This window comes from Bubalus kerabau, chromosome 1 (assembly GCF_029407905.1).
Source record: "Bubalus kerabau isolate K-KA32 ecotype Philippines breed swamp buffalo chromosome 1, PCC_UOA_SB_1v2, whole genome shotgun sequence".
NCBI classification, from domain to species: Eukaryota; Metazoa; Chordata; class Mammalia; order Artiodactyla; family Bovidae; genus Bubalus; species Bubalus kerabau.
Genome location: NC_073624.1, coordinates 22,122,103 through 22,179,931, shown reverse-complemented (window position 1 = coordinate 22,179,931; position 57,829 = coordinate 22,122,103). Strand labels below are relative to the sequence as shown.

At 37.3% G+C, this 57,829-nt stretch overlaps 1 protein-coding gene and 1 long non-coding RNA gene across 3 annotated transcripts; one reads left to right on the top strand and one right to left on the bottom strand.

Moving 5' to 3' along the window:
• Positions 1-12,868: 12,868 nt before the first annotated feature.
• On the top strand, positions 12,869-40,589 carry LOC129644775 (uncharacterized). Of its 2 annotated transcripts, none has more exons than XM_055570236.1 (5): positions 12,869-12,968; positions 13,802-13,897; positions 14,678-14,761; positions 22,831-22,917; positions 40,481-40,589. In XM_055570236.1, the coding sequence occupies exons 1-4, from the start codon at positions 12,887-12,889 to the stop codon at positions 22,905-22,907; spliced, it is 339 nt and encodes a 112-aa protein (XP_055426211.1). In that variant the 5' UTR covers positions 12,869-12,886; the 3' UTR covers positions 22,908-22,917; positions 40,481-40,589. The 2 variants fall into 2 exon arrangements, with proteins under 2 accessions (XP_055426211.1, XP_055426213.1); XM_055570238.1 differs by lacking the exon at positions 40,481-40,589 and adding an exon at positions 23,166-24,312.
• On the bottom strand, positions 32,446-50,453 carry LOC129644790 (uncharacterized). Its single transcript, XR_008710988.1, has 6 exons — positions 49,635-50,453; positions 48,503-48,604; positions 48,231-48,269; positions 44,046-44,146; positions 42,562-42,662; positions 32,446-32,539 (listed from the first exon to the last, which is right to left on the bottom strand). It is a non-coding gene; the product is annotated as an uncharacterized LOC129644790 (long non-coding RNA).
• Positions 50,454-57,829: the final 7,376 nt, after the last annotated feature.

The following is a 57,829-nucleotide window of genomic DNA, read 5'->3' as shown; positions in this document are numbered from 1 at the left end:
AAGATACTTCATGGAAAGACCATGTCTTATTCATATCTTCTAAAACTTAAAATTTTTGCCTTTTCATACTGTCCATGGGGCTTTCAGGCAAGAATACTGGAGTGGGTTGCCATTTACTTCTCCCATGAACCAGATTTTGTCAAAACTCTTCACTATAACCAGTCCATCTTGCATGGCCCTGAATGGCATGGATCAGAGTTTCATTGAGTGATGCAAGCCCCTTCACCACAATAAGTCTGTGATCCATGAAGGGGAAATGAAGATTTTATAGGATAGTTGCTGTTTTTGTTGTTGTTTAGTCACAAAGTCTTGTCTGCCTCTTTTGAGACCCCATAGACTGTAGCCCTCCGGCTCCTCTGTCCATATAATTTCCTCGGCAAGAATACTGGAATAGGTTGCCATTTCCTTCTCCAAGGGATCTTCCTGACCCAGGGATCAAACCCATGTCTCCTGCATCTCCTGCATTGGCAGGCAGATTCTTTACCACTGAGCAACCTAAAGGCTGAAAGTAAAGAAGACCTAAAGAGCCACTTGATGAGAGTGAAAAAGCTAGCTTAAAACTCAACACTAAAAAAACTAAGATCATGGAATCCAGTTCCATCATTTCATGGCAAATAGAGGGCAAAAAATGAAAGCAGTAACAGATTTTATTTTCTTGGGCTCCAAACTTGCTCCTTAGAAGGAAAGCTATGACAAACCTAGATAGCATATTAAAAAGCAGAGACATCACTTTGCTGACAAAGGTCTATACAGTCAAAGCTATGGCTTTTCCTAGTAATCATGTACAGATATGAGAGTTGGACCACAAATAAGTCCAAGTGCTGAAGAATAGATGCTTTTGAATTGTGGTGCTGGAGAAGACTCTTGAGAGTTCCTTGGACTGCATGGAGATCAAACCAATCTATCCTAAAGGAAGTCAGTGCTTAATATTCATTGGAAGCTGAAGCTCTAATACTTTGGCCACCTGATGCAAAGAACTGACTCATTAGAAAAGACCATGATGCTGGGAAAGATTGAAGGCAGGAAGAGAAGGGGATGGCAAAGGATGAGATGATTGGATGGCATCACTGATTCAATTGACATGAAGTTGAGCAAACTCAGAAGATAGTGGAAGACAGAGAAGAATGATATCTGCAATCCATAGAGTCACAGAGTTGGACACAACTTAGCAACTAAACAAAAGCATATACTAGAGTACCTTTGCCATGGAAGACTTTATATTTGCAGAATTGATATAAATATTGAAGGTCTTTGTATTTTAGGTATCAAGGTGTAAAGCCATTGCTTGCTTTTTGCAGAATTGTGAGAGAAGTTTATTTAGACTATGCTACAAAAATAGATATCATAATTAGATCATGTGAAAGTGTGAAAGTGTTAGTCGCTCAATCGTGTCTGACTCTGTGACCCCATGGATCCACTAGGCTGCTCTGTCCATGGGATTCTCCAGGCAAGAACTCTAGAGAGGTTTGCCATTCCCTTCTCCAGGGGTTCTTCCTGACCCAGGGTGCATGCTTACCTGCTAAGTCGCTTCAGTCTCATCCAACTCTGTGTGACCCTATGGACTGTAGCTCCCCAGGCTCCTCTGTCCATAGCATTCTGCAGGCAAGAATACTGGAGTGGGTTCCCATGCCCTCCTCCAGGGGATCTTCCTGACCCATGGATCAAGCCCATGTCTGTTATGTCTCCTGCATTGGCAGGTGGGTTCTTTACCACTAGTGTCACCTGGGAAGCCCTGACTCAGAGTGAAAGCGAGTCGCTCAGTCGTGTCCGACTCTCTGCAACCCCATGGACTATAGCCTACCAGGTCCCTCCACCCGTGGATTTTCCAGGCAAGAATACTGGAGTGGGTTGCCATTTCCTTCTCCAGGAGATCTTCCCAACCCAGGGATTGAACCCGGGTCTCCTGCATTGTAGGTAGACACTTTACCACCTGAGCCACCAGGGAAGTCTATTGACCTGACTCAGGGTACTTTAAGCTAAATAGCAGAATAAAATACTATGTTGTATGGGAGTAAATAATCAAAAAAGTAAAGAAGGGAAATTTTTTTAATTTTTTAAATTGGAGTGTAATTTCTTTATAATGTTATTAGTTTCTGTTGTACAACATGAATCAGCTATATGTATAAGCACCTCCCCCCCACTCTTGAGCCCCTGTCCCACCCCTCCCCAACACCACTCCTCTTGGTCATCACAGAGCACTGACATAGAGCTCCCTCCTTCCCCCCACCTCCATGTCCACAAGTTTATTCTCTACTTCTTTGCCTCTATTCCTGCCCTGTCAATAGATTCATCAGCACAATTTTTCTAGATTCCATGCATGCACACTTAGTCACTCACTCCTGTCCAACTCTTTGAGACCCCACGGACTTTAACCCACTAGACTCTTCTGTCCATGGGTTTCCCAGGAAAGATTACTGGAGAGGGTTGCCACTTCCTTTACCAAGGAATCTTCCCCACCCAGGGATTGATCTTGCATTGACTGTGTCTCCTGCATTGCAGGCAAATTCTTCCATATATATGCATTAAATACAATGCTTGCTTTTCTCTTTTTGACTTACTTCACTCTGTATGACAAATTCTAGGTTCATCCACATCACTATAAATGACCCATTTTCTTTCCTTTTTTGGCTGAGTAATATTTCATTGTATATACGTACTACATCTTCTTCATCTAAAAGACAACATTTTTTATAAGGTATCTAGTTACCACATTCTGTGAATTAAATAATGGTCTGAAGGGGAAGATAATTCATGTCACTCCAAATGGCTATGGACATCAGAAAAAGGCACAGGATGCTCAGTACTCCAGAAACAAGCCTCCACAGAAGAGGTGAGAACTCTCCTGAGAGGGAACTAAAAGCACAGGTAGAATCATAAGAGAGGCACCCCTACAAACAGAGACAGCTGTCCTTTGACCAAACAACAAAGGCCATTCAAGGGGGAAAGAGGCTTTTCAACAAATGGAGCTGAAACAACTGGACATCCAAATGAAAAAACATAAATCTAAACACAGACTTTAAACCTTTCCAAAAAATTGCCTCAAAATGAATCCTAGACCTAAATGTATAACAGATTTGGCAATAATTTTTAGGTACAACACCAAAAGCACAATCCACACACACACACACACACACAAAAATCAATAAGCTGGACTTTATTAAAAACTAGACTGTGAAAGACATAAGAGAATGAAAAAGATAAAGTACAGAATGGAAGAAAAATTTTTCAAAGCACATATTTAGTAAAGGAGCTGTGTTCAAAATATACAAAGAACTCTTAAAACCCAAGATAAGAAAATACGTAATCCAATTTTTAAATGAGCAAAATATCTGAACTGACCTTTCGAGTAAAGATATACAGATGATAAATATATATATAAAAAGTATTCAACATCAGATGTCTTTGTTGTTGTTTAGTCCCTCAGTCATGTCCAACTCTTTTGACTCCATGGACTACAGCACACCAGGCTTCCCTGTCCTTCACTATCTCCTTGAGCTTGCTCAAATTCATGTCCATTGAGTCGGTGATGCCATCCAACCATCTCATCCTCTGTCATCCCCTTATCCTCCTGCCCTTAATCTTTTCCAGCATCAGGGTTTTTTCCAATGAGTCAGCTCTTCACATCAGGTGGCCAAAGTACCGCAGATTCAGCCTTAGCCTCAGTCCTTCCTATGAATATTCAGGGTTGGAAATTCCAAATGACAGCAACAATGAACAATCATTACACTATTATTAGAGTGACTCAAATCCAAATTACTGACAGCATCCAGTGCTGATGAGGGTGTAGAAATACAGGCACTCTGGTTCATAGATGGTAGGAATGCAAAAAGGTACTTTAGAAGACAGTTAAACAGCTTTTTAAAATTTAAGCAACCTCTTAGCATATAATACAATGATTACACCCCTTGATTCACTCATCTAAGGGACTTGATAACTTATGTCCATAAAAAACCCACTAATAAACATTTACAGCAGCTTTATTCATAATTTCTGAAACTCAGAAGTCTAGATGAGATATATGGGAACTGTCTGCGCTTTCTGTTCAATTTTTCTATCACTTAAAGCTACTCTAAAAAAAATTAAGTATATGAATTTTTTTAAAAAAGCAGAAGAAATAGAGCAAGATCATAGGACAAGTAATTAATATAATGTTTATAGAACATTCTACAGTTAAATTATATTCAAATAATTTTAAAATATTTATTTGGCTGTGTTGGGTCTTAGTCTTGGCACAAGAGATCTTCTGCTGCAGCCCACAGGCTCAGTAGTTGTGGCACAAAGGTTTAGTTGCTATGTGGCATGTGGGATCTTAGTTCCCTGACCAGGAATGGATTCTTAATCACTGGACTACCAGGGAAGTCCCTCAAATACTTTTTAATTCTCACAGTCAGCCCATAAAATATTTTAATCTAATTTTAGACAATAATTAAATGTGAAAAAAATATTATTTCTATAAAGATTGTTGGTAAATATCAAATAATCAATTAATGGCAAAGTGTGTTAATAATTTATGAATTAAAATTCAGCTTCCAATTCTTCCTGTCTTTCAGTCTTTTCTTACTGTCTTTTCATTTCATAAAGTTGAAAGATAATAATGAGATGAATTAAAAATTAATTTTTAAACTGCACTAAGTCAAAATAGCAATTTATTCATTTAGGCAATGAACTCTTCCCTGCAATAAAAATAAAAGTGAATATATTAATTAGGATATATAATGACTTCTGCTTATTTTTCTTTCCTTCTTCCCTCCCTTCCCTAACCTAACACAATGAACATATTTTAGAGTTCTCAATGTGCCATACAAGGATAGGAATTAATAGTGAAAATACAGAAAAATGTATCTCAGCCTCAGTTCAGTTCAGTTCAGTCACTCAGTCGTGTCTGACTCTTTGCATCCCCATGTACTGCAGCACGCTAGGCCTCCCTGTCCCTCACCAACTCCTGGAGCTTACTGAAACTCATGTCCATTGAGTCAGTGATACCATCCAACCTTCTCATCCTCTGTCGTCCCCTTCTCCTCCCATCTTCACTCTTTCTCAACATCAGGGTCTTTACAAATGAATCAGTTCTCGCATCAGGTAGCCAAAGTATTGGAGTTTCAGCTTCAGCATCAGTCCTTCCAATGAATATTCAGGACTGATTTTCTTTAGGATGGACTGGTTGGATCTCCTTGAAGTCCAAGAGACTCTCAAGAGCCTTCTCCAACACCACACTTCAAAAGCATCAATTCTTCAGCGCTCAGCTTTCTTTATAGTCCAACTCTGGCATCCATACATGACTATTGGAAAAACCATAGCTTTGACTAGACGGACCTTTTTTGGCAAAGTAATGTTTCTGCTTTTTAACACGCTGTCTAGGTTGGTCATAACTTTTTTTTCCAAGGAGCAAGCAAGCGTCTTTTAATTTCATGGCTGCAGTCAACATCTGCAGTGATTTTGGAGCCCAAGAAAATAAAGTCTGCCATTGTTTCCATCATTTCCCCATCTATTTCCCATGAAGTGATGGGACCAGATGCCATGATCTTAGTTTTCTGCATGTTGAGCTTTAAGCCAACCTTTTCACTCTCCTCTTTCACTTTCATCAAGAGGCTGTTTAGTTCTTCACTTTCTGTCATAAGGGGGGTGTTATCTGCATATCTGAGGTTATTGATATTTCTCCAGCAATCTTGATTCCAGCTTGTGCTTCATCCAGTCCAGCATTTTCATGATCTCAGTCTCAAGGAGTCTATAAATTTGAGACAGAAAATCAGAAGCAACTCCATTTTTGGAACGTTAAATATCAAAAAAATCTGTGAGGATAACATTATCTGCTCTATTAACTTTATTCATCCCACTGAATTTCTTCTGGAATATCATTAAGGCACTTATCTCTGGACCTTTATTTTTTTCCTTAGTCATCACTTCTGCCATGACTTAATCACATCTTATGGTGAATGATTTCATTGCCACTAACTGCTTATTTTTCCAGAGCATATACCTAATTAACTGTTCCATTCAACTGATTAAATTTCATCTTCTTTCTTTCTGCATTGAGTTGCATATATCTCATGTAGGGAGTCAAACTATCTGATGCTAATTTGCATCAGGATCTCTAATCTCACTTCAATTCTTAGTGGCTTTTAATAAATTTATATTACTTATTCTTTGTATTTTTAAATTATACTTGATTTACAATGTAATATTAATTTCAGGTGTACAATATAGTGATTCAGTATTTTTGCAGATTATATTCCATTGAAAGTTATTACAAGATAATGGCTACAATTCACTGTTTTATACAATATATCCTTACTCCTTATCTATTTTATACAGAGTAGCTTGTAACTCTTAATCCCATACACTGAATTTGACCCTCCCCCTTCCCTCTCCCCTTTGGTAACCACAGTTTGTTTTTTATATCTGTGAGTGTTTCTGTATTGCATATACTTTAAGTTGTATTATTTTTTAGATTCTACATATAATTAATATAATACAGTATAGTGCTCTGATTTACTTTAGTAAGCATAATAGTCTCTACATCCATCCATGTTGCTGCAAATGGGAGAATTTCATTATTTTATACAACTCAATATCCTCAAAAACCCAATCAATAAATAAGCAGAAGACCTGAATGGAAACTTTTCCAAAGAAGACATACAGATGTCTAACAGGTACATGAAAAGATGCTCAATATTAGTAATTATTAGAGAAATGCAATTTAAAACAACAAAGATATCACCTCACACCTGTCAGAATGGCCAAGAGCAAGTCTACAAGTAACAAATGTTGGAGAGGACGTGGAGAAAAGGGAACACTTGTACATTGGTGCTGGGAAAATAAATTGATGCAACCACTGTGGAAAACAGTATGGAGATTCCTCAAAATAAAAATAGGACTATTATATGCTACTGATTTTTATATGCTAATTTTGTATTCTGCAGCTTTACTAAATTCATTAATTAGGCCTAATAGGTTTTTGGTTGAGTCTTAAGGATTTTCTTTTTGTAAAATTATGTCATTTTACTTCTGCTTTCCAATTCTGACATCTTTTTAAAAATTAATTAATTTATTTTAATTGGAGGCTAATTACTATACAATATTGTGGTGAGTTTTGCCATACATCAACATGAAGCAGCCATGGGTGTACATGTGTCCCACCATCCTGAACCTCCTCCCACCTCCTTCCCCACCCCATCCCTGTGGGTTGTCCCAGAGCACCAGCTTTGAGTGCCCTGCTTCATGCATCAAACTTGCACTAGTCATCTATTTTACATATGGTAATCGTCCTGGGTGTTCTTTGGAAGGACTGATGCTAAAGCTGAAACTCCAATACTTTGGCCACCTCATTTGAAGAGTTGACTCATTGGAAAAGACCCTGATGCTTGGAGAGATTAGGGGCAGGAGGAGAAGGGGATGACAGAGGATGAGACGGCTGGATGGCATCACCGACTGGATGGACATGAGTTTGAGTAAACTCAGGGGGTTGGTGATGGACATGGAGGCCTGGCGTGCTACGATTCATGGGGTCGCAAAGAGTCGGACATGACTGAGCGACTGAAATGAACTGAATATACACGTTTCAATGCCATTTTCTCATATTGTCCCACCCTCGTCTTCTCCCCCATAGTCCAAAAGTCTATTCTTTAAATCTGTGTCTCTTTGGCTGTCTTGCATATAGGGTCATTGTTACCATCTTTCTAAATTCCATATATATGCATTCATATACTGTATTGGTGTTTTTCTTTCTGGCTTACTTCACTCTGTATAATAGGCTCTAGTTTCATCCATCTCACTAGAACTGACACAAGTTTGTTCTTTTTTGTAGCTGAGTATATATGTACCATTCCATTGTGTGTATGTACCACTATTTCTTTATCCATTCATCTGCTGATGGACATCTTGGTTGCTTCTATGTCCTAGCTATGGTAAATAGTGCTGCAGTTAAGATTGGGGTACACGTGTCTCTTTCAATTCTTGTTTCCTCACTGTGTATGCTCAACAGTGGGATTGCTGGGTCATATGACAGTTCTATTTCCAGTTTAAGGAATCTCCACATTGTTCTCCACAGTGGCTGTACTAGTTTGCATTCCCACCAACAGAGTAAGAGGGTTCCCTTTTCTCCACACCCTCTCCAATATTTATTGTTTGTAGACTTTTTGATAGCAACCATTCTGACTGGCGTGAGAGGGTACTTCATTGTGATTTTGATTTGCATTTCTCTGATAATGAGAGATGTTGAACATTTTGTCATGTGTTTGTTAGCCATCTGTATGTCTTCTTTGAAGAAATGTCTGTTTGGTTCTTTGGCCCATTTTTTTTATTGTGTCATTTATTTTTCTAGTATTGAGCTGCATGAGCTGCTCAATGCCATTTATATCCTTTTCTGGCCTTATCACCCTAACTAGGACTTTCAGTACTATGTTGAAGAGAAGTAGTAAGAGTGAGCATTGTTGTTTTGTTACTCGGCTTAGAAGAAAAATTTTCAGCCTTCACCATTGAGTATGATGTGAGTTTGTCATATAAAGCCTTTATTATACTGAGGTAGGGCTTCCCTGGTGGCTCAGATGGTAAAGAATTCACCTGCAATGCAGGAGACCCATGTTTGATCCCTGGGTCTGGAAGATACCCTGCAGAAGGCAATGGCTACCTGCTCCAGTATTCTAGCCTGGAAAATCCCATGAACAGAGGAGCCTGATGGGCTACAGTTCGTGGGGTCCCCAAAAGTCAGACACAACTAAGTGACTAAGCACACATACACATGTTCTTTCTATACATAAATTGTTTAGAGTTTTATCATAAATTGATAAAGAATTTTGTCAGATCTTTTCTTGTGTTTTTTGAGATTATCGTAATATTTTTTGTCATTGTATTAATGGGGTTTATCACGTCTACTGTGGTCAGAATGTAGCCATTCCTTTTACCCTTCAAACATAGTCCTTCTTGGTCTCTGTAGTCCAAGGGAGAATTTCACCCTCACCCGCATATTCTAGGATTTTCACATGTCTTATCTGTGGATAGTTGCTAGTTGTCTTCTTTGAGGGTGACTGGAATCAGAAAAGATCTATGTTTCTATTTTGGTGGTATCACTCCTCCAAGATTTTTCTTTTAAAGGTGTTCCAAATTAATGATGTTTCTATTAATATGTCACCTAGCAAAAGAAAATGCAAAGACTCTATAGCACAACTCTTTCATATCAGGTTTAATAAGCTCTCATAAATAAATTAGTGAAAAAAATGAAAATCTCAGAGTCAAAAGCAAACAAACTAAAAACTACACACACAGGTAAGCAAGGGACCTTAGAAGGAAGCAGCAGGAATAAAAATAACAGCAGAAAATATTTACAGAATTATTACTGTAATAATCAGGGACATGTAAATTAATTGTATTTACTGTGTTCAAAGAAATATAAGACAAAATGGGCAATGTGTTTAGAGAAGAAACTTAAAATGATCAAGGAGATTTGAAAAAACACTAAATATAATTACTAATAAAACAGAATATTGGATAAGTTTACCTCTAATTTGACACAAATGAGGAGAAAATTAGTGAACTGGAAAATGTTTCTGAAGCCACTGTTTAAAATGCTGGAGATGGTGTGGAGAAAAGGGAACCCTCTTACACTGTTGGTGGGAATGCAAACTAGTACAGCCACTATGGAGAACAGTGTGGAGAGTCCTTAAAAAAACTAGAAATAGAACTGCCATATGACCCAGCAATCCCACTGCTGGGCATACACACCGAGGAAACCAGAATTGAAAGAGACATGTGTACCCCAATGTTCATCACAGCACTGTTTATAATAGCCAGGACATGGAAGCAACCTAGATGTCCACCAGCAGATGAACGGATAAGAAAGCTGTGGTACATATACACAGTGGAGTATTACTCAGCCATTAAAAAGAATACATTTGAATCAGTTCTAATGAGGTGGATGAAACTGGAGCCTATTATACAGAGTGAAGTAAGCCAGAAAGAAAAACACCAATACAGTATACTAACACATATATATGGAATTTAGAAAGATGGTAACAATAACCATGTATATGAGACAGCAAAAGAGACACTGATGTATAGAACAGTCTTTTGGACTCTGTGGGAGAGGAAGAGGGTGGGGTGATTTGGGAGAATGGCATTGAAACACGTATAATATCATATATGAAATGAGTCGCCAGTCCAGGTTCGATACACGATACTGGATGCTTGGGGCTGGTGCACTGGGACGACCCAGAGGGATGGTATGGGGAGGGAGGAGGGAGGAGGGTTCACGATGGGGAACATGTGAATACCCGTGGTGGATTCATGTTGATATATGGCAAAACCAATACAATATTGTAAAGATTAAAAATAAAATAAATTAAAAAAACGCAGTACATAAGACAAAAAGATAGAAATTATGAAAAATAAATTAAAGATGTAGCAAGCAGCATTTTAGAAAGAGTGAAGAAAGAGGCAGATGTGCCTTCTGTAAAATTAATAGCAAAGACTTTTTCAACCCAGTAATAATGAGAGACCAACCCATAGATTTATGAAGCCTACTTAACTTTAATCAAACAAAAGAGAGAAAAATAGTTCACAAAAATCACATTATAATAAAAACTGAAGAAGATCAAGAACAATGATACACTTCCAAAAGCAGCACTAGGAAGTCATCTTTGAATGTGTTGTTTATTTCCCTTCTGAATATGCATGTCATTTATCCTGGCTACATTTTGAAGTTATATTTAAAAATTATATTAAAATTATGATTACTATTGAACTGAAACTTTTAATTGTTATTAAAAACCCACCTTAAATACTATATTTTGCATTAGAGTGTATTTTGTCAGGTATCAAGAGCTTTTATTTGATCGGTGCTTGCATTTTTTATTTTTATTTTCAACCATCGTGCATCCTTATCTACTAGGTATGACTTCTGTAAATAACACATAACACTTAAATTTTTTTTTAATTTACACAATAGTTTTTATCTTTTAATCAGGACATTTAGAGCATCCACATTTACTTTTGAAGCATTTTATCTTTTTAATCAATATCATAATTTTGTGCTTTCTGTTTGTCCTGTCTATTGTTTTATTTTTCTGGGCTCCAAAATCACTGCAGATGGTGATTGCAGCCATGAAATTAAAAGATGCTTACTCCTTGGAAGGAAAGTTATGACCAACCTAGATAGCATATTCAAAAGCAGAGACATTACTTTGCCAACAAAGGTCCGTCTAGTCAAGGCTATGGTTTTTCTTATGGTCATGTATGGATGTGAGTGTTGGACTATGAAGAAGGCTGAGCGCCAAAGAATTGATGCTTTTGAACTGTGGTGTTGGAGAAGACTCTTGAGAGTCCCTTGGACTGCAAGGAGATCCAACCAGTCCATTCTAAAGGAGATCAACCCTGGGATTTCTTTGGAAGGAATGATGCTAAAGCTGAAACTCCAGCACTTTGGCCACCTCATGCGAAGAGTTGACTCATTGAAAAGACTCTGATGCTGGGAGGGATTGGGGGCAAGAGGAGAAGGGGACAACAGAGGATGAGATGGCTGGATGGCATCACTGACTCGATGGACATGAGTTTGAGTGAACTCCGGAAGTTGGTGATGGACAGGGAGGCCTGGTGTGCTGCGATTCATGGGGTCATGACTGAGCGACTGATCTGATCTGATCTGATTGTTCTATTTTCCCCCTATCTTTTCTTGTGCGTTTATTTTTCTCAATTTATGTTTCCCTCTATAATTTTTGAAATTATTATTTCTTTTCTTCTTTTAGCCTTTACTCAAATTTAAAGTATGTGTACTTAAATCATGAATGTCTATAAATGATCATTATCTTTACTCACTTCCAAAACAATACAAGACCCAAGAACATTCATAGTCTCCCTGTCAAATTACATTCTTGTGCTATGAAGTTCATTTCTATTGATCAAAGGTGAGGACAGGGGCCTCTGTGGTCACTGTGGTGTGTATATCTCAGAGCACACATTAGGCTGAGAATGAAATTTCACATGTACATATTTTAATTTTTTCAATGATAAAAATATGTTCATTAAAAGTAGCAACACAAAAATGGAAAACTACATATTTAAAATTAAGACTTACCAAGTTAGTCACTTAAATATTATTATATCAATCTTCAAGTACCAGGTTACACACATATTATTAAACTGTGAGCACATGGATAACAACAGATATTTTTTCTACCAAATATAATATAGCTTGCAATAATTTGAACCTTTTTTCTATTTATCACAGAACATTCGTACCAATATTTGTAGAACTGTCTCATTTATACTTAATGACTGTGAAAGTTTTATGGTAGGAATACATTATAATTTATCTCATTATTTAACTTATTGATAGTTACATTGTTCTTTTTACTTCTTTAAACAAAACATCAATTTGTCACTTGAAAAACAAAGAAAAGTTATGAATAATTATTTCAACAGAAGTTGTGTTGCGGGAACCGAGTTTTATGTCATTTTCATTTCCTCTAAGGTACCTTTTAACAATGATTATGAATATTTATAACCACAAAAAAGATATTTTTAAAAATGAGTATTTGTTACATTTTATTTGAATACAATATATCACTTGTTTACATAACAATGTTTTCATATTCTTTGTTCATTTATTATTTTTGAAAAATAACAGGGCAGAGAAAAGATCATTATAGTTAATATAATTTTAAAGTTTATCTTTGGAAATAAAGAAGAGCTTCATTATACATGGAAGAATAACAAAGTTAATCTATTGGAGCTGAATTACATTGCCTTTTATTTTCTTAAGTGTAAAAAGTACTTTACATATTAAATTTAGAGTAAACATCCTGTCTGATGTTGCGTATGAAGAGATCTGTTTCCTTGATCCTGTTTCATTCTGACCCTCTGCTAAGCATCTGATCCATGCAATCTGCATTCAACTATGGAACCAAAGACACCAGCTCTGTCCGGCCCCTGTCCTGGTCATCAACGTTTGCCAGAGGAATTGCATGAACTAAATACAGGTAATGCTGCTATTGCTAAGTAATTCCTTTATTTACTGAGAAAATAATATTATAAATAACTAAGTCCATAGCTAGCTACTTTTAGAAGAAGGGTTTAAAACCTTTCGTTCTTGCAAATGAATTTTAGATTTTCCAATGGAAGGGAATTTAAAATACAATCACTGTCTGAGAAGTAAATATTTATAATTGATTAAGATTTAATATTATTTGGAAAAATATTATTGACTTGGTGGCTGTGAATTCTGCTTTTCTTGCACTGAAAGAGTACATATTGCTAAGAAAATTTATCTACCTAGCAAGAATTAGATGATTTTGTTTCTCACACTCTTTTCATTAACATTAAATTCAACTGTAAGAAGGAGCATTTGTAGACATTTAAATTATAGGTACTTAAACTAATTCTTAAATTTCTATTCTTTCTGCAACTGGTATTACTTCAGATGCTATTGTCCATTATATTCTTATAATTACTATTCTAACTACTACTATGACTATTTTTATAATAATAAAACTTATTGCATGTTTATTGCTTCAAACACCATGCTATTGACTTTATATACATTAGCTTAATCTCCACAATATATATATGGATAAATATTACTGTTATTCTTATTTTATATAAGAAACTAAGGATAAAAAAAGCTTGCCACAATTCACAAAGCAACTGCCTAACTGAGCCAATTTTTAAAACTTTGTTCTAAGTCTAAAATAGGGACAATTTATGTTTCTAACATGCTTTTAATTCTGTGTCATTATAAATATATGTTTATATACATGTGTATATATAAAATTATAATTATTTATTGCATGCATTTTTCTAACATACTTTCTAGAGTTTTGTGATGAAAGTGTAACATACTCAGAAGTCAAAGTTCGTGATTCTTCAAATATTCAGAAAAGAAAACTAACTAGGATTTGGAAAGCAAAAGGTAAAAAATGTAAAACCCTAAACTCCTTTTTTTGCCTTCATATTTTAATGAAAAGTCATGAAAATATAAGGACTAATCTTTCAAATGGAAATCATCTTTCATACATTTTTAAGCAGGTCATAAGGACCCAAAGTCTAGTGTTTAGAGCAAATGGAAATGAACAATGAACAACTGATCATTTTGCTCTGAATAATCAACCATGGCTTAAAATGATGTACCAAAGCCATAGAATAAAGAATGTTTCTAGATATTTTGGGGGTTGATATTTTAGCTTTGCAAAAGGTAAGTGCTCCTTTTATGCTACAATATTTCTAAAAATGAAATGGACTGTGGGAGGTATATCATAGTAGCCAGATTTTATCAAAACTATCACAGAGTATCTGTCAAGGTCAACAGCTAATGCAGAAGTTTTATTCTTAGTTCTGCTACAAAGATGGAAAAAAAATTGTTTAATTAAAGGAAGGTGATGAATTAAATCCCTTGTAGGGTTTCTGAAGTTCTCTTTTTGATTGTAAAATGTCTTTACTAGAGCAACTTGTTAGTTCAACATTCCTACATAAAAATATTCATATTTCCTTAGCTATATCCAAATCTTCAAAATAGTTTTTAAAGTTTTCCTTGCAGAGTGGGAATACCAATGATGCAGCACTCCTCTGGATTTAGATTTCATTCAAATTCTAATAGGATGAACATTCCTAGCCAAAATTCCTTCTAATCCCAACTCCTAATCTTGTTTCCATTGATCATCATGGTGAACTACTTTTTTTTCTCTTTGGGCAGAGTCTCCATGGTGCATTGCTACAGTGATATTTGCCTTGCTTTATTTAATTGCTCTTGCACTAGCTGCATTTATGATAGCTAAGGGTAAGTATTTTTCAGGTTTTCATTAACTTGTTAAAAGTTACTAGAATGGAATTTTGAAGCATTTGAAATTAATTCTAAGGCTTTACTAAAGTTATTTTTCTCATTTGTTATTTTAGTTGCATAAAAGTAATTTTATCAATTCAATTTTTGAATTATCAACAGTAGCTTTGTCCCAGGTGAGCTTATCAAAGATGTTGGTGGATAGCTGTGTATTTTGAAAAAAATGAAAAATAATAGCAATGTTCTTTATGTTATTGTATTTTTACTGACATTAGACTTAGCAACTGTGAGATGTAAGAAAACTTGGAGATATTTATAGAATTAATTATTTGGGCAGTTAAAAACTAACTGTAAGGACATCAAGTCAGAAATTTGAAAGAAATAATCTAATAGAAGAAATAAAATGATAATGGGCAGAGATTCATCAAAAAATGAAAAATTATTATCAGGATTTTGGACCAAGTCTATATATTGCTTGAACTCAGTGTCTTAATATTAGAAAATATATTAGCTTTTAAAAAAATAGACTCATAAATGGTACTATCTGCAAACCAGAAACATGAAAATTCTTTCAAAAATAGAAAGTAAGGTAATTTATGCTTACAAAGTAGAGAAAACAACAGCACAAAACATATGAAGGATAAATTTATTCAAAAGTTATAAGTAGATCTAAATCAGTAGAATATAGTATAATATATAATTTTCAGAAATAGAACTGCCATACGACCCAGCAATCCCACTGCTGGGCATACACACTGAGGAAACCAGAATTGAAAGAGAAACATGTACCCCAGTGTTCATCACAGCACTGTTTATAATAGCTAGGACATGGAAGCAACCTAGATGTCCATCAGCAGATGAATGGATAAGAAAGCTGTGGTATGTATACACAATGGAGTATTACTCAGCCATTAAAAAGAATACATTTGAATCAGTTCTAATGAGGTGGATGAAACTGGAGCCTATTATACAGAGTGAAGTAAGCCAGAAAGAAAAACACCAATACAGTATACTAACGCATATATATGGAATTTAGAAAGATGGTAACGACAACCCTGTATTCGAGACAGCAAAAGAGACACAGGTGTATAGAACAGTCTTTTAGACTCTGTGGGAGAAGGAGGCAGGGGATGATTTGGGAGAATGGCATTAAAACATGTATAATATCATATAAGAAATGAATCGCCAGTCCAGGTTCGATACAGGAGACAGGAAGCTTGGGGCTGGTGCACTGGGATGACCCAGAGGGATGGTATGGGGAGGGAGGTGGGAGCGGGGTTCAGGATGGGGAACACATGTACACCCGTGGCGGATGCATGTTGATATGTGGCAAAACCAATACAATATTGTAAAGTAAAAAAAAATAATAATAAAAAATTTAAAAAAAAGAAATAAACATAAAAACTTTGTGTACAATTTCAAACAAAGACATATATGATAATAAATGACAATGTAGAGAAATTGAATAAATATAGCTATATTCTATAGATAAATAAATATCTATTTGGATGCACAAAAATGGTAATTTTTAAGAATGAACTTGAAAAGATCTTAATAACAAAACATGCTGCTGCTGCTGCTGCTAAGTCGCTTCAGTCGTGTCTGACTCTGTGCGACCCCATAGATGGCAGCCCACCAGGCTCCCCCGTCCCTGGGATTCTCCAGGCAAGAGCACTGGAGTGGGTTGCCATTGCCTTCTCCGAACAAAACATGACTCCTAGACAAACTGTTTAGTAGCTAGCAAAAGATCAAAGAGTCCCATTCAAATTCATAAGGCAAGCGTGTGCTGTGCTATGCTTAGTCGCCCAGTCATGTCCGACTCTTTGGAACCCCATGGACTTCAAGCACACCAGGCTTCCCTGTCCTTCACTATCTTCCAGAGTCTGCTCAAATTCATGTCCATCAAGTTGGTGATGCCATCAAACCATCTCGTCCTCTGTCGTCCCCTTCTCCTCCTGCCTTCTTTCCCAGCATCAATGTCTTTTCCAGACAGTCAGCTCTTCGCATCAGGCAGCCAAAGTATTGGAGTTTCAGCTTCAGCATCTGTCCTTGCATTGAATATTCAGGGTTGATTTCCTTTAGGATGGACTGGTTGGATCTCTTTGCAGTCCAAGGGACTCTCGAGCGTCTTCTCCAGCACCACAGTTCGAAAGCATCAATTCTTTGGCACTTAGCCTTCTTTATGGCCCCACTCTCACATCCATACACGACTACTGGAAAAACCATAGCTTTGACTAGACAGACCTTTGTAGGCAAAGCAATGCCTCTGCTTTTTAATATGCTTCCAAGGAGCAAGCGTCTTTTAATTTTATGGCTGTAGTCATCTTCCACAGTGATCTTGGAGCCCAAGAAGGTAAAGTCTGTCACTGTTTCCATTGTTTATATGCCATGAAGTGATGAGACCAGATGCCATGATCTTAGTTTTTTTAATGTTGCTTTAAGCCAGATTTTTCACTTTCCTCTTTCACCTTCATCAAGTCTCTCTTCGCTTTTTGCCATAAGGATGGTGTTATCTGCATATCTGAGGCTGCTATTTCTCTCAGCAATCTTGATTCCAGCTTGTAATCCTTCCAGCCTTGCATTTCACAAGATGTACTCTGCATAGAAGTTAAATAAGCAGGATGACACTATACAACCTTGATATACTCCTTTCCCAATTTTGAACCAGTCTATTGTTCCATGTTCAGTTCTAACTGTTGCTTCTTGACATGCGCACAGGTTTATAATTGCTATTATTCTTTTGGATTTGATGGGCAAAGAAATCAATGTGGGAAAACCTTTTTAGATACAAATATTTGAAATTAAATACTAAAATTATCAGAGAAGGAAATGGCAACACACTCCAGTATACTTGCCTGGAAAATTCTATAGACAGAGGAGACTGGTGGGCTACAGTCCAAGGGGTTGCAGAGTTGGACACGTCTGAACAGATACAAACACACACACTGAAAGTATATGTAGATGATGTGCTTTCTAACATAGATATACCAAGAAAATCTACTGAAAAAAAATTCATAATAAAGACACTTCAATAACAATGCTTGAAACAAAGTTAACAGAGTTTCATTATATACCATCTAGAGCTAACATCCAATATTCAGGTCCACATATTAAGCCTCTCACTTTGCATTTCTTCTTTGATATCTTGAAAAACACTTAGCCTACAATATTTTTAAATAGACTTTCTGCCCAGCCATGATCCTTACTGGCATCAGTGGGAAAGAAATACTTTAATACTGTTGTCTCTCTTGGCACCTGTCTAGTGAAACAAGCCTAGAAATCATCTGCATTGTTTAACTGCCACTGATTATTCCAATTTAGTGAATAAATACACTTCTCTACAGTTGCATTATTACCCATCTAATCTAAGCAATTCTTTCTCTCTCTTTCTCTCTCTTCCTTAGTCTAGGCTATAAACCTCCTAAAGATCTAACTGCAATTCACCTTTGACCTCCTCCATTAAATTTCCAGAGTAACCTCTTCAAAATATAATTTTTTTTCTTTTCTTTTCTTTTCTTTTTTAACTTTACAACATTGTATTGATTTTGCCATATATCAAAATAAATCTGCCACAGGTATACACGTGTTCCCCATCCTGAACCCTCCTCCCTCCTCTCTCCCTGTACCATCCCTCTGGGTCATCCCAGTGCACCAGCCCCAAGCATCCAGTAGCATGCATCGAACCTGGACTGGGGATTCGTTTCATATATGATATGATACATGTTTCAATGCCATTCTCCCAAATCATCCCACCCTCTCCCTCTCCCACAGAGTCCAAAAGACTGTTCTATACATCAGTGTCTCTTTTGCTGTCTCATATACACGGTTATTGTTACCATCTTTCTAAATTCCATATATATGTGTTAGTATACTGTATTGGTGTTTTTCTTTCTGGCTTACTTCACTCTGTATAATAGGCTCCAGTTTCATCCACCTCATTAGAACTGATTCAAATGTATTCTTTTTAATGGCTGAGTAATACTCCATTGTGTATACATACCACAGCTTTCTTATCCATTCATCTGTTGATGGACATCTAGGTTGCTTCCATGTCCTGGCTATTATAAACAGTGCTGCGATGAACATTGAGATACACGTGTCTCTCTCAATTCTGGTTTCCTCGGTGTGTATGCCCAGCAGTGGGATTGCTGGGTCATAAGGCAGTTCGATTTCCAGTTTTTTAAGGAATCTCCACACTGTTCTCCATAGTGGCTGTACTAGTTTGCATTCCCATCAACAGTGTAAGAGGGTTCCCCAATCAAAAAATGGGCCAAAGAACTAAATAGACATTTCTCCAAAGAAGACATACAGATGCTAACAAACACATGAAAAGATGCTCAACATCACTCATTATCAGAGAAATGCAAATCAAAATATAAATTTTATAAACCCACCAGACTTAGCCTATTAATACTCTGAATTCAATATAAATTTTAAAATCTTTAACATGGTGTATGAAGTCCTTCCTTACTTGGTCCATGGTTTCTATCCCAGCTAATATCACATACTTTCTCACTCTATGGGTTCCAGTCACAGGTATCTTTTAGTTCCCTGAATGACTCATAGCTAGTATTACCATGTAGCATTATAAAAACAAGGATCATTTTAATAATGAAAATAGATGATGCTAATAATTACACTAGGACAACAAGCATAAATCAGGACTTCTCTGGGTAGACTGATATTAACCATAACTTTATCTGTAATCCTTCTTGCTACAAAGCATATGCATAGACTGCTTTGGTTTTTTTGCCTGAAACAGCCTTTCTTCTACATTTCTTCTAAGTAGCTAATCCTTTAGTAATCAATTAACACTATCCATTTATAATTAAGCCAGATTTCTCTGTTACAATATCTTAATAGTGATTCATTTGTAGTACCTTTCACAATTTCACCTGTGTAATTATTTGTGTGATTATTTACTTAAGATCTGTCTCTCCCACTAGCTCGTTAGCTTCTTTAGAAAGAACCCACGTATATATTTGCTCTACATTTTAACCTTTGCTTTTGAAAACTATGTTGTCACATTAGAGGTACTTGGTGAATTTTTTATTAAATAAATTAATACACCTAATAAATGAATATGGCTTATTATGTAAAAGAGATTGTAATCCTTTTAATATTAAAAGACATAAAGAAATACATCTAATGAACTCAGTATATATTAAGTGTACCTTGGTGGGAAGACTAATACTGTGTAGATAATTATACAATTCTAGATTTATTTAAGATTTACATGATCCCAATACATGTGTATCTTCATGACATGTATGTTAATTATAAATTATGTTGTTGTTGTTCAGTCACTAAGTCATGTCCAACTTTTTGTGACCTGCAGCACACAAGGCTTCCCTGTCCTTCACTGTCTCCCGGAATTTGCTCAAATTCATGTCCATTGAGTTGGTGATGCTATCTAACCATCTCATCCTCTGCAGCCCTCTTCTCCTTTGCCTTCAATCTTTCCCAGCATAAGGGTATTTTCCAATGAGTCAGCTCTTCACATCAGATGGCCAAAGTATTGGAGCTTCAGCTTTAGCATCCAGTCCTTCCAATGAATATTCAGGGTTGATTTCCTTTAGGATTGACTCATTTAAGTCCCATAGAAGTAAAAAAAAAAAGATTAGCAAAATACATATTGAAATATATTAACAAGAGCAATAGCAATCTAGTCTTTCCAGGTACCAAAACAGTCTATAAAGCTAAAGATAATTTAACATTATAGTATTGGTATTAAATAAATATATTCAAAATAGGAAAAATGAAACAGCTTAATCATAAAATCATATGAATATGTATACCTATGGTATAGATATATTTAGCATTTTAGTTTGCTTGTTTTTTAATCGACATCCTGGCTTAAGTGATACTCAATCCTTACTATACATTTGCCTTTTCTGTTGGGATTTTCTCTTCTCTGTAGACTCTTTTTTTTTTTTTTTCTTTTCCATTTAGAGAAAACCCTTTAACATTCTTTTAGGGTAAGTTTAGTGCTGCTGAATTCTTTTAGTTTTTGTTTGTCTAAGATGTCTTTATCTCTCCTGCTTCACTCAATGATAATGTTGCTGAATATAGTATCCCAGGTTGCAGGGTTTTCCCATTCAGAACTCTGACTATATCACCCCATTCCCTTCCAGCCTCTAACTACGCAGAGAAATCAGCTCATAGCCTTATGGATGTCCCCTTGTGACTGACTTTTTGTTTCTTCCTGCCTTTAGAATCCTCTATCTTTAAATTTCACCATTTTAATTGTGACATGTCTTCGTATGGGTCTGTTTGGTTTCATCTTATTTGAAACCCTGTGTGCTTTGTGTACCTGGATATCTGTTTCCTTCTTTAAGTTTAGGAAATGTTCAGCCATATTTTCTCCAAATACGTTTAAAAAAACATTTTATTGGAGCATAATTGCTTTACATTGTGATGTCAGTTTCTGCTCTACAGTAAAGTAAATCAGTTATATGTACACATATATCCACTCATTTTTAGATTTCTTTCCCATTTAGGTCACCACAGAGCATTGTGTTACATAGTAGGGTCTCATTAGTTATCTATGTTATAGATGGCATGCACTGAGTGAGGAATCTAGAAGCACAGTGAGGCAGCAGCTGCTACATCAGACCTCTTTCTGCTTTGTTTGAAGTGAAGTTTAAGCTTCTTCAGCCCCTCTCTCCATCCCAAATCTTCTCCAACAAGCCTAAGGGGCTTGCATCGTCCATGAAGGACCCCTGGACTGGGACACCTGGGCTGTGGCACAATCCTCTCATGTCCCAGGGCGAGTGTTCACCTGTATAATCTCCCTTTTGCTCTTAGTCTCCTCCAAGGACACAGGTTCTGCTTTTTTTTCCAGTCTTACCCAATTACATGTGTGTCATTCTCGTAGTCTTGGTTGCATAGGAGTACTTCTGCCAGTTTCCAGTTCATTTTCCATGACAATGATTCCACAGGTAGTTGCATTTTTGATGTGTGTAGGGGGTGGTGAATTCCATGTCTTCTTACTCTGCCTTTTTGATCCTCTTCTAGTACATTTATTCTTACGAGTCCAGCAATGCATCTGAGACTCAAACTGCAGTACTATGGTCAAGAGAATTTAAAGTCTCCCTCATATGAGCCTGCACTTGGCTGATTAAAACTTTATGTCCAACAAGTTACATGATCTTGTAGTTGGACTAGGATCAGATCCTTAAAAAGTAGGCATGCAGAAAGATTTTCTTTACAATTTGTGTGAAGTCTCCAAATTATCTTAGAAGCAACCATAGGCCATTCAGACTGAATAAAATAAATTCAAGCTAGGAGCGTTCCAGTCACTCTATTTTTTTCAAATCAAGTTTAGCCAATGAGAGGGCCAAATTCACCAAAACAAAACAAAATACATCATGTGAAATGATGTGGGTTAAAGGTTTCATATTTGAAAATAGAAATATGGATGTTAAGAAAAATGGCATAATTTTAGAAATTGTTTATTTTAATGAGCTTGAAATTTAAAATATAAATAATTGATAGCTTGAAGATCTTTGAAAGGGTAGCATTAGTAACGCTGTGTAATGGGGGTGTTAATTTTAGAGGCATCTTGAAAAAAACAGTGGATAGTGATAGAGAGTTTGTAGAATATTATAAAAGTTCCACATAAAAATAATGAAAATCTGAATGGGGAAAAGGTTATGGTGCTGTGAAAAAGTAAATAGATATGTGAAGCACTGTAGTAATAGAATAAACAGTACTTTGTGACTAACTGGACGTGTGCTATGTCAAAGGCATTTGCTTCAGAGGCAACTTTGGTCATTATGTCCTAATTGGGTTTACTAATTGCTTAGAATAGCATCAATCAGATGTGGAAATCTGCAATGATTAAAGCATGGGTCATTACCTCATAAACATCTGTCATAAGAAAAATGTTTTATATTTAATGTCAGTTATTTGCAAGTGATAATTCCAATTTACTCCACAGCTAATTATTTTAAAAATAAATGGATAAGTTATATTTAAACTTTTCTGAATTTCTATTTGCATTCTCAAAGGTTTGAAAGTGATAAATCTTAAAATGTATTTTCATTTGTAAATCTTACAAATTCCAGTTAATTGTCTAGAAGAAATTCTGAATACACAGCAAAACAATAAGTCAATTGTGCCTGGACGCTGCAACACAATATAGCAAAACAGAGGTAAGTATTGAATTGCAATGAGAGTCTTGCTATCAATGTAAGTTATTTAAATTTAGATGCATATATACAATTAATAAATACAAAATCAAAGTTATAACTATGGCTCACTTTTCAGAAAAATTCTTAAATATCATGGGCTTCCCTTGAAGTTAGGGAGGATAATTAAAAACAATAATACAAAAATTATGATACACAGAGTTAGCATGGGTGACAAAGTTATCCTCATGGATGCATTTTTTGTTGTCAAGGTAATTGGTCCTTCTCTGAAGAAAACTGATATCTTATTTCTGCTGAAAATAATATCTTGGCAGCAAGGAAATTGTCCTGAAGACATACAACAAAGAAGAATTGGAAATGTATGGCACAATAACCCTTCCTACATTTTCTTATACAGAAGATAATTATAGAGACATTTTAACATTTTGTGTTCATTCAAGCATGCTAAACTCAACATATTGTACTAATTGGAGATCTCTTAATCAAACCCAAACATCAAAATGGTTATGTGATTTTTAAATTTTAAATATATTTGCACATAGAAGTAAATGCTAATATATTAAAATCTCAGACCCTGGTAAATAAATGACAGGAAACCACATATACACTAAGGAGCATTTAGTCACAATCAGCACTTAAAAAAAACCTAACATTTATTGATTGCTTCTAATGTTCCCAATACTACTTCAATGTATCACATATTAGATCATGTACTGCCCCAATAATTCCTACAAAACTGTACTATTTTTATGGCTGTCATATTAATAAAGAAACTGAGACGCAGAAAGAATGAGGAATTTTCCAAAGTTGTATAGCTAGTAAAAAATAATTTAAGCCAAGATAGGTTTACTCTAGAGATTACACATGGAACCATTATGCTATGCTGACCTCAGAACAATAAGTCATGTCAGATTAAGATGTAAAAATATTGCTTCTTCAAAAATAGTGAAGACTGCAGATTTACATTTTCCCTACCCGGCTGTATCTTTCAGAGAGAAACAAATGAGAAAAATAACTTTCAAGAATGAAATATTATACTAGCTCTTTATAAAGAGTATTTTATGAATATTTTATACTAATCATTCTCTGGAATATGGAAGAAAGAGACTAATAGAAGTGATATTTTTCACCTTAGTAGACTCCAGCAAGCTTAAAGAATATAGATCTCCTTTATTTTTAGTTCTCATCTACTATGTGACTGTATATTATTTCTTTTTTTATTGCATTCAAGTTCTGTTATTGCCTTTAATAAAGACTTCAATCTATAGCATGATGATAAGTTGATGGCATATATGCTGACAATTTCCATATGATGCCTTTGGGAGACACACCTCATAATTTCAGCATTCCTCCCTGCCAAGGCTGGCCTCTGCTCTAAATAATTCCTGACAATCTTTCCCAGTTGCACTGCTACCATCTCAACCACACAAAATGCTCTAAATTGAAGTTGTATATACAGATCATTGGGCTTCCCGGGGCTCAATGATAATCTACCTGCCAATGTAGGAGATGCAGGAGACATGGGTTTGATCCCTGGGTTGGGAAGATGCCTTGGAGGAGAAAAGACAACCCACTCCAGTATGCTTGCCTGAAAAATCCTATGGACAGAGGAGTCTAATGGGCTACAGTCTATAGACTTGCAAAGAGTCAGACACCACTGAGTGACTGAGCATGCATACATATCAATAGTGAACTCTTTCCTCTTTCAGGAAAAACAATTTTTAAAATGTATATACAAAGTAACACATTTGTTAAGGCAGTGTCTCCTAATGATCTCTTACCTCAAAATGTGATTTTGTAAATACAGGTTACCCATAACTTACAGTGGAATAGCTAATATCTGTGAATATTCCAAAACTGATAGAAGACATCAAACTACATAATGCCAAAGCATTCTGAATTCCTGTCGGGTGAACAAAATAAAGACAGTGTTACATATATCATGTTTAATTGCTGAAAACCAAAGATAAATGGAAGCTGAAAGGCAGACAGTAAAATACAGAATATTTGTATTTGTATATTTGTATATAAATATACAAAATATATATTTGTATATTTATTTTTAATGCTTTTTTTTTTGTCTTTATTGAGTTTGTCACAACATTGCTTCTGTTTTCTGTTTTGGTTTTTTTGCCCATGAGGCACACGGGATCTTAGCTCCCTGACCAGGGATTAAACCCACATCCTCTGCATTGTAAAGTCAAGTCTTAACCACTGGACAACCAGGGAAGTCCAGAATTTACTTTTAAAGAAGTAATCAGTAGCTAATATTGGAGAAGGCAATGGCACCCCACTCCAGTACTCTTGTCTGGAAAATCCCATGGACAGAGGGGCCTGGAGGGCTGCAGTCCATGGAGTCGCTGGGAGTCAGACACGACTGAGTGACTTCACTTTATTTTTTCACTTTCATGCATTGGAGAAGGAAATGGCAACCCACTCCAGTGTTCTTGCCTGGAGAATCCCAAGGACGGGGGAGCCTGGTGGGCTGCCATCTATGGGTTCACACAGAGTCAGACACGACTGAAGCGACTTAGCAGTAGCAGCAGCAGTAGCTAATATATAAAAAGAAAAAAGAAAGCATGGAAGTATTGAAAGACAATTGTTATACAAAACTCTATCCCCAGAGAAAAGATAATTATATGAGAATCATATGAAGATATAATTATATTCCATAGGTGAAATAAAGATAATTTAAGATAGGTAGAGAAAAATTGTCATTACCTTAGGTCTATGCTAAGGATATACTATAATGTCCATTAGAAAATAATCCCAAATGGAACCTCTAAGATTCAGGATAAAGGGCAATGAAATAGGTAAATGCAGGTGTAAATCTAAATGAATAGTGATTATATAAAACCATATTAGTGTCTCTAGTTTAAAATTGCATAAGCTTGAACTACACTGTAAATGTTGCATTTAAATTAAAAGGAGGATATGGAGTTAAAAGGACCTAAGACTATGGCCCAGAGAGTAAAGAATCTGCCTGCAATGTAGGACATGCAGGTTAAATCTCTGGGTCAGGAAGATCCCCTGGAAATATTGCTTGGGAAATCCTATGGACAGAGGAGACTGGGGAACTACAGTCCACGTGATCACAAAAGAGTTGGACGTGACAGCAAAAACAACTAGAAGGCTATTAAAATGTCTAAGAGGAGGTAAAAGAATTATTTATCTTAGTCATTACTAGGTCAAGAATGCATGTTGAAATTTTTAGTTATTTAGAATAACTGCTAAAATAATAAAATATTATGTAGTTATGAACTAATGTGGAGAAAGCAATGGCACCCCACTCCAGTACTCTTGCCTGGAAAATCCCATGGACGGAGGAGCCTCGTGGGCTGCAGTCCATGGGGTCGCAAAGAGTCGGATACGACTGAGCGACTTCCCTTTCACTTTTCACTTTCATGCATTGGAGAAGGAAATGGCAACCCACTCCAGTGCTCTTGCCTGGAGAATCCCAGGGACAGAGGAGCCTAGTGGGCTGCCGTCTATGGGGTCGCACAGAGTTGGACACGACTGAAGTGACTTAGCAGTAGCAGAAGCTAATAAAGGAATTAATTAATGGAATGATAATTTAGTGGATAATTCTTTTCCTTAATTTATTTATTTGTTTATTCATGTTTGGCTGTGCTAGGTCTTCCTTGCTGAGTGCAGGCTCTAGAGCTGAGGCTCATTAGTTGTGGCACACAGGCCTAGCTGCCCTGCATGTGGAATCTTCCCAGACCATGGACTAAACCAATGTCCTCCACATTGGCAGGCAGATTCTTAACCACTGGATCGCCAGGGAAGTCCAAACAGCTAATTCTTAATTAACAGATAATACTCCACGAAATCAATGAAGTAGAAGATTTCATATCAGAATCATTCTTAGACAAAGACAATCAATCTGAGGGTTGCAGGAGTTAAAGCAAGAATTTCAGCCTTATACTTTCTGGGTATTTAGGGGCCCATAAAGTACTGAGGGTGGATATTGGAGTATGAGAATAAATAATTCTAATCTCAAAAATGGAAGTAAGCTCAAATGCCTCCAAGTCAGAGTTTTCTTGTATTCTCCTTTTCCTATCAACTACTTTCACTACAGACTAATTTTATTTACTTCTATCAATTGGTCATTTATTTAAAAACTACTTCAGCTCCCTTGACTTCTTCACAGTTCTTAACAGATTCATTTATCTCAGATGAATATATATAGTTTAGTAGCCCATAATGTAATTTTATCAGCCTCTTTTTCTAGAAAAAGAACCATGTGGTTTTGTGTGAGGAAGCCACACTAAGGAACTTCATCTTTGTGTAATCTAACTCCCCATTTATTTCAGCTTCAAGTAATGGCCTAATATAAATTTTCAAGGTCCTTTTTGCTCTATTTCTCTCCCTTAGCATGTGTTTCTGTAAGAACTAGTTTATTATCTTCATGAGGAACTGATGGTAACTGATTCTTCAAATCATTTTAATAGCTGAGGCTCCAAATATACTTATTATCTTAATTTCTACTTTCAGTGAATTTTCTGCACTAGGATTTTACAGTCTCCAGATATAATTCCCGTGATTGTCTTATTACTGACTACTCTATTTAGGTTGAATGCCTCATCATTGTTCTCTCAAGAGAAAATGTGCGTATCTCACCCTAAGTTTGTTGTAAAGAATATGCTCCACTTCCAAAAGGCCATTATCTTGGGAAAGAGTAGTTTATAATGTTGATAATAGTAATAAACACGGCAGACACGCAGGTAAAAGCTGAAGGACTCTACAGAACTATATATACTGGAGCAAGAGGTTAGAGGAAGAGACATACAACAGATCACCTAAAGACTCTGAGAACAAGCTGAGAAGTTAGGACATTTAAAAGCAGCCATATATGTGAGGGCAGAGAAGGCAATGGCACCCCACTCCAGTACTCTTGCTTAGAAAACCCCATGGACAGAGAAGCATGTTAGGCTGCAATCCATGGGGTTGCTAAGAGTCAGACACGACTGAGCGACTTCACTTTCACTTTTCACTTTCATGCATTGGAGAAGGAAATGGCAACCCACTCCAGTGTTCTTGCCTGGAGAATCCCAGGGACAGGGGAGCCTGGTGGGCTGCTTTCTATGGGGTCGCATAGAGTCGGACACGACTGAAGTGACTTAGCATAGCATATATGTGAGGGAATAAAAATCTGCACAGAGACTCAGGCAAGATGCAAGTTCAAAAAGGCCTGAGAACCCGGTTTGAGAAAAGCACGTTAGGAACTTGTTCGGAAATCAGTGATCTTTAACAAACAGCTGCTCTCATCTACTAATCTTGGACTTAAGCTGCAACAACAGCTCTTTAAGGATACCTGGCAACCCCTTAGAAATTTATTTTTTATAGCATTGGTGAAAGGTATATCTTCTGGATCACCTCCCACATGTGTGTGAGAGGTCCTTGAATGACAAATCCACTTTAATGTTCTTATCTCCTTAAGCCATTGATATTCCTTCCTCTACATTAAACCAAGGCAGGCCCAGCATTCAAGCTCACTCAGCATGGACTGTTTGTTGAATCTTTGTGTTGTACACCCCAAACTAATATATTGTATGTCAGTTATATCTCAGTGTAAACAAGATCTGTTGAAACTAATAAACTAAATCAGCAAAGTTACAGGATACAAATCAACACACAAAAATCAACTGCGTTTATATACACTAAAAATGAGCTAGTGAATTATGAAAAAATTAAACAATCCCATTTATAATAGCATCAAAAAATAATAAAACACTTAATGATAAACTTAACCAAGGAGGTGAAAAACTTGTATACTGACAACAAATCATTAATGGAAGAAATTAAGGAAGGCACAAATGAATGAAAAGACAATCTATGTTTATGGATTGGAAGATTTAATATTGTGGAAATGTCCAAATATTGGGCTTCCCAGGTGGCGCTAATGGTAAAGAACCCACCTGCCGATGCAGGGGACATAAGAGACATGGGTTCAATCTCTGGGTCGGGAAGATACCCTGGGGAGAAGGCAATGGCAACCCACTCTGGTATTCTTACCTGAAAAATCTCCATGGACAAAGGAGCCTGGTGGGCTTTAGGCCATATAGGGTCACAGTGTTGGACACTACTGAAGCAACTTAACATGCACACACAGATGTCCATATTATTCAAACTGATCTGCAGATACAATGCAATTTCTATCAAAACCCGAATGGCCTTTCTTTTTAACAAAAAAATAAATAAACTGAATACTAAAATATGCATAGAACTGCAAGAGATCCTGAATAATCTAAGCAATTTTGAGCAAGAAGAACCAGCCTGAAGGTATCACACTCTTTGATTTCAAGGCTACAATAGTCAAAATAATATGATACTGGCATACGCAACAACACAGAGAAGCCTGGAAGACACAATAAGAAAAAGAAGCCAGACAGAAGGAAAAATACACATGATTCCACTTACACGAGGTGATGAAAAGAGTCAGATTCATAGAAACAGAGAACAGAATAGTGGTTACCAGAGACTGAGAATGGAGGAAACGGGGACCTGCTGCTCAATCAGTATAAAATTTTAGTTTTGCAATACAAATAAGTTCTGGAAATCTATGGTAGAGCATTGTCACTATACTTTAAAAATTTTTAAGAGGGTGGATATCATGTCATGTTCTTATCACAATAAAAAAAATGTTCAGAGTGGTTAAAAAAAAGACAAGTTATTACACCCTATACTGTGATTAACTGAATTTCTACTACTATAGTTCTGTATGGTTAGAATGTATGGAGAAGAGAGAAAAAACCACATGCATACTACAGAAATTCTGACTCCAAAATAGTGTCCACTTTGTCACTATCTATTTCTGTCAACCCTTTAGAAAAAATGACTTCAGAAAACAGATTTTATCAGTTCTTTTTACTTCTGTTAAGTGACACTCCCATAACCATGTCTAAACCATTGCAGATTTTTTTTGTATTATCTCTTCAATGAATGAATGCATGCATGAATGTACAAATGGAGCCTGGACAGGAATAGCATTCTAAAATTGAGTAACTTTTAAGAACCAACCAAGATCTTGGGGAGTGGGAAGAAGAGAGGAGTAAGATAGAGAGAGGGGATTAAGTGATACAAATTACTATGTATAAAATAAATAGACTACAAGGATATATAGTACAGCACAGGGAGTATAGCTGATATTTTATAATAACTATAAATGAAATCTAACCTTTAAAAATTGTGAATCACTATGCTATATACCTGAAGCCTATATAATATTGTAAATCAACTATACCTCAATGAAGAAATAAATGCAAAGAATGTATTTTTATAAAAGAGGAAGAAAAGAATCAACTATGAACAGGTTCAACACCAATGTGAGAGTTGTTGTTGTTACTGTTAAAGCGCTAAGTCGTGTCCGACTCTTTACAAACTCGTGAAATGCAGCACGCCAGGCTTCTCTGTCCTTCACCATCTCCCAGAATTTATTCACACTCATGTCCATTGAATTGATGATGCCATCCAATCATTTCATTCTCTGTCACCCTGTTCTCCTCTTGTCTTCAATCTTTCCCAGTATCTTTTCTAATGAGTTGGCTCTTCGCATTATGTGGCCAAAGTGTTGGAGCTTCAACTTCAGCATCAGTTCTTCCAATGAATAGTCAGGATTGATTTCTCATAGGATTGACTAATATGTAGGAAAGGAAAACTGAATTGAATAGATTTATTTAAAAATGATTATAATATTTCCAATTTATCCACTGAGTGGGGTAATCTGATGAGAAAAAGTACAGAGTATCTAGAAAAGTAGCAGCACAAAGCTAAATGATATGACAACAGAATGACAAGCTATTTAGCATTCAAATCTAATTTTTTTTAACTTTTTACTGGGTATTGGAGTAACCAATTAACGGTGTTGTGATAGTTGCAGGTAAACAGCCAATGGACTCAATCATACACATACATGTATCCATTCTCCCCCAAACTCCCTCCCATCCAGGCTGCCACATAACATTGGGCAGAGTTCCCTGTGCTATAGAGTAGGTCCTTGTTGGCTATCCGCTGGAGTTTGAGATGGACAAATCTAATTTTAATTGATCCAAATTGGGTGGACATTTTCTTCCTTTCCTTCTTCAACCTGCTGAACAAGAGATGTCAAACGTCAGTTGTTTCAAGTGCCTGATTCTGTTAAGTGTTAGATCTATAAACTTGAATAATATTCACAATGCCTAGAAGATTCATTCTCATCATCTGAAAAAATGTGAAACTAAACTGAATAGAAATATGTCCTGAGAACAGTTCAATGTATAAACATATAAAAGTATTAACATATACCTAGCAACTACTACTAATAATAATAATTAGAAAAAAAAAAAACATGTATGTTGGGGCTCACAGGACAGAGGGTGATATTTAGAGTAAGCTTGGAAATTAAATTTTAACTAAAGAACCTGCACCCTGATATGGCACAGTGCTGAAATTTTCAGAAATGCTACAAACATAGTCATTATCAATCAACCTGTCTTCTTTGTTCACACCTTTATGCATCAGTTGAATACGCTCTTATCAGTTCAATAGTTTATACATGTGTGGCTGAAACATCACACTGTACAGTACAGAATATTTCCAACCACAGACTTGTTGCTGCTCAAAACAACAGTTAACACTTACACTAGTCTTGATGTGACCATACAGTTCCGGGGAAGAGTTGGAAGGGTCACGGAAAACATGAAAACAGCATGGTTGATTAAAAGAACAAGCAGCAGCTGCAAAATATATTATGAATCAAAGCAGTGTACCTGGCCAAGGAGTAGAAGATGAAGTTTAAGGAGAGAAAGAGACCAAAAGTGAGGTGCACAACCCTGGATGTGCGTGATCACTGTCACTTTAACATCATTGTTTGTGTTGTTATCATTCCGGCAGGCAAGTGTGATCACAGGAAATCACACTAGATTCAGAATCATGACAGCCTTTACCCACTAAAAGAGGAGGGTGAAAGAATAAAAACCCAAACAAAAGAAAAATAAATAAATAAGTAAAGATGACAATCATAAAGCATTGACTGGCCTGTGGATACTCTAGCCACATTTTACATGAGATCTATTTTAACCTAAAAATTCATTTTAATATAATAGAATGCATGCTGCTGCTGCTAAGTTGCTTCAGTCCTGTCCAACTCTGTGCAACCCCATAGACGGTAGCCCACCAGGCTTCCCCGTCCCTGGGATTCTCCAAGCAAGAACACTGGAGTGGGTTGCCACTTCCCTCTCCAATGCATGAAAGTGAAAAGTGAAAGTGAAGTCGCTCAGTCGTGTCCGACTCTAGCAACTCCACAAACTGCAGCCTACCAGGCTCCTCCGTCCATGGGATTTTTTAGGCAAAAGTACTGGAGTGGGGTGCCATTGCCTTCTCCAAATAGAATGCAAAGAGGTAGCATAGAGGTAGCATATTCCGTAGATGGAAATACTGGAAAATAAAGACACATCAGGAACACCTAAATTGCCATGGGGAAGGGTCTCAATAATACCAAACAAAAGTTATTCTGGTTGCTATTAAATACGATTTTTAAAAAATATTTACCTTAGTAAAAATCTTTATTGTCTGTCTCAATTTCCTCAGCACCACTGAAAAGTGATTGAACTCAATGGAAAGTTTTCAGAACAGGCAACTCACACTGGAAGAAAAGAAAGCTATCATATGACAAAAATTATTCCTGAGATAAAAAGTGAATCACACAACCATGGTTTTGCAGAATATATTAAGAGAATCAACCTATTCTTAGAAATCAGTTGCAAGACTGTGTAGTTAAATGTCAGTTTTAGCAAGAACACAATCTAAAATTTAAAGCTTATTTTACAAATAGAACTCAAATTTCTAAATTTAAAACATGTTATTCTAATCCAGAGTGACATGAGACATAGCCAACATGAATCACACATAACATTCAACAGAGTCAGAAAATAAAGACAAATCAAATGACAAACAGTGATTGTTCTTTTATAGACAGTTCTTTCTCATCATTTCTTTAAAGAAAGTATAATGTGTAAAGTCCATGATATCATATGTAAAGCCTGTGAAGAAAAAGGAATTTTAAGATTAATACTTTTTATTAATAAGCATTACATATGAATACATATATGAATTAGTTCCCAGTGAGGTCATTTGAAAATCAATTATACAAAATTATATTTTATATATATATATACAAAATTATATTATATATATATACAAAATCAATTATACAAAATAATATTTGTTCAGCAAAATGTGAAGTGGGAAATCTATAATTAGCTTAGTTCAGGCCCTGGGGCCAAACAGGTAAAAATGTTTTACTTTACAGAGATATGGATTTTGGCATTGTGGATAAGGGATAAGACACTTGTATCTCTCATGTCAGTATATCAAATAAAGTATTCTCAATTCTTTCTTTGCCAAACATGTTTTCAATACAACCCTCCCCCCACCATTCCTGAACCCTTCTACACATGGTTCCATATTGATAATTTATCTTAGTGATCTTACCCACATGTCACAATAAAGAAGCTGACATGCAGATTAGACAAGATAGGTTTAATGAATCTCTTCACAAAATAACTGTGTTAACAAGTCATACTTCTGATTGGGTACAAGAAATATCTCTCCCAAAACACTGGTCCTTTGTCCTTGGGAGACCTGCTTTCTTCCACCCTGTGTCAGTCACTACCCTTTTTGTCCCCCACCACTTTCCCCTGCTCTTCTCCTAACTCAGGTGCTGTTTCCCACAAAATATATGTCAATTTTCACACCAACCAAATCCGGTCCAATTCAGTCAATGGGAGCAAGTGGCTTGACATTTGAAAGGTGGAAAGTGGTGAGAAGCCTGGTGTTCTTGCATCTCTCTCTCTGCTTCAGGCTACATCTCCCACCATGGCTACATCTCCCACCATGGTTACACCAAATGGATTTAACTCCTGCCAAACAGCAACTGCCTCCACTTCCCAGGCCCCACCAGACACCATCCCACCAACTGGAACTGTGGTCCTAGTTCCCACTAAGTGGCTTTGGAGACCCACCTGCTCCCTCATCTCCTCCAGCCCTGGGAATGGTTCCCACTTTCTGTTTTTCTCATCTCTGGGCTGTCTTCTTTCTCCCTGTCTTTTCAGATCTATAACTGCTTTGGAAATATTTTCCTGTATTAAATTCCCTCCATTTAATGATCTGGCCTGGGCTTAGTGTACCTGACTGGACCCTCACCAGTGCTGCTCCCTTCTTCAAATAAGATCCAAACTAATCGACACATCCTTGCTTGCCTGACTAGTCCTCCAGTCTCATTTCCTATCCCTCTTCTCTTCATTCACTCAGCTCTGGTCACAATGCCTTCTTGCTGTTCCTCAAACAAACCATGCCATCTTGCATCTGAAAGCCTTTGCACTGTTTTCATGGCTCCTCCCCAAAATGTTTTGGAGGCTTGCTCCTTCATTTCGTTTATATTTTGTGCAGGTTTCATTCCTGGAAAATCCTCATGGAGCCCTGTACCTATAGTTGTCCTCACTGGGGCAGTGAACTTGCACCAATTTATTTTCCAATCATGATCATCCCCTCAAATCAGACATCCTGTGTCCCACACCTTCTGTTTGAGCTCTATATTTAAAAAATATATATTTATGTATTTATTTGGCTGTATCAGATCTTTTTTGCAGCACAAGTCATCTTTGTTGTATCATGCAGGGTCTTTGATCGTGGTGCACCAGCTCTCTAGTCGTGACATACATGCTCCAGAGTGTGCAGACTCAGGAACGCCATGGCATGTAGGACCTTTGCTCCCTGACCAGAGACTGAACCCAGGCCCCTGCAAGACCCTCAGGGAAGTCTGATTGAGCTCTATATTTGACGAGACAATATTCTTATATAGTTGGAGAAGGGAATGCAACCCACTCCAGTATTCTTGCCTGGAAAATCCCATGGACAGAAGAGCCTGACAAGCTACAGTCCATGGGATCACAAAGAGTCTGACATGACTGAGCGACTGAGCACATTCTTATATAGTATCTATATTTGTTTGCTATTGCTACAGCAAGGAATCACTACAATCTTAGTAAGTAAATGAAAACAACAGAAATTTATTCTCCTATAGCTTTGGAGGCTAGAAATCTAAATGAGGGCCAATGTTAAGATTTCATCAGGGCTGGTTTCATCTGCAAGCTTCAAGTCTCATCCTTGCCTCATCCAGCTTTTGTGGCTCCCAGCATTTCTTGAATCGTGGCCACATCACTCCAGTCTCTGTTTTTGCAGCCACAACACTTTCCTGCCTCTCACTGATCACCTGTCAAGGCACACTCTACTTCCATCCTGAAAGGATACTTGTGATTACATTTACGACACACCTGGATAATCGAGAATAATCTTCCTATCTCAGGATTCTTAATTTGCAAGCTTAGAGGTGTGGGAACATGAACATTAGCATTATCAGTTGGGCATACATTATCACAAGTAATAGAATTCGCTTCAAAATCATGATTGCTTTTATTTGGAAGAGGACAGAAAGAGGAAGAAGAGACAGAAAAAAATGTGAAATAATATGAGGCTGGAAAAGTCTTTAATGAAAGTTAGAATTATATTAGGATGGAGAAATCATTCATGCAAGTCATATATATGATGATATAAATGTTACAATCATATTCTAAATGATATATTTATTCCCCAGAGATTTCTTTTCAAGTGAGTGCATTGAGTACCATATTTTTTAGAAGAAAATACTGGGAAAGAAAATGCATTATCAGGAAAAGCTCCCAAATACCTGGCATACTTTCCACTTGTATTAAAAAAAATAAAATTTTTTGAAAACTTGAATTATTCCCCCTTAGGGAACTAAATTGTAATTGGACAAGAAAGTTATAAGAACAGATATATAGATATTCATGCTAAGCAAAACAGAAAACTAGACTATGCAACCATGGTAAAAATAATTCCTAAAATAATAAGTGAATGAGACAGGCATGAGTTACAGAACATGTGGAAGGAAACAATCCATTCCTAGCAACCAGCTCTAAAACCTCTGTATTTAAATGGAAGTTTTAGGAAGATTATAGAAAGCTAAGAATTTAAAGCAATAAGATTTTAAAATCCATGTTTGTTATGAGACAAAACTTTAAGAGATGAATAAGAAAACTAACAGACAATAAAAAGGGTTAAAGACAGCACCAGTTCAGGGATTGTGTTAAGTACAAGATACGGTCACACTACTTCTTTTCTCTCTCTCTCTCTGTAGATTTATTTAGAGAGAAACACATTCCACAGACAGAGAGTAGCCATCTCAGAAGGCAAGAGGCCCCAAAATATGGGGTGATTAATTTTCATGGACTGGGTAATTTCAGTGCTTCCCTGATGGCTCAGCAGATAAAGAATCTGCCTGCAAAGCAAGAGACCTGAGTTTGATCCCTAGGTCAGGAAGTCCCCCTGAAGGAGGAAATAGCAACGCATTCCAGTTTTTTTGCCTGAAAAAAAACCCATGGACAGGGGAACCTGGTGGGCTACCGTCCAAATAGTCATAAAGAGTCAGACACAACTGAATGACCAAGCACACACAATGAACAGGAGAATTTTTTCAACATTTTGGGGAAGGGGCAGGGATTTCCAGGAATTGGTCCAGTGCCCACTCTGTTTCCTTTTATGGTCAGCTTCAGAACTGCCATGGTGCCTGTGGGTATGCCCTTTAGCTTATGCTAATGAATTATAATGAGCATATAAAGAGGCTCAAGGTCTACTGAAAGTTAAATCTTCCACCATCTTGGACCTAGTTGGTTCTAACTACATTTTCTTTTTCCAGTAATAGAACTAGATATAGATGCCAAATCCCTTATATGTTTTATTTTTGGTTGAAAATACACACACACACACACACACACACACGCATGTATCTTTCTGGGGAAAGCCTCATTCAGTGATCAAATTGCCTTACTAAGAAGAAGGAAAGGAGAGTCTTTCTTTCATTTCTTTCATAAATTTTTGAAGACGCCATACTAAAATTCAAAAACAACTAGATGCCCAAGAATGATATGGGTCATGGTGATCCGTTAAACACCTTAACTATTACCATTTTGAGTGGCTTTATATGAAAACAATCACAACGGTCAGAATATAAATAATCTCAAAAACTGAGGGCCTGGTACAGAGTAGTCATGTTGCTGGAATTGGTTGAGTAAAGTGAAATAGAAACACTATTGCTTAGAAAAGTGCTGACAACAGTGAGGCATCATGGGTAACTCCAAGAAGGGGTCAAGCATCTGATGTAATTAATCTACCAGGAGTAGGAAGGGAGAAATGCCCAGTGCTCTGTGGTCTCCTCCACCAGGAAACAATGGAGCCAACTTTAAGAATCAAAAGTCTAGTACATAGTAGAAGCCTATGCAATCAGAAGCAATCCTATACTTGGTGCTAATCTGTGATAACACGGCACCAAAACCCGACTGAATTCCATGAAAATGGTGAAAATGAAGTCATCATTTCTGGAAGTATGACTGTCAAAGTAAGGCTGCCAAAAGAACTCTAAAGTACAAATATAAAACCTTGCCCACCTTAGGAAAAAAAAATCAGTGGAAATTAATATCAATTTTTGTGTGAAATCTGAACATCACATATAATAACATAGATGAATCACACAAATATTACACTGGAAGAAAAAATGTTTTATACAAAACATAACAAAACAGAATTTGAAATAATTCTTGAAAAAGAATATACAAAATATACTAGAGAAATATCAGAATAGTGGTTGACTTTAAAGAGTGGGTAGGGATCTATTGGAATGAACTTGAGGGAATCTTCTGGGAAAGAGTAATAATCTTTGCCTTTTTAGAAAATAATTTAATTTATTTGTTTGTTTATTTTTGGCTGCACTGAGTCTTTGTTGCTATGAGCAGACTTTAGTTGCAGGGAGCAGGGGCTACTTTCTAGTTGCCGTGCAAGGCTTCTCATTGCGGTGGCTTCTCTTGTTGTGGAGCACAGGCTCTAGGGCAAGCAGGCTCAGCAGTTGTGGTGCATGGGCTTAGTTGCCCTATGGCACGTGGAATCTTCCCAGACCAGCAACTGAACCTGTGTCCCCTACATTGGTAGGATTCTTAACCCCTGGACCACCAGTGAAGACCAATACTCTGCATCTTGATCAGAATTTGCAGCAGACTGTATGATAAACTTATTGAATAATAACACAAAAATCTGTGCACTTATTGTATGCAAATTATAATTCAAAAGAACAAGAGAATTGTAAACAAATATTGAACTCTAGTGAGTGATATACATGCTATAGTACTCAGGAGGGAAGTGTGCTAATATCTGGAAATTATTTTGAAATGTATAAAAAATAAGGTGTATCAAGGTAGATAAAAGCATAGGAGACAGATAGGTAATGGAAAAAATATACTCAAATGTTAATGGTACAATCTGGGTGACGAATATATTTATGCTTGCTATAAAATTCTATCACCAGTTCTGTTAGTAAATTTTCACAATGTAACAATGATATGAATGGCAGTGCTTAATTTATTCTGTGGTTCAACAGCTTTTCAGGTTCTTCTTCAAAGGATAATGTTAATATATACTTCAGGGATATTTGGGGGAAATGTCTATAAATTATGTATGATATTTGCCTGCTTATACTAATAATTCAGTTATATTATTCACTGACTTCTAAACAAGATGAGTTGTAACACGGCATGTCAATGCTTCAGATATTGCCCTTCAACAGTAGGTAATAAAACCATGTATTGTAGCACGTGGGCTGCGTTGTTGTAAGTGATTATATAACTTTAAGGGAATCAAGTTGAAAGCATAGGCAGAGCACTCTCTGACATAAATCACAGAAAGATATTTTTGATCCACCTCCTAGAATAATAAAAATAAAAATAAACAAATGGGACCTAATTAAACTTAAAAGGTTTTACAAAGCAAAGGAAGCCATAAAGAAGATGAAAGATAACCCACAGAATGGGCGAAAATATTTGCAATGAAGTGACCCACAAGGGATTTATCTCCAAAATATACAAACAGCTCATGCAGCTCAATATCAAAAGAACAAACAAGCCAATTAAAAAAATGGGTGGAAGATTTAAACAGATCTGCCAAAAAAACACATGAAAAGATGCTCAACATGATGAATTATCACTGTTATTCAATTCAATTGTGTCCAACTCTTTTCAAACCCATGGACTATAGTGCGCCAGGCTTCTCTGTCCTTCACTATCTCTTAGAGTTTGCTCAAACTTATGTCCTTTGAGTGGATGATACCATCCAACAATGTCATCCTCTGTAGCCCCCACTCCTCCTGCCCTCATTCTTTCCCAGCACTAATTATTAGAGAAATGTAAATCAAAACACCAATGAGATATTACTTCACACCAATCAGAATAGCCATCACTAAAAATTTTACAAACAATAAGTGCTGGAGAGGATGTGGAGAAAAGGGAACCCTCCTATACTGTTGCTGGGAAGGTAAATTGGTACAGCCACTACGGAGAGTAGTCTGGAGGTTCCTTAAAAAACTAAATATAGAACTACCATCTGCTCCTACAATCTCACTCTTTGCCATATATCAGAGAAAACCATAACTCAAAAAGGAAACTTTAAAAAAAATCCTCATGAAACTACATACCAGAGTACAAAGCTAATAAACTCTGAAAAGTTGCTCTGATCTGCTTTTTTGCTTAGAATGACCATCTAGGAAAGAAATTTTTTGCTTAAAATGACCATCTAGGAAGGGAAATTTTTTTGCTTAAAATGACCATCTAGAAAGGGAAATATTTAAAGAATAAAAGCATAGCCAAATAAGTATGGAGGAGTGGAAGAAACCAACAAAAGGAGTTTTGACTTAATGAGGGATGTGGAAGTCATTCTGGCTTATGCATAAGTTAACTTGAATTTTATACTAAAGTTAAAGTGTTAGTTGTTCAGACATGTCCGACTCTTTGTGACCCTATGAATTGCAGGCTTCCAGGCTCCTCTGTCCATGGAATTATCCAAGCAAGAATACTGCAATGGGTTGCCATTCCCTGTCCAGGAGATCTTCCAGACTCAGGGATCGAGCCCAGGCCTCCCACACTGCAGGCAGATTCTTTGCCATCTGAGCCACCAGGGAAACTAACACCCTATTTGTGGCCTATCAAACATACACTGTACATCTGCTTTAATTATTAAAGAAAAGGACACATTGATCAAAAGTAAAGAATGTCCATGTTAAAAATAAAAATTAAATGCTCCCTTCTGGGGATGCCAATGCTGATCCTCCTTTGATGATAAGATTCTCTTCCTAGGTGCCACTGCCACACTGACCCTCTGCATACATGCTAATCTTTTTTCTTTTTTTGTGAATCCTTGAAGGAATGCTGGGCTTCCCTGGTGGCTCAGAGGGTAAAGCGTCTGCCTGCAATGCGGGAGACCCGGGTTTAATCCCTGGGTTGGGAAGATCCCCTGGAGAAGGAAATGGCAACCCACTCTGGTACTCTTGCCTGGAAAATCCCATGGACGGAAAAGCCTGGTAGGCTACAGTCCATGGGGTCGCAAAGAGTCGGACACAACTGAGCAACTTCACTTTCACTTTGAAGGAATGTATCCCTGACTTGCTTATTGTTCTTTGTTCTAACAGGATATGAAATGATGCTGAAAATCCTGCTTCTCCAGAGAAGTTATTGGAGAGTCTGCCTTCCAGATTATAGTCCTCAGTTTGCCTCAAATAAAGCTCTTTTCTGCTCCTATTAGAGACTGTTTATTGGTTATTTTCATCAATGGAAATGCTTGGATTAAGAACAAATACAGCACAGTTGGACCTCTGCACCATGGGTTTTGCATCTTCCAATTCAACTAATCATGAATTTTTAAAAAGCTAGAAATTTCTGAAAAGCAAATCTTGAATTTGCCACACCCAGGCGACTATCTACATAGTACTTACATTGTATTAACAACAACTTACATAGTATTTACATTGTATTAGGTATAAATAACCTAGATAGGACTTATATGTACATTTGTTATATGTAAATAATACACCAAAGTTATTTTTTGTACATAAGCCATACATTTATATGGAGAAGGCAATGGCACCCCACTCCAGTACTCTTGCCTGGAAAATTCCATGGACGGAGAAGCCTGGTAGGCTGCAGTCCATGGGGTCGCTAGAGTCAGACACGACTTCACTTTCACTTTTCACTTTCCTGCATTGGAGAAGGAAATGGCAACCCACTCCAGTGTTCTTGCCTGGAGAATCCCAGGGACGGGGGAGCCTGGTGGGCTGCCGTCTATGGGGTCGCACAGAGTCGGATACGACTGAAGCGACTTAGCAGCTATACAAATATTGTAAAATATATGCTAATATTTTATATGACGACCTTGACACATCTACACAGTTTGGCACCCACCAAGGGTCCTGGGAGCAATCTCCTGTAGATATCAAGGGACGATTATATCTAATTCTGGCATTATCACGTTGCTTCTGCTCTAGTGAAATAAGAACTTTGGTAAAGCATAACTTTTGCTCTTTGCATATAATTTTAGACCAAATCTTATTAAATAAACATAAAAGGGAGCTTATTGTGTCTGTATGTGTAAAAGGTATAGAGGGTTTTAAGACTAAGAGAAGATGAACCACAGCTTGTCATCACTATTGTTTTAATAATTCTAAAGGCTTTGATACAATTAAAATGAAATAAATACTAATCACTTATTTTTGATTTTTTTAAAATACTATGCAACAGAATAACTTAAAGGAATGAACATTTCACAATTGAGACTTTAAAGCAAAATCCTTTAAACCACATTGTCACCTGTGGGTCTAATTAGCTATCTCAGAGTCACCATGTTACAAAATAAACTGGACTTTTGGGTAGTAATCAAGCTGAAAACTAATTTTGAAAAAATTATGGAACAATTCTATTTCTTGTGCAGTTATACTAATCTCTATATCTGGTCGTGTTCTATCGCTTAACAATATATTTTGACAATTTTATAGACAAAAAAAGCAATACATACATCAGTGACAATACTGTAAGTTTACATAAGACAACTGTTTAATGTCCAACACAGTCTAACCTTGTCTCATTAACTTTATCTCATGGCGTAATTCAGAAAATATTTAAGGCAATGTCTCCTAAAGTGCATTGGCATATATATTCTGAGTATTATCACAGTGTTATTTCATGAAAAGTCATATAAATGAAAGTATATCCACTCAACAAAATTATAGTACATTTATAAAATAGCATTGCAGTATATTTTGAGAACATTTCATTTTTACTAAAGGTGTTCATTTACATATTTTCTCTATAGACCAAGATAGTGACCATTGGCGATTCTATCAAGGTGTAGAATTAGATAAGAGTAATGCTCATCTTTGCTTTGAATTTACAGAATAAATAAGGTGATTCTATTTTTTATTTATTATTGGAGTATAATTGCTTTACAACTATAGGTCACCATAGAGCACTGAGTAGAGTTCCCTGTGCTAGATAGTAGGTTCTCATTAGTTATCTATTTTATATATGGCAGTGTATATAGGTCAATCCCAATCTCCCAATCCATCCCACTCCCCCTTTCCATCCATCTTGGGGTCCACAGATTTGTTCACTACATCTGTGTCTCTAGCTTTGCTAGAGGTTTTGCAAGTAGGTTCATCTGGACCATTTTTCTAGATTCCACCCACATATATGTATCAAAAAATAAGGTGATTCTTACAAATGTAAGTCTGTTTAATTTCACAGCTTTCACTTAGATAAACTTCTCCTGATTTGTAAGATAGACAGTTATGTCTTAATACAGGTGTAGGAAGAGAAAACCTGAAACAGAAGAAATGGTATAGTCTTCGTGAAATTGTATAACAAGTAAATACCAAAGAGAAGAAATATAAAACTTTCATTTTATATATAAACACTTAAAATGCAATGTACATATAATATAATTGAATCAAATTGAATTTCTATCAGTAGCACAGATAACTAAGATTTTTACAAATTTAAAAGTTATTGATAGATTACTACTACTGCTAAGCCACTTCAGTCCTGTCCGACTCTGTGCAACCCCATAGACGGCAGCCCACCAGGCTCCGCCGTCCCTGGGATTCTCCAGGCAAGAACACTGGAGTGGGTTGCCATTTCCTTCTCCAATGCATGAAAGTGAAAAGTGAAAGGGAAGTCACTCAGTCGTGTCCGACTCTTAGCAACCCCATGGACTGCAGCCTTCCAGGCTCCTCCATCCATGGGATTTTCCAGGCAAGAGTACTGGAGTGGGGTGCCATTGCCTTCTCTGTATTGATAGATTACAGAACCTTAAATATTTGATAAAAACTCAAGTAAGGATGTAAGCGTCTGAGAGGATGGAGATCAGGCTGATTATCATTGCTTATAGAAGTAGACAGACAACTTAAAAACAAAAGAGTGAAAAGCCTATGAATAACAGGTATCATCACATTTTTCTGGTGAGGAAAATAAACATTTTTATTGTCCATAGTGTTTAGGCAGATGGTGGGTAGAATGTAAAAATGCAAGGAGATTTTAAAGCTATATTAATGACCTGGAAGTTGGGTCTTATCGAGCACTATGGTTAGTGAGGAAGTAAGATTTTAATCCATGATTTGTGTTATGAGCTGAATTGTGTCCCATTAAAAATGCATACATTGGGATCCTACCCTCCATTACCCTAGAATATGAGTGTAGATAAGGTATTTCAAGAATTATTTCAGTTAAAAGGGGTTATTAGGGTGGGCCCTAATCCAATATTGCTGCTGTCCTTACAAGAGGAAATTTGCACATAAACAGGTATAGGGAGAAGACCACCTGTAGACCCACAGAGCGAGGCCTCAGAAGAAACCAAAGTGCCAGCACCTTGACCTTGGACTTCTATCCTCTGCATTCAAGAAAATAAATTTCTGCTGTTTAAGCTACTCCATCTGCAGTGCTTTGTTATGAGAGCCCTAGCAAACTGAGATGATGTGTAAGAAAAATTCTCAGGAGAGGACTTATTAAGGAACTGAGTTATGTTATCTGCTTCTGGAGGCTACAATTCTGAACATGGGATTGGATTTAAGTTACTGTCTCTTTTCCCAATTACCTAAATGTCCTTGAAATTGTGTCTTGGGCACCCTTTATTTCTATTATTTTGGGCAAATGCAGCAATTAAACCAAGGGCAAAGAAGATTGCAATTATGTCAGATAGATACTTACATATCATAAGGCAGAAGTGAATCATTTTCCCACAGCCAGTGCCTGCCAGTTTCATTATAGTAGACTCCAATCCAAAAGAAAGACTTTAAGGAGAAGAAATGCTAGTGATAAACAAATACATGCAAATACAAAGTTCTCGTTATTATCTTTTCATCAACTGCATGAGAGTCCTCTTTAAAAAATTCAACACCGTGTTTATCTTTATTCAATTCATCCTGTCCACAAACTCATTATCACATGCTATATTCCAAAACCATTTTGAGATTTAGCTAATGATACAGCAAGAAACAAAACAAAATTCCCAGTTCTCATGGGAGACACAGAAAATAAATAAATATGAGATATTTATAAATAAATAAATAAATAAGGGAGTAAGGTTTTTAAAGGAATGGCAGCAGGGTCTATAAGCAAGACCTTTATAGATGTCTTGAAGATTAATTTTACCCCCAATGTCCAACTCCTGTCTCTTCAGGTGCAGAATGGAGAAAACATCCTCTATCAGAAGAATTCTTACAGTGGATGCTTTAACCCGATGCTGATGTCCATTGGCAGAGTGAGGGAAAGCTCTTCCATCTCCTCGCATCCTGTTCTAGATTGTGAGGCACTGCTCACACATTGCCATTAACTTTTGGACCACAAAGGCTATACTACCTGGTTGTTGGGCTATATACCAGGTTCTTTTTCCCCTGATTGGGATAGTTCTTGTAATAACTGTCTCCTTCAAAATTCATTCAACAGGAATATTTTCTAAATGTCTTTTTTTGAGAGAGGTAGAATTCACCTGGGCTAGGAAGCTTCCCTGGAGAAGGGCATGGCAACCCCCTCCAGTATTCTTGCCTAGAGAATCCCATGGAGAGAGAAGCCTGATGGGTTACATGGGTTACATGACTCCATGGAGTCACAAAGAGTCAGACACAACTGAGCGACTAACATGTTCACATAACCTAAAATATATGATTTGAACTATATTTAACTGTACAGTTGATGATGGCACTAAGTATATTCACATTCTTATGAAACTCTCAACCTTCATCTGTCTCCAGACTTTTGCACCTTCCTAAACCAAAGAAATCAATGCAAAGAAATACAGGAAAACAAAGAATGGGAAAGACTAGAGATCTCTTCCAGAAAATTAGAGATACCAAGGGAAGATTTCATGCAAATATGGGCTCGATAAAGGACAGAAATGGTATGGACCTCACAGAAGCAGAAGATATTAAGAAGAGATGGCAAGAATACACAGAAGAACTGTACAAAAAAGATCTTCACGACCCAGATAATCACGATGGTGTGATCACTGACCTAGAGCCAGACACCCTGGAATGTGAAGTTAAGTGGGCCTTTAGAAAGCATCACTACGAACAAAGCTAGTGGAGGTGATGGAATTTCAGTTGAGCTATTTCAAATCCTGAAAGATGATGCTGTGAAAGTGCTGCACTCAATATGCCAGCAAATTTGGAAAACTCAGCAGTGGCCACAGGACTGGAAAAGGTCAGTTTTCATTCCAATCCCAAAGTAAGGCAATGCCAAAGAATGCTCAAACTACCGCACAATTGCACTCATCTCACACACTAGTAAAGTAATGCTCAAAATTCTCCAAGCCAGGTTTCAGCAATACGTGAACTGTGAACTTCCTGATGTTCAAGCTGGTTTTAGAAAAGGCAGAGGAACCAGAGATCATATTGCCAACACCCGCTGGATCATCAAAAAAGCAAGAGAGTTCCAGAAAAACATCGATTTCTGCTTTATTGACTATGCCAAAGCCTTTGACTGTGTGGATCACAATAAACTGTGGAAAATTCTGAAAGAGATGGGAATACCAGACCACCTGACCTGCCTCTTGAGAAACCTGTATGGCAGGTCAGGAAGCAACAGTTAGAACTGGACATGGAACAACAGACTGGTCCAAATAGGGAAAGGAGTACGTCAAGGATGTATATTGTCACCCTGATTATTTAACTTATATGCAGAGTACATCATGAGAAACGCTGGGCTCGAAGAAGCACAAGCTGGAATTAAGATTGCCAGGAGAAATATCAGTAACCTCAGATATGCAAATGACACCACTTTTATGGCAGAAAGTGAAGAGGAACTCAAAAGCCTCTTGATGAAAGTGAAAGTGGAGAGTGAAAAAGTTGGCTTAAAGCTCAACATTCAGAAAACTAAGATCATGGCATCTGGTCCCATCACTTCACGGGAAATAGATGTGGAAATAGTGAAAACAGTGTCAGACTTTATTTTGGGGGGCTCCAAAATCACTGCAGATGGTGATTGAAGCCATGAAATTATAAGACGCTTACTCCTTGGAAGGAAAGTTATGACCAATCTAGACAGCATATTCAAAATCAGAGTCATTACTTTGCCAAGAAAGGTCTGTCTAGTCAAGGCTATGGTTTTTCCTGTGGTCATGTATGGATGTGAGAGTTGGACTGTGAAGAAGGCTGAGTGCTGAAGAATTGATGCTTTTGAACTGTGGTGTTGGAGAAGACTCTTGAGAGTCCCTTGGACTGCAAGGAGATCCAACCAGTCCATTCTGAAGGAGATCAGTCCTGGGTGTTCTTTGGAAGCAATGATGCTAAAGCTGAAACTCCAGTACTTTGGCCACCTCATGCGAAGAGTTGACTCATTGGAAAAGACTCTGATGCTGGGAGGGATTGGGGGCAGGAGGAGAAGGGGATGACAGAGGATGAGATGGCTGTATGGCATCACTGACTCGATGGATGTGAGTTTGAGTGAACTCCGGGAGTTGGAGATGGACAGGGAGGCCTGGCGTGCTGCAATTCATGGGGTTGCAAAGAGTCAGACACGACTGAGCGACTGAACTGAACTGAACTGAAACCAAAACTCTGTCCCCACTACACAATAACTCCCCTTCACCCCTCCCCCGCAATGTACTCCCCTGCCGCTAGCATCTACCAATGTACTTTCTGACTCTGAGTTTGACTATTCTAGGTGCCTTGTATAAGGCGATTCTAACAGTATCTGTCTGTACATAAAGGTCTTTCTACTTATTATTTCAAAACATCTCTCCCCTTTACATAAGAGCCTGATCCAGTGGCACATTTTGCATATGAAAATGTAAACAAAAGATAAACTAGTCATACCCTTCAGCCATTTGTCTAGTGCTGAGGTCAGGTAAATTCAAATAATTATCAGCTTAATCCACTCAATCGACTTCACATATTTCACATACCATTATGATGCTCTGTTTCACAACTTACCATCTCCTCCTTGTTTATCTTGATGAGACTGGAATTTAGAGATGAACAGGCACTTTGACTCTCTATCCAAGTTAACTTTTCCTTGGAAAAGTAGTAACAGCTGCATCTGAACCAAACCCAATTCTCTGGACAAGAATGACACTGAGGTCCAAGACACAGGTTCTCTATGATTGCATTGGGGAAAAAAAAAATCACAAAGCCTGACTTTATTATTTCTTAGATACGCCTTGTGAACAGAAGTGCACCTTTGTCATGAGAGTAACATTTCATAAACACAAAAATTACTCATAATAAAATTATGAATTAGAATGAAAATTTTTCTTCTTCTCTCACTTCTGAGACGTGTTGTACCCTTCATATAGTATATGATACTGGTGACCTAGAATCTATTCATGTTCTTATCTCCATACTTTGATATTACAGCATTTCAGGGCTAGAATGTCTTCACATTACATCCCCATTAGATTAATGTTTGTTAATATTTTGCCCCTGTAATATAAACTCTACTTCTCCAAAATTTGTTCTCATTACAAGTATTTCTATTCCCCTACAAACATATGAAGTCTTACAACAATTTCTTAAAACATCCCAGAAAACCTTACCCTTGTCTTCCTGTATTTCAGTTAATTATACACAAACCTCAGTTTCACAAGACTGTAAGTTATTTGATGGCTGGAATTATGTCTTGTATTTTCTATTACACATCCTAGAGTAACTTGCCCAGAGAAATCTCCGTGTGTGTGGATAGATAGTGATAGTGTTAGTCGCTTAGTCATGTCCGACTCTTTGCGACCCCATGAGCTGTATAGCCCGCCCAACTTCTCTGTCCATGAAATTCTTCAAGGCAAGAATACTGGAGTGGGTAGCCATTCACTTCTCCAGGGACCCAGGGATAGAACCTGGGTCTCTGACCAGCACAATAATACTTTTAAATCAGTTTAAGAAATCAGTCTGTAAAACCTACCTTTCTGCTGGATTTTGAGAGGTGGTTTTTTGGAAGATGCTGCAAAAACAGTCAAATATCATGAGCAGTTCTTATTTTAAATTGAAACCTCAAAAATGAGATACTCAAAGACTATATTTCATAAAAATAAATCAGCAATTTTAAAGAAAATAAAAAAGGAAGAATTTTGGTAAGCTAAAATTATTCTCAGCCTGTTTTGGCTTATCATATTCTATGAAATGAAACAGCGCTCCTGAGGGGAACACAGTTTGGAAGTTTCTGTATTTACTTACAGTTTGCAGTAACAACAGCTACCACAATGGCCATGGCCATTAGGAGAAAGCACAAGACACCCAGGATTTTAGAAATGAGCCTCCATGGAAGAGGCAAGACATCTGAGAGGATTGAAAACACAAGCAGAATCAAAATTAGATGAAGCAACATAACTGGATGAATAAACACAATGCTTAAAGAGTAGTTTACAGTTAAGAACACATCAAATACATGTCAATTTTTGATTCTCACAACAGGCCTGCAAAATATTTTCAAAACAGTTTTAGATAATACTGAAATAGAAGTTTTAAAAAATCTCATTTTTTTCCATAGGCTTTTTGTCTAATATAGCAAAACAGAGTCCCTAATTCACTAATGCTGCCTCCAAAGCTTACCATCATTCTCCCCACCCCCAAAAAAGAAAAGAAAGATAAGTTGAGCAAGAAAACTGCAGAATGCCAATTGATTCATTTAGGCACTGAGCAGTTTTCCAACATGAAAAGTTAAAAGAGGCTACAATTTAGATTAGGAAGTCAACAAATACCGTTTGTTTATTCTTCTCTCACATATTAAGGTTCGTAGTGTTTCATGCAAGTATAGAACCAGTGATGGTGTTATGGTAAGAATAAGAAGCTAGGGACTTCTCTGATGGCCCAGAGGTTAAGACTTTGCCTCCTAATACAGGGGCTGTGGGTTTGAGACCTGGTTAGGGAGTTAAGATCCCACATACCTCACGTCCAAAAAGCCAAAACATAAAACAGAAATAATACTGTAACAAATTCCATAAAGACTTTAAAAATGGTCCACATCAGGAAAAAAAAAATCTTTAAGAAAAAAAAAGGCCGCCAGCATCCTTGATGGACCTATACTTCACCGGTTGGAAGATCAAAAGCAATAAAATGCAGGCTTATATTTGTCATTCAACTCGGGGACATTTAATATGCAAAAAAAATAACTTTTGAGTATCACCTTTATCTTTCATATCAACTTCCTTCCTCCCACTGAAATTCTTCCCCAATATTATTGTCACGCATCTCTTACAGTCTCTTCATTAGTTATCACCACCATGCCTTAATCACCCAACTTAGACCTAGTGATGGGTCACCTGAGTGATTGCACTGATGCCAACTGCTCATTTTCCATCTTACACACCTTGTGCACTGTTACAGATATCTGATGAAGGAAGTCAAACAGCTTGCTACTAATTCACATCAGGATCCCAAACTTCATCTGGATTCTCAGTGGCACTTGACAATGATTTACCCAATCTATTTTGTGCTCCAAATTTAAAAGAAATACATTTATGTTCTGCTTATGTAAATAGTTACATCAAAGATTATGGCACTCTAGCCCAGAGATCAATCAGTCGAAAATATTTATTTCTCACACTATACAACTTCTGGCTTCCAATCAAGGTATCTAACTCAATCCTCTCAAACAGCCACAGCTAGTTATTGTCCTTCATTTACCATTGTTGTCTCAAGGGAATTACTTTCCAACGCTTTTCCATTCAAATCATATTCTTCCTCTAAGGTCTAAATAAACTCCCACTTTAGCAGTGAAATTTCTAAACTATCCAAGGTATCTTTTAAATTATTTACAGTATTTAACATTTGGCCTTTAGCGTTATCTGCACTAAATTAACATTTTTGCTTGTACCTTTTCATTTTCTAACTAAATTTAGAAACTGTTGTATTTTTGTACCCCCCAGTGCATAGCATGTCAGTATACAATTTTAGGCATTCTCTACATGTTTACTGAATACTCTGTTTTAATGTAGCTTACCTTCATCATTGACATCTTCTGCTATATTTTCGTGCTGTCTTTTACAAGGTTTCTGGTGTTTCAGCTTCTTCTTGGTTAATGGCAATTCATTTGGATCCAATTTATGCTTAATATTTTTTGCTGTATGCCTCTGCTGAAAATCCTGGTTTAGAGTAGTAATACTATAAATTATGGGTTCTTCATCCATCTTTATATAGGAAAAAAACTGTAAGGGATAAAGTGCTCAAATATCAGTATATCCTTCTATAATTTGGGAAGGTATATTATAATATAGAAAAATGAAACAATAATATAAAATCTGAGTTGTGGGAAATTCCCCAACAGTCCAGTGGTTAGGACTCTTTACTTGCACTCTGAGGTCACAGGTTCAATCCCTGGTCAGGGAACTAAGATCCTGCAAGCCACGTGACATGGCCAAAATAAAATAAAATGAAATAAAATCTGAGTTTATAAATAGATACATCTATTACACTTCCCAGAAGCATGTTCTCAACAGTTTGAAGCCCTGAGTACAGGAAAAAAATGTCACCAAGAACATAAAAGTAAAGGAAATAGAACCCTACAAAAGTTAAGCTGTCTTAATTCTTAACCAGTTCTTATATAAAAAGTATTCATTGCTTTTAGTACAGAATTTAAAAATTCTAGGTCTGCAATGAAGTCACCCAAAAATCCCAAGCCTGTTTCTAACATAGTTGCAGTTTGCCTCATGGAACTGAATAGTAAAAGACAGAGTTGGTGTTCTGCTATTATTAGAAATTGAAATATGTTTATTAGCTGTGATTCTCGGAGGCATTGCACAATTTACGGTTAGAACACAAAGTTAACCATTTCACTTTTCCTAAGTGACTCTATGATTAACAACACGACTTATGAACAATATCTTTTGTATTATTTTGTAACTGAAATAAGACACCCCATAAGTGGACCTAATAGCTTGTTTCTATGTTTTATATAAATTCTCTTTATTGTTAAAAAATAAACAAAATAGGTTAAGTATCCAAATAGCTAAACTTCAAAAGTGTGAAGAATTTTGTTGTGAACACGGGCTATCAGATTCATTGCTGGCAAAACACTAAACGGGATGAAGTCCCTTACTTGTCAGGGTTCTAAATACCTTCAGTTTAAACTTCTCAGAGAAACTTTATTTAAAAAAGATTACTGGACATACATCAAAGACTTGAACATAGTCAAATAAAGCAAAATGCAATATGTTGAAGCAGAAAAAAATATTGTACTTTATGTTTAAATTTATTTAAAATGTTTAAAACTAGAAACTGCACAAAGAAGAACTGTCTAGTGGTCACATCTTTCAGGTATTAGAGGAGGAGGGATTAGAAAAGAGCCAGAAACAGGAAAACATACCTGAAATGAGGAGGGAATTCCTTGTGCTACAAATTAGTTTGTGTAAGTCTGAGGAAGCAGGACCTGGTAAGTTGGCACAGAATCAGAAACTGGGCCTCGGTAGAAAAACTACTTGTTGTGCAAGGTTTTATAATTAACCAACAGGAAGCTTTTATTCTTTTTTTTTTTCTGCATTTGTCCTTAGCACCCACAATATTGCTGATATAATCTTATTTCTTGTAACTTAGGCCAAAGTTATAAGAAAATATTACATGCATTTTATTCTCAGCCATACTAAATAATAATGTTTGTGAACTGAAAAGAAAACATCACTCCTCTATATTATTTACTATACTGCAGTATAATTTTGTGTTTGTGTATCAGTCATTCCACTGGACTAAAGTCCTGAGAGAGACCATATATTTTGATAATTTTACCTCTAGGTAATTTTATGTTTATGAGAACATAGTAGACATAAAATTCATCTATAGTGGATAAAGAAATTCCTTGCAATTTCTTCATTCAGGATACATAGACGACTTTGCACTGACATCTTTCGCATCATTTCTCTTCACACATTCATACACAGAGAGAAATTTAAAAAGGTAGGAACAATTTGCAAGTTAGAGGGGAAAATTACCTTTAAATAAATCTCAAGGAAATCACAGTATTGGCTCTGTCAATGACAATATGATAATAAAATGAAGTTTATTATATCAAAAAGTATCACAAAATCCTAAAATAAACAAAGGGAGAGTGAGCTACTTTTTAAGTCAATATATGCTCTAGGATCAGAGAAGGCAATGGCACCCCACTCCAGTACTTTTGCCTAGAAAATCCCATGGATGGAGGAGCCTGGAAGGCTGCAGTCCATGGGGTCGCTAGAGTCAGACACGACTTCACTTTTTTCACTTTGCTGCATTGGAGAAGGAAATGGCAACCCACTCCAGTGTTCTTGCCTGGAGAATCCCAGGGACGGGGGAGCCTGGTGGGCTGCCATCTATGGGTCGCACAGAGTCGGACACGACTGAAGTGACTTAGCAGCATGCTCTAGGATTCTTGCCTGAAGAGTCCCATGGACAGAGGAGCCTGACAGGCTACAGTCCATGGGCTCACATAGAGTCGGACATGATCTAGGGACTAAACCACCTCCACCACTGTGCTCCTTAAGGGACAGAACATGGGGAAAGAAAAACACTAGGAAATAAGGCACTTCATGGAAGCATGCCAAAATTCCTCAAACTACTCTGCTTATGACAAAATTGACAACATACCCCAAAATTTATGTTTTGGCTCAATGAAGATGGGTAGATAGTAGGCAGTCAGGTGCTATATACAGCCATTAATGATTAAATAATCAAGGCACATGTAACACGTACATGTCTGTTTACAAAGCTAAATTTAAGCTACAAAATAACTAGGGTAAATTACATAAAAAAATACTTTCTGTATGCTTATCTCTCTGAAGTGAGACAAGCCTTTTTTAGGCTATTAGTTCTTTTTTTTTAATTTTATTTACTTATTTATTTTTGGCTGCAGTGGATCTTTGTTGCTGCACACAGGCTTTCTCTAGTTGTGGTGAGTGGGGGCTACTCCTGCTTGTTGTGCTCAGGCCTCTTAGTGCAGTGGCTTCTCGTTGCTGAGCACAGGCTCTAGGGTAACCGGGCTTCACTAGCTGTGGCTCGTGGGCTCTAGAGCGCAGGCTCAGTAGTTGTGGCCCATGGGCTTAGTTGCTCCCATGCATGTGGGATCATCCCAGACCAGGGATCGAACTCGTGTCCCCTGAATTGGCACACGGATTCTTAACCAATAGACCACCAGGGAAGCCCTGTTACCAGTCTTTTCCCCGTGCTCAGCCATTGGCCCAGGATTCAGTATCTAATCTCCCTATACTGAAGAAATATCTTTAGGTCTTTGGAGTCTTTCTTATTAAACTGTTAATAAATCAGTTGAGTAGCCACAACAAAAACCAGCATAAGGTAACAGGAAAAACTTTGGTGAACGTCAGGCTTCCCAGTCAAGACTTGCAGAATTTCTGAGCTTCTAGAACAATTTAGTAATAATTAAGTGACTGCCCAAGAAAAGTGGGGGGTGGGGGTGCAGTGGGAGGGAAATCCAAGAGGGAGGGCATATGTGTGTGCATATAGTCGAAGAACTGATCCTTTTGAACTGCGGTGTTGGAGAAGACACTTGAGAGACCCTTGGACTCCAAGGAGATCCAACCAGTCAATCCTAAAGGAAATCAGTCTTGAATATTCATTGGAAGGATTGGATGCTGAAGCTGAAACTCCAATACTTTGGCCACCTGATGAGAAGAACTGACTCATTGGAAAAGTTCCTGATGCTGGGAAAGATTGAAGGCAGGAGGAGAAGGGGACAACAGAAGATGAGATGGTTGGATGGCATCACTGACTCAATGGACATGAGTTTGAGAAAGCTCTGGGAGTTGGTGATGGACAGGGAAGCCTGGAGTGCTGCAGTCCATGGGGTTGCAAAGAGTCGGACACGACTGAGCAACTGAACTGAAATGAACTGATAGCTGATTTACTTTATTGTACAGCAGAAACTAACACAACATTGTGAAGCAATTATCCTCTAACAAAAAAAATTAAAATAATTGCAATTTTTTTTAAAAAAGCTTTGAAAGTCTGACTGAGTAGATGGATGAACTGGAAAAATCACAGGTCAAAGACCACAAACACCACCTTAAACTCACATTGTTATCCTTCTTCAGATCAGAGTCACACAATCCTAATGAAAGGAAAGTCACAGTAACCACAGGTTAAAGTTGAAACATCACGCTAATTTAGACCCTAAATGGGCTGGCTTTGTCTCATTTCACCAAATTTCAATTCATCACTTTGTTCAACTAATATTGTATGTTCAATTATTTAGGTTACATAGTTCTGGTTCTGTGATATGTGTTCCACATATATAAATTCTTAGGTTAGTGAGTTGACTCATTGGAAAAGACTCTGATGCTGGGAGGGATTTGGGGGCAGGAGGAGAAGGGGACGACAGAGGATGAGATGGCTGTATGGCATCACTGACTTGATGGATGTGAGTTTGAGTGAACTCCGGGAGTTGGTGATGGACAGGGAGGCCTGGCGTGCTGGGATTCATGGGGTCGCAAAGAGTTGGACACGACTGAGCGACTGATCTGATGCACTTTTCTCTTAAATATCTTAATAGGTGCATATATCACATTACTTCCTTACTGATATGGAAATAGGATCATGTGCTTATTTCAATTTCTGAACTTCTGAAAAGTTCAAGAGTTTGAACTTTTACTACTTGATTCTCTTTATTTATATATAGAAAATTTAAAGGAGAGAGGGTTCCCTCTAAAGAGATACTGTTATTCATTTAACAGTTATTGAGTGCCTAATGGTATACTCCCTGATAAAGAGTAGACACACAGTGGACTTCCCTGGTGGCTCAATCTGCCTGCAATGCGGGAGACCTAGGTTCCATCCTTGGGTTGGGAAGATCCCCTGGAGGAGGGAATGGCAACCCACTCCAGTACTCTTGCCTGGATAATTCTACAGACAGGGGAGCCTGGCAGGTTACAGTCCATGGGATCACCAAGAGTCAGACATGACTGAGAGACACATACACACACACACACACACACACACACACACAAACACACACACACACATTAAATATTTAAGTGACAAAATTATGGAATAATTAAAAAACAGACATGGTCTCTGTTGGTCTCATGATCTCCATGGTCTCTGGATTCATGGAGATTATAGTCTTCCTAATAAGAGAAATTTTAAAATCTAAGTAAAAAGGCAAATTTAAAAAATGCAAGTTCCAGACTTCCCTGGTGGTGCAGCAGATAAAAATCTGCTTGCCAGTGCAGGGGACATGGGTTCAATCCCTGGTCCAGGAAGATCCCTCACGCCACAGCACAACCAAACCTGTGCATCACAACTACTCAGCCCAGGCTCCTAGAGTCGGTGCTCTGCAACAAGAGAAGCCCAAGAACCACAACAAAGAGTAGGTGGGGATCACTGCAATTAGGGGAAGCCCGCACAAAGCTATGAAGCCAAAGATACAATAAAAAATACAAGTTCCAATTCGTGTTACAAATGAAACAAAAAAGGGTTTGAGATTCAGAGCAATAGTGAAGGGGGCCTATAATCTCTAACATGGTGATCAGAGATTATAAAATTTAAGTGAAAACAAAGTATAGGAATGAGCTGGACATACAGAGTGAAGGAAGGAGCAATTCAACAGAACATGCGAGTATGCACACAGCCCTCAATAGGAAACTGCTTAGTGTAGTTCCCAAAAGAAATAAAGGACTGGTGCAGTTCAAGATTAATTAGTGAGAGGGCAATTGACAAGTAGCGGTTGAGCCTGCAGAGATAAGCCGAGGACTACTGTATGTGTGTGTGTGTGTGTGTGTGTGTGTGTATACATAAAATCTCTTTAGATCTGAACATTATAAACAAACTCAGGAGTGTATTTTCCTAGCTTCAGAGGTTCTTTTTCTTTTTCTTTTTCTGTTGGCCTTTTTTCTTTTTTAAGGAAGTACCAAAATGTAGTTCTAGTCTTTTATTCTTGAAAGCTTGCATGCATGCATGCTAAGTCACCTCAGTCGTGTCCAAGTCTTTGCGACCCCATGGACTGTAGCCCACCAGGCTCCTCTGTCCATGTGATTCACCAGGCAAGAAGACTGGAGTGGGTTGCCCTGTGCTCCTCCAGGAGAGCTTCCTGACACAGGGATCAAACCCAAGTCTCTTATGCTTCCAGCACTGGCAGGAGGGTTCTTTACCACTAGTGCCACCTGGCAAGCCCCCAGGAAAGGTTAGTCTCCTAAACATTAGGAGTAGAGCACATTTGGAAAAAGATGCTCGACAGTGTTCATTTCCTGCCTCATCTTCCTCTATCACCTACCACAGGAGGAAGTTCTTCATTAATTGGTAACACTGAAGCAATGAGACCAAAGTCAGTTTTGAGAGACGTTTAAAGGAATTTATCATTGATACCTACTTTTTGGATTGTAATGATGGTCTGTTAACAAAACTTCACCTTTTCCAGAGGCAAACACTCTCAGAGGTGGAAAAACAGAGACAAAGCATACAGCATTTTGCTTCCCTGCGCTGCCCCCCACCCCCATAAATCTTTACTTGGGCTTCGCTCTTTTTTTCAACTTTTTAGGTAACTCAGACAAAACAAATAGGGGATCAGGTCTCTAGCTGTATGCATTCTTTACAAATTGAAGATCTGTGGCCAACCTTCACCAAGTCTGTTGGCATCACTTTTTCCAAGACCATCTGCTCACTTCATATCTGTGTCACATGTGGTAATTCTCACAGTATTCAAACTTGCTCATTATTATTCTGTTTATCATAGTGACCTCCGATTAGTGATCTTGCAAAGATTATAGCTCACTGAAGGCTCAGGTGATGGTTAGCATTTTTTACTAATATAATATTTTTAATTAAAGTACACAAATTTGAACAAAATGTCATTCTACTCAGTAGGCTACAGTATAATACAAACATAGCTTTTATATGCCCTCAGAAACCAAAAGAAACTTGTGACTCACTTTATTGCAATATTCATTTTATTGCTGTCGTCTAGAACCAAACCCACAATATGCCACAATAAAATTACAGGTATGCCTGTAATTGCATTCCTAGATTTCCATCACTGTTAACTCTTTGAACAGAGACATTTCCATGTATCTGAAATAAGAGTGTTAGTGTTTGTCTTAGATTCTGGAAGGGACACTGGAAGATCAGAATAACAATTTAAAATGTGTAAGCAACCTCCCTACTTTGGAAGATATTAAAAGACAATCAATGATCAGGATCATCTCATATTTCTGTCTAGTTCTAAGATTCTGTACTCTTCATTTGTAGAAGGGTGATACATTCTTATTAATAACAAATGGGAAAAAGATCATTGCTGCTGGTGGCAACTGAAGCTAATGAAATTGTCTGGCCCGCCACCTTGTGGCCATTAAGTGAAATAACATTTTTTTTTTTTTTTTTCCAAAACCTAGTTGTGACTGAGTACGAAAGAGTCAGGTCTTGAGGGGGTGTCTTGCTCATCAAAGTCTTTCAATCCGATCAAAACTGCAACAGGGTCACTGCGGAAAGACAGGTGGCTTGTTTTCTTAAAGATGTGTGAGAAGCCTTGTAACACCTACTCATATGTAGCAGAAATCTAGTTCATGGTATTGTCTTAGATTCTGCAGC

Excerpts from the sequence above, each read along its gene's own strand:
- LOC129644775 (XM_055570236.1), top strand. The coding sequence starts at position 12,887 with ATGGAACCAAAGACACCAGCTCTGTCCGGCCCCTGTCCTGGTCATCAA. Across the intron at positions 12,969-13,801 it reads ATTGCATGAACTAAATACAG|AGTTTTGTGATGAAAGTGTA; the intron begins GTAATGCTGCTA and ends CATACTTTCTAG. Across the intron at positions 14,762-22,830 it reads TGCATTTATGATAGCTAAGG|TTAATTGTCTAGAAGAAATT; the intron begins GTAAGTATTTTT and ends TACAAATTCCAG.